Source organism: Lolium rigidum, chromosome 1 (assembly GCF_022539505.1).
Source record: "Lolium rigidum isolate FL_2022 chromosome 1, APGP_CSIRO_Lrig_0.1, whole genome shotgun sequence".
In the NCBI taxonomy this organism is placed as follows: Eukaryota; Viridiplantae; Streptophyta; class Magnoliopsida; order Poales; family Poaceae; genus Lolium; species Lolium rigidum.
In genome coordinates, this window is record NC_061508.1 from 324,412,512 (window position 1) to 324,484,600 (window position 72,089).

The window sequence follows — 72,089 nt, forward strand, 5'->3', positions numbered from 1 at the left end:
AGAATGGTCCTTCAAAGAGGAAAGCATCGATTGCTATATTTGTGCTAGAGCTTTTATTTTGAAAACATGAAACAATTTTGTCAACGGTAGTAATAAAGCATATGAGTTATGTACATTATATCTTACAAGTTGCAAGTCTCATGCATAGTATACTAATAGTGCCCGCACCTTGTCCTAATTAACTTGGACTACCGGATCTTTGCAATGCACATGTTTTGACCAAGTGTCACAATGGGGTACCTCCATGCCGCATGTACAAAGGTCTAAGGAGAAAGCTCGCATTTTGGATTTCTCGCTTTTGATTATTCTCAACTTAGACATCCATACCGGGACAACATGGACAACAGATAATGGACTCCTCTTTAATGCATAAGCATGTGGCAACAATTATTATTCTCATATGAGATTGAGGATATATGTCCAAACCGAAACTTCCACCATGAATCATGGCTTTAGTTAGCGGCCCAAAGTTCTTCTCTAACAATATGCATGCTCCAACCATGAAGGTGGTAGATCTCTCTTGCTTCAGACAAGACGGACATGCATAGCAACTCACATGATATTCAACAAAGAATAGTTGATGGCGTCCCCGAAGCATGGTTATCGCACAACAAGCAACTTAATAAGAGATAAAGTGCATAAGTACATATTCAATACCACAATAGTTTTTAAGCTATTTGTCCCATGAGCTATATATTGTAAAGGTGAATGATGGAATTTTAAAGGTAGCACTCAAGCAATTTACTTTGGAATGGCGGATAAATACCATGTAGTAGGTAGGTATGGTGGACACAAATGGCATAGTGGTTGGCTCAAGTATTTTGGATGCATGAGAAGTATTCCTCTCGATACAAGGTTTAGGCTAGCAAGGTTATTTGAAACAAACACAAGGATGAACGGTACAGCAAAACTCACATAAAAGACATATGGTAAACATTATAAGACTCCATACCGTCTTCCTTGTTGTTCAAAACTCAATACTAGATGTTATCTAGACTCTAGAGAAACCAAATATGCAAACCAAATTAGCAAGCTCTAAGTATTTCTTCATTAATGGGTGCAAAGTATATGATGCAAGAGCTTAAACATGAGCACAACAATTGCCAAGTATCAAATTATCCAAAACATTTTAGAGTTACTACATGTAGCATTTTCCAATTCCAACCATATAACAATTTAACGAAGAAGAACTTCGCCATGAATACTATGAGTAGAGCCTAAGGACATATTTGTCCATATGCTACAGCGGAGCGTGTCTCTCTCCCATAAAGTGAATGCTAGGATCCATTTTATTCAAACAAAACAAAAAACAAAAACAAACCGACGCTCCAAGCAAAGTACATAAGATGTGACGGAATAAAAATATAGTTTCAGGGGAGGAACCCGATAATGTTGTCGATGAAGAAGGGGATGCCTTGGGCATCCCCAAGCTTAGACGCTTGAGTCTTCTTAGAATATGCAGGGGTGAACCACCGGGCATCCCCAAGCTTAGAGCTTTCACTCTCCTTGATCATATTGCATCATACTCCTCTCTTGATCCTTGAAAACTTCCTCCACACCAAACTCGAAACAACTCATTAGAGGGTTAGTGCATAATAAAAATTCACATGTTCAGAGGTGACACAATCATTCTTAACACTTCTGGACATTGCATAAAGCTACTGGACATTAATGGATCAAAGAAATTCATCCAACATAGCAAAAGAGGCAATGCGAAATAAAAGACAGAATCTGTCAAAACAGAACAGTCCGTAAAGATGGATTTTATTAGGCCACCAGACTTGCTCAAACGAAAATGCTCAAATTGAATGAAAGTTGCGTACATATCTGAGGATCATGCTCGTAAATTGGCTTAATTTTCTGAGCTACCTACAGGGAGATAGACCCAGATTCGTGACAAGCAAAGAAATCTGTAACTCGCGCAGTAATCCAAATCTAGTACTTACTTTACTATCAAAGACTTTACTTGGCACAACAAAACATAAAACTAAGATAAGGAGAGGTTGCTACAGTAGTAAACAACTTCCAAGACACAAATATAAAACAAAAATACTGTAGTAAAAACATGGGTTGTCTCCCATAAGCGCTTTCTTTAACGCCTTTCAGCTAGGCGCAGAAAGTGTAACTCAAGTAACATCAAAGGGTAGTGCACCTACAGCGGGGTTTGGAGTTTTCTCAACCATGCATAGTATATTAGATACATAAGTTTCAGCGCCTCCCTTTTCATTAGTCTTGGGCTTGCTACTCTCATCAAACAAATTTTCAGGAACAAGCCAAGCATAGTTATGTTCTAGTGCATCATTCATAGCTAGGAGTTTACATGGTATTGGTGCTTTGATCTCCCCACCATCATTAGCATTATTTGTGTACCTTATCCTATCCATATCCATTTTTTCAAGGAGACTAACAAAATTAGTATGAGAACCAAGCATATTAAATTTAGCGAAGACCTTTCTAGCCTCTCTTGCTAGACCACCAAATTCTCTAAGAAGGGTTTCTAAAACAAAATCTTTCTTTTCCCCCTTTTCCATATCACCAAGTGTAAGAAACATGTGTTGGATTATAGGATTGAGATTAACAAATTTAGTTTCCAACAAGCGAACTAAAGCAGCAGCAGCAATTTCATAGGTAGGAGCAAGTTCTACCAAGTGTCTATCTTCAAAATCTTCAACGGTACTAACATGGGTGAAAAATTCTTCTATATTGTTTCTCCCAATGATAGACCCGCGTCCTACCGGTATGTCTTTTGTGGTAAAATTAAAAGGAAACATGATGAAATAAGTAAAGTAAATGAAAGTAACTAATTTTTTTTGTGTTTTTGATATAGCAAACAAGACAGCAAATGAAGTAAAGCTACCAACTAATTTTTTTGTATTTTGATATAATGCAGCAAACAAAGTAGTAAATAAAATAAAGCAAGACAAAAACAAAGTAAAGAGGTTGGGAAGTGGAGACTCCCTTGCAGCGTGTCTTGATCTCCCCGGCAACGGCGCCGTAAATTTGCTTGATGCGTGTAGTTGACACGTCCGTTGGGAACCCCAAGAGGAAGGTGTGATGCGCACAGCGGCAAGTTTCCCTCGCAAGAAACCAAGGTTTAATCGAACCAGTAGGAGTCAAGAAGCACGTTGAAGGTTGATGGCGGCGGGATGTAGTGCGGCGCAACACCGGAGATTCCGGCGCCAACGTGGAACCCGCACAACACAACCAAAGTACTTTGCCCCAACGAAACAGTGAGGTTGTCAATCTCACCGGCTTGCTGTAACAAAGGATTAACCGTATTGTGTGGAAGATGATTGTTTGCAGAGAAAACAGTAAAACAAGTATTGCAGCAGATTTGTATTTGAGTATTAAAAGAATGGACCGGGGTCCACAGTTCACTAGAGGTGTCTCTCCCATAAGATAAAAGCATGTTGGGTGAACAAATTACAGTCGGGCAATTGACAAATAGAGAGGGCATAACAATGCACATACATGACATGATAAGTATAGTGAGATTTAATTGGGCATTACGACAAAGTACATAGACCGCCATCCAACCGCATCTATGCCTAAAAAGTCCACCTTCGGGTTATCATCCGAACCCCTCCAGTATTAAGTTGCTAAACAACGATACAATTGCATTAAGTATGGTGCGTAATGTAATCAACAACTACATCCTCGGACATAGCGCCAATGTTTTATCCCTAGTGGCAACAAGCACAACACAACCTTAGAACTTTCTCGTCATCGTCCCAGGTGTCAATGCGGGCATGAACCCACTATCGAGCATAAATACTCCCTCTTGGAGTTAAAAGTAAAAACTTGGCCAGAGCCTCTACTAGTAACGGAGAGCATGCAAGATCATAAACAACACATATGTAATAACTTGATAATTAACATGACATGGTATTTTCTATCCATCGGATCCCGACAAACACAACATAGAGTATTACAGATAGATGATCTTGATCATGTTAGGCAGCTCACAAGATCCAACAATGAAGCACAATGAGGAGAAGACAACCATCTAGCTACTGCTATGGACCCATAGTCCAGGGGTGAACTACTCACTCATCACTCCGGAGGCGACCATGGCGGTGTAGAGTCCTCCGGGAGATGAATCCCCTCTCCGGCAGGGTGCCGGAGGAGATCTCCGTAATCCCTCGAGATGGGATCGGCGGCGGCGGCGTCTCGGTAAGGTTTTCCGTATCGTGGTTTTTCGCATCGTGGGTTTTGCGACGGAGGCTTTAAGTAGGCGGAAGGGCAGCAGTCGGGGGCCGACGAGGGGCCCACACCACAGGGCGGCGCGGGCCCCCTTGGCCGCGCCGCCATGTGGTCCGGCCACCTCGTGGCCCCACTTCGTATGTTCTTCGGTCTTCCGGAAGCTCCGTGGAAAAATAGGCCCCCGGGTCTTCGTTTCGTCCAATTCCGAGAATATTTTGTTACTAGGATTTCGAAACCAAAAACAGCAGAAAACGAGGAACCGGCACTTCGGCATCTTGTTAATAGGTTAGTTCCAGAAAATGCACGAATATGACATAAAGTGTGCATAAAACATGTAGGTATCATCAATAATATGGCATAGAACATAAGAAGTTATCGATACGTCGGAGACGTATCATTCCTCCTCCCCTCCCTCCTACTTCTGATGCGCCCTCCTCGGCGCCATCCTCTCGTTCATCTAGTCCACCTAGTACTCCTCGTTCTCCGGCTTCGGCTCCTTCCGATGTTGTTCCTTCTTCCTCTTCTTCTGATGACTTGTCTTCTGCAGATGAGCTTCCCCCTTCACGGCCTGTGCGTCAGCGTCGTGCTCCAGCTCGTTACTCTCCTAGTCAGTATGGTCTCTCTGTCGTTTCCGAGCCGACTTCTTACCGGGATGCCGAGCGTCATCCTGAATGGCAGCTTGCCATGGCTGAGGAGATCGCTGCGCTTGAGCGCACTGGCACTTGGGATCTTGTTTCTCCCCCTTCTGGTGTTCGTCCCATCACGTGTAAGTGGGTCTATAAAATTAAGACTCGTTCTGATGGATCTCTTGAGCGCTATAAAGCACGTCTTGTGGCTCGTGGTTTTCAGCAGGAGCACGGCCGTGACTATAATGAGACTTTTGCCCCTGTGGCTCATATGACTACTGTGCGTACCCTTCTTGCTGTTGCTTCTGTTCGCCGCTGGTCCGTCTCCCGGCTTGATGTTCAGAATGCTTTTCTTAATGGCGAGTTGAGTGAGGAGGTTTACATGCAGCCTCCTCCCGGGTATTCCGTTCCCGATGGGATGGTTTGTCGTCTTCGACGTTCTCTCTATGGTCTCAAACAGGCCCTCGTGCCTGGTTTGAGCGCTTCGCCTCCGTGGTGACCGCTGCTGGTTTCTCTCCTAGTCTTCATGATCCAGCGACTTTTCGTTCACACTTCTCCTCGTGGACGTACTCTTCTTCTTCTTTATGTTGATGATATGATCATTACCGGTGTTGATCCCGAGTATATTGCCTTCGTCAAGGCTCGTCTTCGTGATCGGTTTCTTATGACTGATCTTGGTCCTCTTCGCTATTTCCTTGGCATTGAGGTTTCCTCCACTTCGATGGCTTTTCTATCTCTCGGGAAAAGTACATTCAGGATCTTCTTGCTCGTGCTGCTCTTGGGGATGAGCGCACGGTCGATACTCCTATGGAGCTTAATGTTAAGCTTCGTCCTACCGATGGTGATCCTCTTCCCGATCCCACCCGTTATCGCCATCTTGTTGGGAGTCTTGTTTATCTTGCTCGTCACTCGTCCCGATATTTCTTATCCTGTTCATATTCTCGAGTCGGCTTGTCTCAGCTCCTACCACTGTTCACTATAGTCATCTCCTCCGTGTTCTACGGTACCTTCGTGGCACGATCACTCGTCGCCTTTTCTTTCCCCGTTCCAGCTCTCTCCAGCTCCAGTGCTATTCGGATGCTACGTGGGCGAGTGATCCTACGGATCGTCGTTCACTTTCTGCCTACTGTGTGTTTCTTGGTGGTTCGCTTGTTGCTTGGAAGACGAAGAAACAGGTCGCAGTTTCCCGTTCGAGTGTTGAGGCTGAGTTGCGGGCTATGGCTTTGTTGATTGCTGAGGTGACTTGGTTACGGTGGTTGCTTGCAGATTTTGGGGTCTCTGTTACGACACCCACTCCACTTTTGTCTGACAGTATAGGTGCTATCATTATTGCACGTGATCCGGTCAAGCATGAGCTGACCAAGCATATTGGTGTTGATGCTTTTTACACACGTGCTCAGGTGCAGGATGATGTTGTTGCGGTTCATTATGTGCCTTCAGATTTGCAGTTGGCGGATTTCTTTACGAAGGCACGGACTCGAGCGCAAGCATGATTTCTTACTCTCCAAACTCGGTGTTGTGGATCCACCATGAGTTTGAGGGGGGTGTTAGATGTATATATCTGTATATTGTAGTTTCCCCATATGTTAGGGGGCTTCCTGCATATTTCCACCTGTACATGTACTATATATTGTGGCCTTTGGCCCCCTGGTAATACAACAAGCATATTGCCCTAACACTCTGCATAGCTAAGATGCACACAGCTGTTCAAACGAGTCTGAATAGTCTTGAAAATAAAAGGAGACGAATTACAAAACAAGCAAAGTGAATGTAAAACGCCTAAGGAGAAGGCGGAGGCTCAATCCGTAGATTATGCTGCCACCCATGTAGAGAAAAAGTATTCCTCGCCGTGTCCTCCAACCATGTACAGACCTCCGTAAACAGGTCGCGGTTCTCCACCTTCTGTAGTGCAGACCATGAATGGAGAATAGTTGTACCTCTATATATAACCTGCAGGAGAGAGAAATTCTTATCATTAAAAACTTTGTCATTTCTACACAGCCATAGCGACCATATCATGGCAAACGCTCCCACCCTAATAAACGTTCTAAATTTGTGGTCGATACCATGAAGCCAATTACCAAAGATGTTGGCCACACTAGTTGGGGGATACAGATCAGAAGCTATTTGGATGCATGACCATATGAATCTGGCAAAGCGGCATTGGAAGAACAAGTGCTTAATCATCTTTGTCCATAAGCTTGACCGAAAGAAATAATATACACTAGTGGAGAACAGACCTAGGGCCGTAAGAGCCTTTTGTCGCGGGCGGCGACCCGCGACAACGGAGGCGGGACAGAAGGTCCACCCTTTTGTCGCTGGTGCGTTACCACCCGCGACATATGCTCCACCATGTGGCAGGTGCGGGGCGCCCAGGGGGCATACCCTTCTGTCGTGGGTCGTAATACCACCCACGACAAAAAGGCCTCTACGTGGCGCGCGCAAAACGCTGCTGCTTTAGGGTTTGAGGGGTGCAGCCCCCCTCCCCCCCCCCCGCCACCGGCACCGCCCTCGGTTTGTTTCATTTTTTCATTTTAAAATAAAAGTTGCATACTTTTATAAGCTACAACAAGTTGTACACGTTCATTTATTATATATAGATCGAGCAAACAAATATTGGAAGCAAAAGTCTATTCGTAGATTCCCCTTACACATATACATGCATGTATCTTCTGCACCGCTGTAGATGATACAGTCATTAATGCATGCATGTATCTTCTGCACATCTAATCCTAGAGGGGAGACAAGGTTCTTTGCTTCATACGTACTGACGGGCAATTCGTTATTTCTTGGAAACAACTTCTTTAATATTATCAGCAATTTTTCAAATCCCGAGTCAGTCACATCGGCCTCTGGCTTCCATTTCAGCAATTCCAATATGCTACCCAGCTTTCTCTGCCAATCTTCACAACCTGGGTACAACAATTTGTGGTGGTCCTCTAACATCTTGTCGAACTGCAACCTCTCCTTATCTGTGCCACAGTCTCTCCTTGCATCAGAAATGGCCCGACGAAGATCATCATCAACAGGATCATCTGGTGCCTGTTCTTCACCTCCTCCTTCTTCATTGTCTTCCATTGTGGTATCATCGCATTCAGAGAACATAGATCGGTATTGGTCATCGTTATCTTCTTCTTCATCTCCGTCTTCCATCATAACCCCTTTTTCTCCGTGCTTGGTCCAAACATTATAGCTGGACATGAATCCGAACGGAAGCAGGTGGCTCTTAATGTCTTTTGAGCAAGAGTAATCCTTCTTGTTCTTACATTTCAGACATGGACAACACATAAAACCTTGCTTCGACTTGTTGGCCTCGGCCACAAGCAGGAAAGAATTCACGCCCTCTCTTAAAGCGGGAGCACATCGGTTACCGTACATCCATGGATGACTCATCTGCATCATAAGTACAATTATGTATCAGATGCAATCAACTTTCTAAAATTAGTATTGTACGAATTATGTATACGAGAAAATAGTTGCTAACCTTTTAGGATCAAAAGGAGGAGAAATCTTATCAAATAAAATCAAGTGACATCCCTCACAAACATTTCATCAAACACCTCTTGTGCACATGAAGAAAAAAGAGGTTGCATAACCTCCACCTTTCACCACCAAGGAAAAAAATGTAGGGAGGGGGGCTGGCTGTGTGTACATATAGGCCCAGCCCTTTTGTTGCGGGCCGTATTACGACCCGCGACAAAAGGGGTGCTAGCAGGCGGCACTAATCCTCAGACCCCTTTTGTCGCGGGTTGTTATACGGCCCGCGACAAAAGAGCGCGACAAAAGGCTCGAACCACTCCAAAGGGCTTCAGGGCGACGTTGCCAGGCCATTTGTCGCGGATCGAGGCGCGCCCGCGACAAAAGGCCCCCACGAAAGCCCTGTTTTCCACTAGTGATACATGGTACATTTGCTCATGAAATAAACGAAAGTGTACCCATGACAAGATCAAATCAAATTGGAGTATGTCCTTTATCCATGCCTAATTAAGCACAGTAGCAATCAAATTAATCTACCTAATTAAACAGTAAACTCTTAAAAGGAGGAGATCATCACACTCATATGTCAAGCTGGAAACAAAGAAACAAACAAGCAAAAGAGGGGAGAAACAAAGCTAGCTAGAAGGCCAGCGGTGGTGGCCGAAACGAGCCAACTACTACTGTACTTTTTACTTCAGATTACTGTTTTGTTTTGTACAACTACCACTAGCCAGCGCAAGTATGAACCAGATCACGACGCGAGAGCAACCAAGACGGAGCTTCCCCGCAGTGGAAATTCTTGATTAGGACGAGTGCAGAGACGATCGATCCGGACGGCCGCACGCGTTGTGGGGAAGGACGGACCTTCGACCAGGACGTCGGAGGCGGCGGCGCGAGACGGGAAACAAGGGCAGAAGCGGGCGGCGACACAGATCGCAGCGGACGCGATTGCAAAAGCGGGCGGTGGCGCCGATCACAGAGCACGCGATGGCAGAACACAGGAGCGCCACCTCTATCGGGATGGAGACATGGAGTGGTGTCGTTCCACAACAGCGGAGACGATCGATCCTCTATCGTGATGGAGTGCTATCGTTCCAGAATAGAGGAGCAAATCCCCTTTTAACACTTTCGGAAACATAAATTACACAATGGACCTCCAGCACGGATGGTCAGATTGTCTTGGTACTCCAGCTCCGGGTACCGTAAAAATTGCCTATCTGTAATCGCTGTAAAACACCTCCACCCAACATATATGTTGACCAGTGTCCAAATTGGTGACAGTTTGGCGGCAGTGTCATAGTTTTCTTCAGCATCTGGGCAAGTGTTATGATGTTTCCAGTCCATTATAAAAAAAAGTAATAATGATGTTGTTGTCTGTAGAATGTGGGAATTGGGATGGGGTTGATCGTTTTTGTCCGCCATCATCATCAACTTTTACACTCTGTAAGTGTATTTAAACTAGTAAGTATGCTAATTATGCAAGTTTCAGTAAACACAACGATGTTGCAAAGTAAATAAAAGCTCCATTACGTGTTGAAACTATGTACGCACATCCATCCCAGGCCGTATGCAACAGTACAGTTGCTGCAAAAGGTAAATAGAACCAATGTTTCTCTGAGACCTAGGTATCATGTCTCTTAAGAACATCAGCTTTCACTTTTTTTTGTAGAATATCGATTTTTAGCATTCCATGTTTTATTTAGATTTTCTGAAAACTTTAGAAAAACATGGTTTCACACGGAGTTTTCATTGTAAGTATCCACTTCCTCAAGAAACAGAAGTTTTCAAACTTATGTGATATGTTTAATAGAGATAGGCGACGAAAAAAAGTACTGAAACAACATCATGCGAGCTCAACATATTAGTACATAGACAACAATGCCAACATATTATCCACTCAAAATTCGCACAAAATCACATAACTATAATGCACCTTGTTTCATCAATCAAACACAAGCTGAATTCACAGTCCATTAATCGCACACCACACCGGGTCGCAGAAATATGTACGCCCCCCTCTTATTACAAACACACAATCGATCAAACCAATACATCCCAGCTAGGTTATGAACACCACACCAAGCGCCGGAAAGATGTAGCACTCCAGGCAGAAGCCAGCACAACAAACCAATCAACGCATACCAAGATCACTTATCTTGGTGAAAACACACACCATTCGCCTATGCCGTGCAAGTAGCAGCAGTTGGAAACAACCCCGGAGTTGTGACATCAGGCCTTGTAACAACAACCTATACTGATGCTTCACGTAAGCCAACCTAGGAGCTGTGACATCAGGGCTTGTAACAGCAACCTATACTGATGCTTCACGTAAGCCAACCCCCTCGCACACGACAGATCACCTGACAAAAGAATAATGGAAAGCGAAAATATTACTACTTATACTTAGATATATAGAAAACTTATGCCACCTTCTGTATCGACGTAAATGCATATAAGAAGTTGATGTGCACCGGACCTTAGAAACGAGACCCTTGGGAGGGTCTTCTTGTAGTAGGCCGAGTGGCGCGTTTCGAAGAGCGACGGGTCGTGCCCGGCATCCAAGCCATCCCACTCGAGCTTGTTCCACCAGTCCTTCTCGCAGTCCACCACCGGCTTGGGACCCTGGGGTGCAATAGCTGGCAGACGCCTGACACCCCAACAGTCCCTGAGGCTGATCGTCTGCAGCGCCGGTGCAGTCAGTCTGGCTTCGCATATCTGCTCCAGATTGTGAAGATGGTACAACTTGATGTGCTTTAGGTTCTTGAATGTGACCCCAGATGCTATTTCCTCGGGGCACTTGTCATCCAATGGGAAAACATGTCGAAGGCTGCTGCAGTATGCCATCTGGAGGGTCTCCAGTTTGGGCAAGGTGAAGGAAATGGGGAGGACGAACACCAGCCTGGGGCAATTGTACAAGTATATGTGCTGCAGTTGTTGGAAATCAACAGTACCGCCTCTAGCCCAGATGCAACAGGCCACCAGGAGATCAGAAGCTGAAAATGTCCTTATATGTTCAAATCTAAGATGTTTTCCACGCCGACAAGAAAACAGAGAGTGTAGCCTGGGGCACCTCTCAACATGACACCATACTAGCCCGTACCAATCTCCTACATCTGTTGGAGGGATAGCTGTGATGGAGGAATTGTCATGCACATGCAATGATTGAACAAGCCCCACAAGGTCTCTGAAATATTTATTGTCCTGCATACTCTCTAAATTATAGCTTCCTTCTCCAATCTCCATATGCACATCCAATGTTTGAAGCTGTCGTTGGTTCCACGCCAAGGACAAGCATGCTACATCTTCAGTAAGGGTAATATTATTGTAAGGTAACAGTGGAATTGTTCGAAACAAACCCTCTTGGTTAGAGCCAATCCCCTTGACACTTACGGTGATGTTGGCTTGGCTGTGGCTCATACTAGATATAAGGAGGTACGCCTTGCAGTTCTTCTCTCTTGCGAATCTGAACACGAGTGCCTGTATGGCCGACCAAATAAACCTTCCATCTGAAAAAGCAATACATGCCTGAAGGCCAAAGGATCCCTGTTCTCCACAGCAGACCACTGATCTAGCCTCCTTCTGCGTGTCTACCTGTAGCACTTCCAAGGCATGTGTTCCATAATCCCAGTCCAGACTACGGAGCTGCTCACAACCCATTAGGAATAGCTTCTTGAGATTCAGGACATACATTTCAGGGAAGGTAAGCATTTTAATGGCTGTGCCAGAGAGGTCTAGTTCCTCCAGATTGGGCAAAGCACGCAAAAATATGTTTTGCAATCGACCACAGCCCTGTAGGGAGATCTTAGTCACCTGGACTATTTCAACAGGAGCTATAGGAGACTTCAGGCGTAATTCCTTTTGTGGCAGCTGTATGGAATGAATCCAATTCTTTACTGGGCCATAACCATCAAAGCTGAAACTTTCGAGCAGTGGAACTCCTTCCAGTACAACGTTCTGCAAGCTGGAACAACCATCAAGAACAAGCATCTTGAGGCTTCTCGCGGATGATACTAACGTGGGCAATGACTCCATGTGAGTGTTGCCAGACATGTCAAGGAGTTCCAAATTCAGGATATCTATGGAAGAGCAACTGTCCACTGTGACCACATCTGAAGACTCGGTTACCCGGAGCTTGTGAAGTTTTTGTAGCCTTTTCCAAGCATGACTCATTGTCTTCCATGAGATTCCCTTCGTATTTAGCTCCCTGAGATTGGTCATCAGTTCAACCATATGAGGCAACATAACATAATCTGTGAAACGTAAGTCAAACACCAGCAGGTTCGAAAAAATTGGCACTCCACTTTTCTCCTTCTCCGTGTTTGCACAATTGTCAAGCCAGAGGAATCTTAGGTTGTGGCAGGACTGGAAAGGAGGGGATGCAAAATCAAATCTGCAGTTGCAGAGCTTTAGCACATGGAGGTTTCTGCTGGCTAGTTCAAACAAATCATTATGAACATATACTCGATTATCTCCCTGGAATGTTAGGAAATATGATGTTGCATAATCAGGAACATTACAAATATTTTTTGCTCCTAGTTTGTTGGAGATGACTGGATACCACCAACAAACATTTTGTTCCGTTTCTTGTATGAATAGATCATACAACAAACGTCTTGCTTCATCTGAAAAATACCCCAATGGCGTCATCACTCGATACAATGCATTGCCAATCTCCCAAGCTCTTTCCTTTCCAAGGATTCCATCACATATCCAGTAGTTGCAAGCATGAGTAGCCCAACCATTGTCAACACCAATAGAGTTTTCAGGTAGTTGTGCTGTCAGGATTAATGAGTAGAAGAAGCAATCCAAAACTATTGCTAGGTTGATGCCCTCCATGCCGATGTCATCAATCACCCCCACAGTTTCTTCGTGCAATGCACGACGCAGAGACATATCGAACGGACCCTCAAGCTGCAGATAGATATAAATATTAGCAAAACTTGGTATTAACATCCGTTCTTTCCCTGTCCTTTTGACCTGAAATCTTCTATCATTGGTGCATAACAATTTTCCTTCGCCAAAAACAGGAATGCCAAACCCTGCTAGATCAATATCTCCGACTCCTCCATAATGAAAAATCATCAGAAATTTCTTATTTCTTAAAGACTCATTAATCAAATGCCCGATACGTGATATCTCTTCTCTAGAGCTGTCTTCCACCCCTTTGAAATCATCATCTTCATCCTGCTTATCAAATATGGGCATTACATGGCAAAGGTTTAACTCCTCCGCGATTGCCCTCTGCATGGTCCTTTTATTTTTCCACGCGGAGCAGTCCACATGGAAAATTTTGCCAAAATGCTTTCTCATGTCAGAATCATCACATATTGTGGATTTTAGGAGTTTGGCTACAGCTCTAAAAATAGCACATGCACCTACACTCTCAAAATTCCAGCCACAAAAGATGAATGCTTTAGTTTTTCCTTCTGTAGCATCATCGCTTGCCCGCAAAAGATCAAAAACTTTCTTGACAGCATCATCAAAATCCCTTACAATCTGTATCAATTAATTTTAGTTAGTAGCTAGTCTGCATATAAATAATTGAGTGAATTCCTTTTGTACCCTCTAATTGTCCATTCGTGGCAAAAGTTGCCCCCATTGAACAGACATCCCCCCCCCCCCCCCCATTTACCCCATTTAGGCCTCATTCGTTTAATCCCCAACAGGAAGGGATCGGCCTCCAGCTCAGCGAATCTACAGTAGTACAGATCTGGTTCTAAGGCCTCCCATGACACACAGAAGGTCTCTTACGTGTGCTGTGTGGCAGAATGCTGACACCCAAAAAAGACCGTTTGTGTGTCATGGGGGTTCCAAGTGAATCCTCTAGTCTCTGCAGGCCCGCAAAGCGAGAACATGGCAAACGGTTCCAAGTGTGGGGACCATATGCTATCTTTGCACACGCTTTCGCGTTATCAAAATGTCGACGAACTTTTCTCTGTTACACACCATTTGGGAGCGCCTAATCATGTGCGTACTTTCGAATATGAGAGCCTATTATTTGCCATTTGCGATATTTTACGCAAACACAGACGTTTTGTCTTAAATTTATTGTTTGTGATTCATCACTCGTTAATACTTGCATGCCCGACCATCCATCATGCTTTTTTACGATTCACAGAGCATCATTTCACTCGTTAGAGCAGCGGTGGCATTGGTGGCGTTTTGAGGTTTGACGATATCTGGCGGGGGGCTGCTGCTGTGCCAAGAGCCGGCGGGCGGCTACTGCTGTTCCAACAGCCTGTGGGTTTCTGCATGTTCGCATGTAGGGGCAATGCTGCAGAGAGGGGTGTGGCTAGGTGTGGGGGTGCGGCGGAGAGGGTTTTGCCTAGGTGTGATGGTGTGGCGGAAGGCAGTGTGTAGGTGTGGCGGTGCGCCAGAGGGCTGTGCCTAGTTGACGCGTTGCGGCAGATCAGTCGTCAGTGCAGAGGACGAAGCAGAGGTATGCTTTAGTTACTCGATTTGTGAAGTAGTAGTTTACACATAGCTGATATAAATCCTTATAAGTGTAGATGAATCGAGAATGGATAACCGAGAGACCTACAAGCCCAGCGTACCGCCTCGGCCTTAGTGGTTTCAAGAGAGCAGCTCTCATACATATGAAGACGAACAAGGATAAGTTTATCAGTTATCCGTGTCGTGATTGCCAGAATTACAGGCCTTGGGATAGCATACGTGAGATCGAGGGACACTTGATTCAACAGGGATTCATGAATGAATACAGTTGTTGGACCAAACACTGCGAAGTACCTGCCTCGACTAAAGAGAGCCAAGGTAGCTATGGTAATAAGTGTTGTGAAGTGTATAAGTAGATTGCCTAGCCCTTTCCATCAGTTCGGATTTTTGGTTCAAGTGGCTAGTGCATGAAGCTTAACATGGTATCAGAGCCCAGGTCTCGAGTTCAAATCCTGGCTTTCACATGGTTTTCGCAATTAAGCCTAAAAATTGCTGTTGCCCCCCTCTTTAGCCACCGCTGATGCCCTGTTTCGGTGTGCTCTTCTTCTTTCACGTGTTGACTTTCTCTTCTCCCGTCACACGCGAGTGGGGGTGTTGTGAAGTGTATAAGTAGATTGCCTAGTCCTTTCCATCAGTTCGGACTTTTGGTTCAAGTGGCTAGTGCATGAAGCTTAACAATAAGATGGCAATGTCAAACTCAGATAATGAGATGGCGGATGCTGAGCAGACCCTGATAATGAGATGGAAGATGACGTGCAAGAACCTGATGGTGAAGAAGTTGATGGCCACGATGATATGGTCAACCTGCATGCCATGTTGCGTCATTTTCAGGGCAACGATAAACTTAAAGAAGACTCACTAGTAGGGAAACCTTTACCGGTGGCGCACCAGCTTGTACTACCCATGGCGCATGGCCATGCGTGACTGCTATCACGCCACTGGTAGTCCCCTACCCGTGGTGCACGTGGCTGGTGCGCATACCAGTCGTGCAACCCTGCCATGCGCCAGGTCGCTATTCTATATATTCTTTAAAAAAGGGGCCAGTGGCTCTGATGCGCGTGGTGGACAAAAATTTAAAGTACATTCAAATTTCAAAAGCGAGGAAATTTCCAAAATATTTCATTCATTCAAAGGTAATGTACGTAGAAAATAAAAGGGGGGGGGGGGAATTAACCCTAATTAACTACGGCTGGCCCTCCCTACGCCGGCGTCGCCACCGCCTACTGCTCGTCCTCGTCCTGGGTCAGGTTGATGACCGTCGGCACTGTCCATGACCCCTGTTGCACCCACGCAGGGTATTCCGGGTAGGCCGGTGGCGTTTGGGGCTGCCAAGCCGGTGGCCCCTGTTGCGGCCACACCGGTGGCACCTGCTATGGTGGCAGTGGTACCAGTTGCCCTCCCACACGACCAGCGGCGGCGGCAGTGGTGGAGGCGACGGGCAGCACGGCGGTGTGCTCCACCACCAGCGCGCTGAGCTAGACGACGTCGTCCAACCCCTCCTAGGCCCACTTGGCCTCCTCCTCCGCCTTCGACTCTTTGTGGGCCCGCACGATGGTCGTGGCCTCGTCGTAGCCGTCCGGCACGAGAGCCTTCGCGGGAGGCGCCTCCTCCTTCTCTTCCTCGTCTTCATCATCGTCGTCCGTGGCCGTGGCGAGGTCGCCGTAGTCCTCGCCCAGCTGGAAGTCGCGCACATCGACTATTGCGCAGCGCGCCTCGTGCTGCCACACGAGGAAGGCACACCAGAAGTCCTCCCTGTAGTAGGCGCGGTCGTGGCGGAGCGCCTTCGGCAGGCGGTTGATGCAGCACCGCATATCCGCTTCCAGCGCTGGCCCGTCGGTTGGTGCGGGTGGCACCGACACCCTGGCGCGGTTGAGGTACCAACCGTCGGGCAGGGAGGCGTCCGGGTACCGGATCAGACCCGCCGCTGCTGGCCGTCCGCCAGCGGGACGTACCGGTGGGTTTGCTCCCGCCGACGGCGCGACGGGACAAGCGCCACCACCGCACCGGCTTGTGGCCCGACGTAGTCTGTCGCACGCGGCAGGTTGCGGGCGAGCGGAGGAGGTGCCGGAGGGGACGGCTAGTGGCGGTGGACGCTCGAGGACGAGCCCGCCTCGCGGTCGTTCGCCACCTTTTTCAGCCATGCTAGGAGCTTCGACATCTCCTCTGGCAATGGAGGTGGCGACGGTGGCGGTGTCGGCATGCTGTATCTCGGCAGTGGCGGCGGGTACTATTTCGGCGCTGGAGAAGTGGCGGTGCTGTGGGCGAGACCGGTGCAGGGGCGCCGGTATAAGAACCCCGGGCCATCAATGCTGGCGTAGAAGGCCAGACGGCGTCGCAGCGGTCAGCGGCAGACATTGATGGCCAGAGTTGCTGCGCGCGCCGCCGGTCAGCCTTCTGCCACGTGCGTGTTGGTCCACGTGCGTTGCCAGTTGGTCCATGCGCGCGCAGCCAGGCGGCGTCCATGACTGACAAGGGATTAATTTGTCAATGCCTATGGATTGTAGGCTAGGGTTTAGTTAGAAGTAGAGGGCAAGTAGATCTCGAAGGTTTCAGCCGAAAAGTGCTCGACGAATATGAAAACTAGGGTTTGTAGACAATGATTCGATGATCTTCTCGTCCCTCGACCCCCCCTTTATATAGGTGGAGCCGAGGGATTCGTGCTATACAAGGATTACAGAGTCCGGGATGGTTTCTAACTCATCCCGCCAGATTACAAATAACACTTCCTATTACAACTCTATCTTTTCCTTAAATACATCTTGGGCTCTCGAGTCTTCTTATTCTTCGGGTAGTGGGCCTTCAATAAACCCCGGGTACTATATTAGGCAGGCCCATTTGGGATGCCTATGTCAGTAGCCCCCGAGATTTTGCTTGAATCATAGAATCAGGGAAAATCTCCACTGTTTATTTTTACTCGAAAGCTCTAACTTTCATACCTTTTCTCATAAAATTCTATATTGTACAGGGATATTGGTAGTTGGGGCTAGTTCATCTGACGGATCAGGTACTAGTTAACTGCTCTAGTGGCAATCCGCAAAAACCTACTTCAAAATCACGTCCCTGGACATGATTTCGGGATACTGGTGTAAACTTCGACAGGCGCCGCTTAAGGTCTTACCATTCTGTCGAGTCCCAGTCAAATTTATCGAGTACCTAACGCGTCCGTTAGGATTTTTCTTCGTATCTGTTGATACGGATAAAAGTAGCAGAGCGCAGTCTTTGGCGATGCCACGCCCAGCGAGAATAGGTCCGGGGTCTTACCTTCGCAATTTTGCGGCATTCAGAAATTGATCGCAACTTCGGCGTTCGAGAATATATTGTCGAGTGCTTTTCCGGCTGTTGGAATGGCACATTTTATCGAGTCAAATATGACTTATATTGCTCTCCCGATGGGAGTATATGTAGAGTTAATTATAACTCGAAATATACTTTCTTGCTGTTTTATTTTTCCTTTGTGAACTTCATCGGGCACGCGAACAGCGTTCCCGATGGGAGTAGCCCCCGAGGCTACAGCCAAGAACTTGTGCTTGGTTGTAGGCTCAACATTTTAGTCCATCTTGTCGCTATATTGCCATTATCTCCTGATATTCTTTCCTCCTTCTTCTTCTCTCTTTCTTTTTCCTCTATTTTTTTTTTTTTTTTTTTTTTGTCGGGTGCGCGAACAACGCTCCTGATGGGAGTAGCCCCCGAGGCTACAGCCAAGAACTTGTGCTTGACTGTAGGCTCAACATTTTCTATATTTGCCATTGTCGAAATTTTACTTTTTTCGAAGTAGCCCCCGAGCATTTGGGCAAAAACTTGTTTCTGACCAAAGGCTCCCGATGCATTCTAATAACTTATCCTGTCGCCATTCTCCTTTCTCTTGTCGACATATTTTCCCTTGTCGAATTTTCTTCAACTCCATCTATTGCCGAGATTTTTCTGTTTTGTGGGTCCATGGTTTCCACCATGCTGACACGTCGTGCAAGTGGGGGACACACGTCCTCCGCTTTTACGGCGCACGTACTGTAACGCCTATCCCAGTAAAAATACTTTTTTGCCCTTGTGTCTAGAAGATCTATTCTCACCACACGATTTCCTCATCCAACGGCACACTGCTTCACCCAATTCTTATATAAACCTGTCTTCAACCTCCGTTCATCCCCTTGCTTGCGCCGCTCACCTGTTCCTCTTCGCAAAACTTCCTTTGCACCCAAGTCTCTCTGATTTTTCCGCTCTCGCATACATTGCTCAATCCGCTGCCGTGGATGCCACCGCGTGCGCGTTTGACTCGCCACAGCACTCCAGAGTCCGCGATGGCCGCTGAAGATCTTGAATGGGAGAGATCCAAAATCTCCAATCAAGACGCCAACCTGATGAAAAGGCTTGGCCTGATGAAGAAGGAAGGCGCCATCCGCTTTCCCAGTGAAGAAAGCTATCCCAAGCCTCCAATGGAGTATCGGGTTAGTTTTGTTGACCATCTGATCCGCGGCCTTTCGCCTCCAATTCATGATTTCCTCCGCGGCCTTCTTTTCGTTTATGGGATTCAATTGCATCATCCGACCCCCAATTCCATCCTTCACATTTCTATTTTTATCACCCTTTGCGAATGCTTTCTTGGAGTCGCTCCTAATTGGGCTCTTTGGAAACGCATCTTCGCATCCGCCGCAATGGCTCCCACAACGTCACTTATAACATAGGTGGCGTTGTTATCTGTGTTCGTACTCGATGTCGATTATTTCGACGTCAAATTTCACGATTCTGTCCAAGGATGGCGCAAGAGGTGGCTTTACATTCACGAAGAAAGCGCCAACTCCGTTGAGCACAACATAATTCCCTTCGACGGGAATGCCAAAATTCAGCGCCGTCGCTCCTGGGATGCCGAAGCTTCTGAAGAAGAGAAAAAGGCGACAGAGGCGCTCATGTCTCGCATTCGTCAGCTTCAAAATACTCGAGGCAAGGAACTATCTGGTGTTCAAATCACTGCCTACTTCCTTAGGATTAGAGTGCAGCCTCTTCAGGCTCGCAAAAATCCCCTTTGGACGTACTCTGGTAAAAATGACGCCAACAGAATCTCCGGTGACCTTTCCACCAAGGACTTGGAGAAGTTGGTTCGAAGACTTTCTCGCCCGGGCAAAGATCCAGTTCCTTCTTCTTGTCGCGTGGAACCATACAGCTCCACCAATCCACTCCCCAAGGTATTTTGTCTTTCCGCATTTTTATCTTGTTGCGCCTTTTTTCTCGCATCTCATTGTATTGTCATCTCTTTACTTTTTCTTTGGTTTCTATTTTTTCAGGACCATCCTAGTATAACTTCCCTTCCTCCTCTTCCTGAGGGTGGAGAGGTCGAAGAAATGACCATCGTTGCCGACGATACTCAGGGCTCTTCTGTTCCTGAAAGTGAAGTCGCGGGTTCTCACAAATCTGCGGCTTCCCATGAGAAAGAAATTGAATCTGAGGCCAGTGAATCAACTGAGTCCCTTCCTCCTGCTGTCTCTCCCAAGAACAAAAGGAAAAGGACTGATGCCGAGGATTCTGGCATTTCTAAGGCTGAAGAAGTTGTTCCTTCTCATCCGAGGTCAGCTTACGATCCTTATGTTGAATCCCTCATCAGCTCGTAAGTCGATTTTATCTCTCCCCCCCTTTTTTTTGTACTCGAAATATTTATATTGTCTTGCTTTTTATACTGTCGACTTTTTTGTTCACTAGTGATGAGGAAGAAGAAGTACCAGTCACTGACGTGGCTCCTCGGACAAGCACGTCACGTACTGTACTTGTTTCAGACACGCTAGTTGAAGGAGATGAAACATCGCCTCCTCAACAAAACGTCGTCACCACTACTCCACCGTCAAGCCCCCTTGTCCCTTCGCCAAAAAGGGCAAGGGTTGAAATGATCGTTGAGCCTCCTCCTCAATTGGGCAGCTCTTCCTCGCAGCTCTTGGATGATGTAAGTTTATCGAGATCTATATTTCCTCTATTTTGCTTTTGTAGACCCCTACTTTGTGTAATGCCGAAATTTTTCCCCTTCTTTCCTTCTTCTTTGACAGCCTATGATCAAGGATCTTATCCGCATCGGGTCCCAATTTATTGGGTACCGCGAGTATGCCAGCAGAGCCGAAGGTAACGACTTTTATACTTGCTGTTTTTCCTTGGTTTTTTACTCCTGCTGCTTGTCGCTATTTTTGATCTTTCTTCTCTTCCTTTTCCTTTCTCAACAGAAAAACTTGCGGAGGCTAACCAACGTGCCGAGACACTTGCTCGAAAACTCGAGCAAAGTGAGACGGCTCGTAAGAAGGCTGAGCTTGCCGCTAGCGAAGCTAGAGCTGAAGCTGATGATGCTAAAGCAAAGGCCGCTAGTGTCGAAGAATTGCAGCAAAGGCTCAAAGATGCTGAATCTGCCTTACACGAGCAGAAAACTGCACAGGCTGCACGTGAGCAAGGAGTTATCAAGCGTTTGAAGTCGCAATGTCGACGTACGGCTGAGTAATATCCTCAATTTCTTCTATTTTGTTGCATTTCCTGTGTCTTGATTTTCGACTAATATGTTGTCTCGTGTGTCAGCCCAAACAGGCCAAGATTATGATCTGGAGAATCCCGTCAATGACCCTCTCCTTGACGCACTTTCTCTTTTGGAGCTCCATGGACGCGAAATTCGTGAAGGCGTGGCCAATGCTAGTGGGGCTTTGTCGGCGTTGTTCCCCTACTTCTTCCCGAAGAAAGAGGAACCTTCGACTTTCCTTGACCTTGCCAAGCTTTTCAATACATCAGAAGATCTTGGGCTGAAGATGCGCCATGAGAATATGAAGGTGGCTGTTGAAAATACTGTTGCTCTGGTTGCTGATAGTCAGCAGACTCTCGACTGGACGAAGGTTGGCGACACCGATCAGATAGAACGATCGAGGTGGAAGTCAACGATGAAGGCGGCCAAGCCCAATACGAAGAAAATCTTGGCGTATCTCGGGATCAAGCCAACGTCGACTCCTAGTTCGTCAAGGCCGGAGGTCTAGTTGCATGCCTCTGTTTTTCTTTTGCTTCTTTTGCTCTTGTCGCCAAAGTAGTCTTTTGGCGACACGTATTTCCTTAGCTCCACTTGTAGTGCCCTTGTAATTATTCCCAAGAGATTAATGAAGAACTCTATCTTTGCCTGTTTTTTGATGTTGTTCTGTTTAAATTTCAGTTGATATTTGATAACTATACTCCAATTCCTACTCCTTCCAATGCTTCGCCTTCTTCCCGCGCGGAGAAAACTGTTACTGATGCTGCACCTGTCGATGATACCTTGTCGCAAGAATTGAATGATCTTCGACAACAACTTCAGTATGCGAAAAAGCAAACACTTGTGATGATGGAGCAGTCTCGTAAATCATCTGAAGCCGAAAAAGTTGCCCTTCAGCAAGTCCGCGAGGCTGTGGCTGCTAAGGAGATTGCTGTTTACGAAGCTGAAAAAGCGGTCACTCGAGAAAATTTCATGCTCGAGTTAATGAATGAAGCCGGTGCGGATATGTCGGGTATGTTTGTCTCGTCTTGTGATATCTTTCATCTTCATGCTATTGTCTCCTAAAGGTTGTCCCTTCGTTGTGTTGATAGGTGCCTTTATTGATGCTTGCTTGCCGAGGAAGAGAGGGTAAACACTAGGACAAACCTCCTTGTCAATCTTTCCTTGGACCATGGTTCTTTGTTTTGGGCCACTCCGGAGAGGACTCGCCAAATTACCAGATTTCAGGATCGTACCTCTCAAACCCGTGATTTCCTTCACTTCTGTACCAAAACCTTATCCATGGTTTACAACTCCATGTTTCCTCGGAATGTCCAACCAAAAACTCTTCCTGAATTGATGGAAAGGTTCAAGGATGCTCGCAGTATCCACGATTTTGTCAAAGCACAACTGGTAGCTGGTGCCAGATTTGCTCTTATCATGCTCCAGATCTGCCACTCGAAGCTTGACCTTGCCCAAGTTGTCGAGAGGGTTCATCAAAAGGTAAAACGTCGGAGAGTTGGTGTTGATAGGATTAACACGAAGGTTACACCTATAGCCGAAGAAATGATTGAGGACCTTCTTCGGATGGATGCCGACTTTTTTGCCGATGGCCATTATGCCGATTTTCTTGGTGCTGCTCCTGAAGAGAACAGAGTTACTCTTGATGACATACTGAATCAAGACTAATTATTTTCTTCTTGTAGAAATTTCTTCTTTGTAGTCCATGACTATATTGTAAAGCAACCATTATATTTCTATGTTTGTCTAGCCCCGAGTGTTTCGGTGACTTTTTACTATATTTGTATATTTGCGAGGTTGTGGACCAAGGCATTTATATATTGAAGGCAAATATGAGCCCCCGAGCTTTTACTGAGTACTATTTTGTATTTTTATTGACTCACGAGGTATTTGAATACCAAGGCAAGGTTTTTTTCTTCTTTATCGATGAACTATATTGAAATTCGTCGGAGCGATGACTTTGGTCACGTTGATAAAGAAAAAGGTGATATAGCCACTATCTTTATTATATTGCAGCACCGCGAGCCCGCCTCATTAAAAACCTTCTCCGGCCCCACTCGGTGCCCCGAAAAAGGAAAAGAGTGCGTCTGAAAACTCGCGGGCGTTTCAGTACATTGAAGTTTTACAAGGACTATATTTCGACTCTAGGCGTAGAACCGCTCGAGTTGCGCCACGTTCCGGGGGTTTGGCTCCTCCACCCCTGTCTTCTTGTCCTTTATCCTGTATGCTCCTCCTCCGATTACTTCCGTGACGATGTAAGGGCCGAGCCATGGTGACTCGAGTTTTTCATGACTTTTTTGCGTGAGCCGAAGAACTAGGTCGCCCACCTGAAAAGATCTTGGCCGCAAACGTCGGCTGTGGTAATTCTTCAAGTCCTGTTGATATTTGGTTACTCGAGACAATACTTCATCTCGAGCTTCATCAAGTGCGTCCACATCATCTTCTAGCGCTTTTCTCGACGTTTCTTCGTCATACTCCGCGACACGTGGAGAGTTGTGCTCTATCTCGATTGGCAATACTGCTTCGCTCCATGTACCGAGAAAAACGGAGTTTCTGTGTCGCTGTATTTGGAGTTGTTCGGATGCTCCACAACACACTTGGTAGTTCTTCAGGCCAGGTATGTCGAGCTTTTTCTAGTGGTCCTAACAAGCGCTTCTTGATGCCATTGCGGATGATGCCATTGGCTTTCTCGACTTGCCCATTGGTTTGAGGATGTGCAACTGATGCAAAGTTCAGCTTGATACCCACCTCTTCGCAATAGTCTTTGAATTCATTGGACGTGAAGTTGCTGCCGTTGTCTGTGACGATGCTGTGGGGCACTCCAAATCTGAAGACGAGGTCTTTTATGAATTTTACTGCAGATGCTCCGTCTGGTGAATTTATCGGCTTCGCTTCTATCCACTTTGTGAATTTGTCGACAGCTACTAGCATGTATTCCTTTCCTCCTGGCGACGATTTGTGTAACTTGCCTACCATGTCGAGTCCCCATTGTGCAAAGGGCCATGACAAAGGTATTGGTGCTAGCTCTGCTGTCTGGAGAGTGAGGTTTTGCGGCAAACCTTTGACACGCGTCGCAAGTTCGTACTATGTCCTTAGCGTCCTCTATTGCTGTCAACCCGTAGAATCCTGCCCGAAAAACCTTGGCTGCGATAGCTCGACTACTTGCGTGGTGGCCACATATTCCTTCATGTACGTCCTTTAGAATTATTCTTCCTTCTTCGGGTGTAACGCACCTTTGCAAGACGCCTGAAATACTTCGCTTATATAATTCTCCCTTAACCACCGTGAAAGCTTTGGAGCGTCGAATTACTCGCCTTGCCTCAACTGGATCATCGGGTATTTCTTTCCTGAGGATATATGATATGTATGGCTGCATCCATGGTATCTGTATTACTAGGACCAGGTCTTGCTCTTCTTCTTCTTCCTCTTGCTTCTCCTTGATAGCCCCCGAGGGTTTCTTCTCCTTCTTTTTTGATTTTGTCGTCTCAGTGGATCTCTCTGTTATCTCTTCCCAAAATACACCTGGTGGGACTGCAAGGCACTGCGACCCGATGTTTGCAAGAACGTCGGCTTCGTCGTTGCTCAATCTGCTAATATGATTTACTTCGCATCCATCGAACAATTTCTCGAGCTCATTGTACACCTCCTTGTATGCCATCATGCTATCATTGATCTGCGTCACATTGGTTCATAACTTGCTGAGCTACCAAGCTGTGAGTCGCCAAAGATTTTTAGTCGAGTTGCTCCGCAGGCTTTCGCCATCTTCATCCCGTGTATGAGAGCCTCATATTCCGCTTCATTGTTAGATGCGTTAGGGAACGTCATCCGAAGGATGTACTTCAACTTGTCGCCTTCGGGTGATATGAGTACTACTCTGCGCCAGCCCCTTCTAGCCTCTTGGACCCATCGAAGTTCATAGTCCGGGTTCTCGATAAATCGGGGGTCCTGTATTTTGCAACTCCATCCACTCTGCGATGAAGTCCGGTAGTATTTGCGACTTTATTGCTTTTCTTTTTCGTACGTGATGTCCCGAGGGAAAGTTCTATTCCCCAAAGGGAGACACGACCCGTGGCTTACGGGTTGTTCGAGTATGTTTGACAAAGGAGCTTCATTGACCACTATGATCGGGTGTGCCGAAAAATAGTGACGCAATTTTCGTGCTGTCGTGAACACTCCATATGCTAGCTTTTGGTACTGAGGGTACCTTTGTTTTGAGGGCGACAAGACTTCGCTCACGAAGTATACTGGTCGCTGCACTCCATGGATTTTCCCTTCTTCTTCTCTTTCGACAACTAACACCGTGCTAACCACTTGGGGTGTAGCTGCAATATACAATAGGAGAGGTTCCTTTTCCTTTGGAGCTACCGGGATTGGTGGTGTCGAGATTTTTCGCTTCAGATCCTCGAAAGCTCTATCGGCTTCTTCGTTCCACTGGAATTTGTCTCCTTGTTTTATCAGCGCATAAAATGGTAACGCTTTTTCTCCTAACCTGGCGACGAATCTGCTCAAAGCTGCGACTCGCCCGGTTAGCTGCTCGTATTTCCTTCAACTTCGTTGGCTTCCTCATTGTTACTATGGCTTGTATTTTGTCGGGATTTGCTTCAATCCCTCTTGCTGAAACTAGAAACCCCAGAAGTTCTCCTGCTGGGACGCCAAAAGAACACTTCGTCGGGTTCAGCTTGAGGCAGAATTTGTCGAGGTTGTCAAAAGTTTCTTTGAGATCCTCGATCAGCGTTGTTCCCTTTTTTGATGTTATGACGACATCATCGATGTATACTTGCACGTTTTTCCCAATCTGTGTTGCTAAACACTTCTGCATCATCCTCTGATATGTTGCTCCCGCATTTTTTAGACCGAAGGGCATTGTCTTGTAGCAAAACACGCCGTAAGGTGTAATAAACGCTGTTTTGGCTTCATCATCTTCTTTTAATCTGATCTGGTTATAACCAGAGTATGCATCCAAAAAGGAAAGACGTTCACAACCTGCCGTGGAGTCGATAATTTGATCGATCCTTGGGAGGGGAAAGTGATCCTTAGGGCAATGTTTGTTGAGACACGTAAAGTCGACGCACATGCGAAGGACTCGTCGTGTTTTTCTTCGGCACCATCACTGGGTTAGCTACCCATGTGGCTTCGTAGATATCTCTCCGATAAAACCAGCTTCCTCTAGTCGATTTATTTCTGATAGCATGGCTTTGCGGTTTGGTTCCGAAAACGCCGCAAAGGTTGTTTGATTGGTTTCGCTGTTGGATCCAAATTTAGGTGGTGCTCGGCAAGTTCCCTGGGTACTCCTGGCATGTCAGCTGGACACCATGCGAAGATTTTCCGGTTCTCACGGAGGAACTCGACGAGCGCGCTTTCCTATGCGATATCCATGTTGTTTGCAATGGATGTCGTCTTTTTTGGATCCGTCGGGTGAATCCGCACCTCCTTAGAATTTTTCTCTCGTGTTGAAAGTTGATTCTTTATTTGGCATTCCGACGTCTGGCAATACGTCGTAATCAGTCATGCTCTTCGACGCCAAGTATTCAGCTTGCATCCCGAAGGTTTCTGATAACCGATGGAAATCCTTGTCGCACTTATCAGCTAAGGCAAAACTCCCTTTGACCGTGATTGGTCCCTTGGGTCCAGGAAATCTCCATAACAGGTATGTATAGTGTGGTACTGCCATAAATCTAGCGTATGCTGGTCGTCCCAACAAAGCGTGGTACTGCGATGGGAAATCCACGACTTCGAACTCCAGTTTCTCGATTCTATAATTTTCTCGGGTTCCAAACTGAACGTCGAGGTTGATCTTCCCCAATGGGTAGCTTGGTTTCTCTGGTGTGATGCCGTGGAACCTTGTGTCTGTTGGCTTCAGGTTTGCTAAGGATATGTTCATCTTCCTCAATGTATCTGCATACATGAGGTTTAAGCTGCTGCCACCATCTATGAATACTCGAGAAACATCAAAGCCTGCAATAACTGCTGGCAGGATAAGTGCTGACTGCCCTGGTCGAGGAACTTGCTGCGGATGATCTGCTATTGTGAAACCGATATCTTGTCCTGACCAATTAAGGTACTCAACTGTTGGTGGAGGCATTTTCTCTGCCATAAACACCTGTCGTGAGATTACTTTTTGAGCTCTATTAGATGGCCTTCCCTTCGAATCATCGACACTCGCTCCGTTGGAGTTAGGATCAACATAGGGTGGTGGTGCAAGTGCTGCCGCTATTCTGAGCTGGTGTTGATTGCCTTCCGTAATCGCGGGAGGTGGTGGTAGATGAACTTCGCTCCTAGGCTCCCGAGGGTTTCTCTCGTGCTGCTCGTGCGTGAGCGTTTTCCGCACATCTGAACATTGCTTGGAAATTTCGACAATCTTTCTGCAGGTGTCCTGACTGTCTTTTCCCATTGCTATCGAGGAAAAAATGCATCTGGCACGGTCCATTTAACATTTCTTCGGGAGATACAAAAGGTCGTGGAAACCTTGGCCCACTATTTTGCCTCGTTGCGGGAGTCATCCCTATTATCACTTCGCTGCTCATTGCTTCTCCGATAATCGTCTCTGTTGCTTCCTCCTCGTATTTGCCCGAAATCCTGCCGAAATTTGTCCCGGGGCGTCATAATTTGGATACCGCCGAGGAAATCGTCGCCTCGTCTGATAATTTCGACCACGGTCCTCCTCTGGCGACCTGTGTCGTTTATTGTGGACAGCGTCTTCTCCGTCTGCCCATCTATTTGCTATCTCCATCAATGCGGATACTGTTTTTGGATTGGTCCTCCCCAAATCCTCAACAAAATCTCCGCGCCTGATTCTCGCGACAAACGCATCTATTGCTCTCTCGTCAGATATATTTTCTGCCGAGTTTTTTATGATGTTCCACCTTTGGACGTATTTTCTCATTGACTCATCTGGCTTTTGTCGACACGCTCTCAGCTCTTCTAACGATGCAGGTTTTTTGCACGTGGACCTGAAGTTCTTGACGAATACGTCCTCGAAACTTTCCCAACTGTCGATGGATCCTGGCGGAAGTTTTTTGATCCAAGATCGTGCGGCTCCACTTAAGTGCACCTGAATACTTTGCATGGCTGTTGCTCTAGTTCCTCCAGTTAACTTTACCGTCTCGAGGTAATCAATTAGCCGATCCTCCGGGTCTTGCGGGCCGTCGAACTTTTTGAAGTGATCGGGTAACTTGAATCCAGAGGGGACTCGAGTTTTTCGGACTCTTCTCGTGAAGCACGGTAGACCGCACATATCCTCGTCATTAAGCTCCGGGGACTGCCGATGATCTCTTCTGCTTTGCCTTGCTCTGTCGACCCTTGCTTGCACTCCCGTGTCTCTTGCTCCACTTGGTCCTTCCGGAGCTACCGCCGTTACTGCTGCAGGTCGTGGACTATTTTGCCTTGCTGCTCCTTCGGGAGGCGTTGCTACGAACGCTGTCCCCATAGCTCCAACTCCTGCCAATGCCATGTTGTATAATGTTTCCCTTGGATCTCCTGGAGGTGGCTTGGATGCGAGGATGTAAGCTTGTGTCGCCATATACCCAGCTTCCGGTGTCCTAGGGATAATATTTCCTCTTGTATCTATCGACATAAAGGACATGTCGAGGTTTTGAACCAAGTACTCTCTGTCTGCTTCGGGTATGTGTTGTAGCCTTGATCTTCCTCTGTTCCGAGCCTCCCTGTGGCTATCACCCGAAATTCTAGACTGTCCACTTAGATCTGCCCTTCTCTCGCTTGGATGCGAAGCTGCCGCCTTTCTCCTGTTCAACTCAGTCTGTCTGTTTTTCTATTTCTCGGGCAGTTCGTGCGAGCATATATTGATAAGCTTGCGGTTCTTGAGCTGTAGCTGTTGTCGTCATTGGTTCTGAACCATCTATGGCTTTTGCCGCTCTATCCCGGGCTGCTCGTGGAAGTTGGACTCGACGCGTGGTGTGGGCCCGACATATTTAGTGCCCATACCTCTCCTTAGATCCGAGGGATCGACAAAAGGATTTCCCAATTGGTCGAAAGCCTCCGATGTTTCCTCTTGATCTTCGATAGCATAAATCCGATGATATTTTGTACTCAGATCTATGTTGGGTTTGGTGACATCGTTGTTGGGATTGATGAAGACCTTGCCCACTGTGAGAGATTTGTCGATGAAGTCGTAACTGTCGACATCGCTTGAGCCATCGCTTATATATGAGTCCGCAGATGACTCAGACGATGCATTGCTGAAGATCTTGGCGAGTTTTTCTCTTGCTCTGATGTTGACGTAGCGTGTTGCCGAAGTTTCTTCTTCTGACTCAGTTGATGATGCATAGCTTGAAAATTCAGAATCGACCGCCGACGATCCCGACGAAATCGGAATTTCGACACGATACGATCCTTCCTTCTCGACGCGAAAGTGGAACCTTCCGAACGTCATCTCCAAGGGCTCCGCCAGATACGCATATGCATCCAAACGGGAGGGTGGGTGAGGAACAAAATCAACGGGACCCGGTAGCGATCTGTTTACCTCGATCCATAGTGTTGCTTCCGGTTGACGATGTCGAAGATCTTGAACGTGCCATCGAGATCAGATCCTTACGCCTCTAATTCCTACAGACGGCGCCAATTGACAAGGGATTAATTTGTCAATGCCTATGGATTGTAGGCTAGGGTTTAGTTAGAAGTAGAGGGCAAGTAGATCTCGAAGGTTTCAGCCGAAAAGTGCTCGACGAATATGAAAACTAGGGTTTGCAGACAATGATTCGATGATCTTCTCGTCCCTCGACCCCCTTTATATAGGTGGAGCCGAGGGATTCGTGCTATACAAGGATTACGAGTCCGGGATGGTTTCTAACTCATCCCGCCGGATTACAAATAACACTTCCTATTACAACTCTATCTTTTCCTTAAATACATCTTGGGCTCTCGAGTCTTCTTATTCTTCGGGTAGTGGGCCTTCAATAAACCCCGGGTACTATATTAGGCAGGCCCATTTGGGATGCCTATGTCAATGACTGACTTCCGGCGCAACGGGGATGAAGGGTCGGTCCGGACCTGGCGCGCTCAGCCGATAAGTGGCCAGTAATGGCCCACCACTTTGGGAAGCGATGCGTGCGTGGCCACTACAGCGGCGCACCAAAGTTTGGTCCGCTACTAGTATACGGGTACGTCCAGGCCAAACCCTGGCCATACTTAGAAGTGGCGCACCATGGTATGGGGTGCGTCACTGTTATTGCCGTATTAGACAGCAGTGACGCAACAAAAGTTTGGTGCGTCACAAGCTGTCCACCTATAGCCCTAATCATAGTAGTGACTACTTGAATTTTAATGCCTTACTGAATGATTCAAATGTACAGTTATACCTAAATTGTAAGAAGGAGCACATAAAATTGACGTCAATGCTAGATTTTAGAGAAAAGTGAACACTTCTCTGAAAGAAAAAGAAATGAAAAACAAATGCTAGATTTTAGAGAAATTCTTTCTTACTGTGATCTTCATGATCTTGGTTTCAATAGACCTCCTTGGACTTTTGATAATAAACAAAAAGGCAGAAGAAATGTGAAGGTCCATCTGGATCGAGCTGTTGCCTCGCCGGATTGGTCAAATTTATATTCTCAAAGCACTGTAAGTCATCTCACTTCCTCAAGGTCAGATCATTGCCCTATTTTACTCAGTTTTGATAATATGGCTACTGAATACATTCCGCGTCAACCGCGGCGATATGAGGAGTGCTGGGAACGGGAAAACACTCTAGCTGATGAAATAAAAATTGCCTGGGAAGGACACAGTCAGCCAAGAGATCTAGGTGATGTAGCCTCAAACCTCTCTTGGGTCATGGACTGTCTCCAGACGTGGAGTAAAAAGACAGTCTCCAAACGCATAGAAAAATTAATTAAGGAAAAAAGCTAGAGTATATAAACAGAAATTTCATGCATCACAACCATGAGGAGAAGAAAAGTGTTGAAAGGGAGCTGGATAATTTTTTAGAGCAAGAAGAACTCTACTGGAGGAAACGTTCTAGAATAAGCTGGCTAAAAGAAGGTGATAAAAACACTAAATTTTTTTCATAAAAAAGCTACCTGGAGGGCAAAAAAGAATAAAATTGTTAGGTTAGAAAGAGAAGATGGAAGCACAACTAAAAACAAAGAGGAAATGGAAGAAATGGCAACAAGCTTCTTTAAAGAGTTGTATACAACAAATAATCAGGTCCAGCCAAATATTATTACTAAAAGTGTACAAAGCCAAATATCCCAAGAAATGAATGAAAGGTTATGCATGGAGTATTCAGATGATGAGATTGGAAATGCCCTTTTTCAAATTGGGCCTCTGAAGGCGCCAGGAAGAGATGGTTTCCCTGCACGTTTTTTCCAGAGACATTGGGGTGTCTTCAAAGAGGATATCCTCGCTGCAGTTAAAGAGTTCTTTAGGATTGGGATTATGCCGGAAGGAATAAATGATACGGTAATAGTTCTTATTCCAAAGAAGAAAAACCCGGTGTGCCTAAATGATTTTAGACCCATAAGCCTTTGTAATGTTATTTACAAAATTGTGTCTAAATGCTTGGTTAATATACTCAGATCTCTGCTCCAAGATATCATTGCTCCGAGCCAGAGCGCCTTTATTCCAGGAAGACTTATTACATACAATGCTTTGATAGCTTTTGAATGCATTCATGCCTTACAGAAGAGCAGTGATGGGAAAGGAAAATTTTGTGATTACAAACTAGATCTAGCCAAAGCGTATGATAGGGTGGACTGGAAATACTTGGAAGAAATCTTAAAGAAACTAGGCTTTGCAGAATAATGGATTGCTTGGGTAATGAATTGTGTTAAAACAGTTACATACTCTGTTAGACTCAATGGAGAGATCTTGGATAAATTCAAACCTTCTAGAGGGCTGCGGCAGGGGGACCCTCTATCTCCATATCTTTTCTTATTTGTTGGTGATGGTTTGTCTAGACATTTACAAGTAGAAATAGACAAGGGACAGATTAAAGAATTAAAGGTATGCCGACGTAGTCCGGGTATATCACATCTTTTATTCGCTGATGATAGCCTTTTTTTTTGAGGCCAATGCAGATCAAGCAAACAAAGTAAAAACCGTTTTAAGTAATTATGAGCAAGCTACCAGGCAGCGCCTAAGCCCTGGAAAATGCTCCCTGATGCTGGGTAACAAATGCACTGAGAGACAAGGCCAAGTGGTGGCATCCATCTTGAAAATACAAACTGTGGGTTTTGAAGAGAAATACCTTGGTTTACCTTTTCCTGAAGGGCGTATGAAAGATGGCAAATTTCAGCCAGTCAAGAGCAAAGGGAAGTCTGGGACAAACCACCTGATGGATGGATAAAATGCACATCGACGCAAGTTTCCTAAAAGAAGAAAAGAATGGTGCTTGAGGTGTGGTGCTACGGGATCATATGGGTAACGTCCTCCCTTCAGCATGGGATATCATTACTCATTGTCAATCTGCAGCCATGGGGAAAGCTATTGCTTGCCTTGAAGGTTTGAAGCTAGGAATTGCAAACTCTTCTGCAAATCTTATCATCGAAACAGACTGCTCTTGAGTGGTACATGCTTTTAGAGAGGACAGCTGTGATCGATCCGAAGTGTGTTTCATTGCAAAGGATTTCAATAGGATGAAACCACTCGACAAGTTGTTGTCTCTAAAGTCAGTAGAAATTGTAATAATGTTGCCCATGGTCTTTATCAATATAGTCGTAGTGTGTTGTGTGGTGGAGTGTTACAAGGTGCAGTGCCGACCTGCATGTCGAAAGCGGCCTCGGAAGATTGTAATCAAAACATTGTTTTCAACACATTTAAAAAAAAAGATTAACGTCAACGCTAAAACTATTGAGATTTAAGCCATAAAGCGGATTGTCTGAAAGAAGCTTTACGAAAATATTATCTATTTTCTTGGCAATTACAGTGGGTACTCTGGATTGGCTGCAGGAAATTAAGGATCGGTATGCGCAAGATCCCATTACTTGGCATATATTGGAGAAGTTTCAGAAACCGGACAGTAAGATCAAGCATTTGGTACGTGATGGTGACCTTATGCGTTACAGAAGCAGATCTTGGTGGGTGGCAACCAGTTGATGCAACATACGATACGACACTGCAGACTTAGAGCATCTCCAGCCGCGTTTCCCAAAGTGGCCCCAAATACCTGTCGAACAAATTTTTATTTTCAGCCGCATGCTCAAAGGCCTTTCCGTCCGGCGCGGCTCAATGCGGTGTCCGGCGCTCCGAGTCCGTCCCCGGTCCACAGGGGATACTCTGGGCACGCCGAATACAACGAAAAGCGAGGCGGGGAGTGGCGGGCCCGACGCGTCAGCGACACGGAAATCTAAAACCCCGTCGCCTACCTCTGGTCAAGCGACGTTAATGGCGCCCAGCTTTCCAAGGCGACGCAGTGACGCGTCGCGTCGTGCATGGCCGCGTGGCCATCCGCGCCGGCGTTTATTGCGGCTAACGCCCTGCTGCCGCCTCGCCTGCCGCCGTTGTACAATAAGAGCGCCCCTCCTTCCTTCCCATTCCAATCTCGCCGCGACCCCTCCCTCGACGCTCGCAATGTCGTCCTCCCGCAAGAACGTTGCGGCGAACGGCTTCGGCCGCGGTAGCCTCACGGTGGCGGAGGCGTGGGCGATGTACTGCGCGCGGTACCCTGTCCGGATGTAAAAAACGGCTACCGGAAGCCTCGTCGAGGAGACAGCTGAAGATGCTCTCACCTCTAGGCTCGTGTTTAGGTGCTTCAGCGACGACAAGTATAGCACCGCCACAAGACGTTGGAGCAGGGGCTGATCCAGTCCCGCCTACCTGGCTCGCTCGCGACATGGGAGAATCTGGCGGAGGTAAAGTCTCGATTACCCAGGGCACCGGCTTGGGGACAAGCCGCTCTTGAAGGAAACTACTCCGTAGCGCTCGCGCGCGCGAGCACCGTTTCGCTTAAGGTAGTCGGATGTGGGCTCGGCCCGTTTAGCTCTGTTTATGGTTCGCTTTGGTTCGTTGGACGCAGACCTGCAGTCTTTGCTTCATGTTCTGGTTATTCCACTCGTACATGCAGGCGCGGGTAAGTTTTTTTTTTCTTTCTCTAGACAAGCAACCAATGCTAGGTTCTGCACCAATCATAGGATAGTATATGACGTACTTTTTTCCTTATTTATTTATTTTCATTGGTATATTTCTTTCCTGCTTTTTTTCTTTTATATTTTTTCTGTTTTCTGTTTTCTATTTTCTATTCTATTTTAGTTACTTTACTTCTTAGTCAATTTCTTTAGTTCTCTTTGTTTTCTTATATTTTTATTTTTTTATAGTGAATAAAGGTATGTTTTTTCCTTGAGGGCGCTAAATATCTTGTCTCATTATGAGTCATGTTTTTTCAATTGATTTGTTTCCGTAAATTAATTTCTCATGCTTTTCCAATCCATATTATTTTATTTTTAGCTACATTAGTTTATATTTTGTCGCTCCATATTTTCTAGGTTGTTCCCAAGTGTATAGTGAGTTATTCCTTTGTTCTGTAAGATTTGTTCCTTCCGTTCCAGAAAATTAGTTGTACCAAGGCTTTTGTTCTCGGGTGTATGCTTCTTGTTCCCTGTGATGTTCTTTGATGTTCCTTACTTGCATAGTGAGTTGTTCTTTTGTTCTCAAAGATGTGTTCCTTTCGTTACGGAAAATTAGTTCCACAAAGGCTTTTGTTCCCAGGTGTATTTTTCTTGTTCCCTTTGATGTTCTATGTTGTTCCCTAAGGTATATTGAGTTGTTCCATTGTTCTAGAAGATTTGTTCCTTCTGTTCTAGAAAATTAGTGTTGTACCAAGGCTTTTGTTCCCGAGTGTATGCTTATTGTTCTCCGTGATGTTCTCTAATGTTCCTTACTGTATAGTGAGTTGTTCCTTTATTCTCGAAGATGTGTTCCTTTCGTTAGAGAAAATTATTTCCACAAAGGCTTTTGTTCCTAGGTGGAATTTTCTTGTTCCCTTTGATGTTCTCCGTTGTTCCTTAGTGTATGGTGAATTGTTCCTTTGTTCTAGAATATTTGTTCATTCTGTTCCAGAAAATTAGTGTTGTACCAAGGCTTTGGTTCCTGGGTGTATGTTTCTTGTTCCCTGTGATGTTCTCTGATGTTCCTTACTATATAGTGAGTTGTTTCTTTATTCTCGAAGATGTGTTCCTTTTCGTTATAGAAAATTAGTTCAACCAAAGTTTTTGTTCCCAGGTGGATTTTTCTCGTTCCATTTAATTGTACTTTCTATTTTCTCATCTAGTCCAAATATTTTTTTGTAGTTTTTATTTTCCAATTCTAGTAACATGCAAATATCTTCTTTTCCTTCGAAATTTCTAATGAATGGGAAAGTGGATTGCTAATTAATTCTTTTCATCGTATGTGCGTGCACGCATCTCCGAGAACAAAGGAACAAAATTGTTATTCTAGAAAACTAGTTCCACATTTTTTTTCGTTGTTGAAATTTTCTTGTTCTTGTTTTTTTTTTGTTTCTAAATTAAATGTGAAGGTGCACGGTGGTGCATGTGAATGTGCACCACATGGCCACATGCTTGTATTTGAGCTAGCTAGCAAAATAGCAGATCTACTAGTACTAGATTACAAAAAAAAAAAAAAAACAATTGCCCGCATGTGGCAACAAGCGGGACGGATGTTGCATGTGCAGCTTATGATCACATGTTTGTTCTTGAGATAGCTAGCTAATTTGCAGACCTACTAAAGCTAGATTAAAAAAATATTTCATCCTTGCATGTAGCGGCAGGAGAGAGCTACCAGAAAATATTCACAACTGTTCGAGCTAACACAACAGGAGTAGTAGTAGTATCAAACGAACCGGTTATAGAATTATACGCAACGCATTGTGACGTAGGCTAATGAAACGGATGGTTTGATGGAGATTCGATAAAAGGAGCACCCAAGCCCGGGCTGCCTTTGGAGTTTTCGGTTCTTGCGCCCGGGCTTGGGTGCACTCGTTGAATATGTGGCTGAGGTTAATCCATGAGCATTCAATGCTGCTATTTGTTTGGTTGGATGAATGGACCGGAATTTGCAATACATGTGTATTGTCTACATCTCCTGTACCATATTAAATGAATATGGCTGGGTAGGCAGTATGCGAATTAGATGGGCTGTGTGGTTCAGCAGGTCCGACCTGTACCAGAGTGTGGCACATCATGTACCCCAAGAGTAAAATGAGATTGTCAGAGTTAGCTGAGTAAATTGTAAAACAATTAAACATGCCTTTGATTTCCCGAAATGAGATTGTCTAGGACTGTAAAAAAAAAAGATGGAAGTGCACTGATAAAATGATTGCAGGCCCCGGGATCTTGGAGTTTGGATATACTTCCTCCGTCCCACCAAAAATATCTCAATCTTATCAAAATTTGGATGTATCTAGTATCTACCTACTAGACCAATTTTTTGTTGGTGGAACGGAGGGAGTGCCACTAGTGGATTGAGACATAATTTACATTGTTTGGGCATCTAGACAAACAATGGCAGCATTGCTATAACCAGATATGGCGAGTTCATCTACTTAGCCTCGTGGACGTGATCTTCGGCAAAACTAGATGAGTTCCCTTGCAACAATATTACTTGGTGTACAATCGTTTGCCGATGGTTATTAATATTATCATGTGAAATGCTGTAAGTAAATTAGTTTTCAGCTATGTCGTGGTGACCCACAGCAACGACCAAGATTGGTATCTACATATTTATTCAGGCTAGGTAAATATATAAAATATTTGATAAACATAGAAATCAGATAAAGGTGATACATTGCAAACTATAAATTTCATGTCTTGGCCACCAATGTTTTTCACAAAGAAAGGTGCTAATTTCAAAACTTGGCCACCAATGTTTTTCAAAAAGAAATATGCTAAATGTTTTTCGCAAAGAAACTTGGCCACTAATTTCAAAACTTGGCCACCAGTGTTTTTCACAAAGAAATATGCTAATGTTTTTTCGCAAAGAAACTTGGCCACTAATTTCAAAACTTGGCGACTAGTCTTGGCCACCAAAGAAAGATACACAGATATCGAATTCATCAGTCTAAACGAAGAGTTGAAAACAGTTGCGCCATCAAGGATATTCTTGTTACATTACTATAATATTTGCATAGGATACGCAGAAACATTCAAACAGTGAAAAGTTGTAACCTCCTGTAATGGGTGTCCATTAGTATAAGGAATTGCTTTGACCAGTTGAATTCATAGACTGGCCAGTCAGGGAAAAATTCCTGGATGCATTCGAATAGAACCTTTTGGGTAATTGGGTTAAATCTGCAACCAGCTCTGGCTTCTTCTTCCTTATCGCGTTTAATCCACGCGATCCAGCGGTAGGGTCCATGACATGGATTATTTTGTTCGGCATTTCAAAAGAAAAATTGGAGCAGCTGTCAAGTAGAAGTAGAGGATTGTGGAACTGCATGGACTAATGTTTTATAATCTAAACTGGTTTTGATTTGTGGGAAGGTATTGTGCATCAGTAACAATGAATTATACTTAGCAATGTTAATAAGTAGTGTTCTTAACAAGCGAGTCAGTTTTGCAGCCATTGCAGAGGTAGCATGTAAACTTGGAACCAGACATTTGCAGCCTTACGGTTGCTAAGTAAACTTGGAAAGTCATTCCTTGTTCCCTGACTCTTCCTGTTGCTAAGCATTCTGAAATCACTATATTCAGAGTCTGCAACAAGTTCATTTGCAAACAGTAAATTTGAATAGAAGCTGACAACAGGTTAACTAACCGTGGGGTTTGTGATAATATGGTAACCTTCTGAAAATGACAAAATGGGACTTCATGTGGGGCAAGTAACTATAAATAATCGCTATCAACCCCTAGATTTGTGAATGTACAGTTTAAACTCAGAATGATGCATGCTTGCTTTCATCCCTGCCTGTCTAAAAACATCTTGAGATACGACGAGTAAAAGCATGGGAGGAAAATATTGTAGAAATATGAATAGGAACATGTAAATCCACAAAGAAAAGGCTTAATTGATCCTTCAGCATTTGATGGTAGAATTAGGTAATTTTTATGAAATGAGCTGAATGAAGTGGCACATTATTCGAATGCTCTATATCTCCAACTCGTGGAGAAGGAGAAAGCCAATGCCACAGTTGATTTTGTCGAATTAGCAAATCATAAGGATGTTACTGAATCAGGGTCCCTTCAAGTTATAGGTGTGCTTCCCACAGATCATTTACCAATCGATTAATGCATCAGAAACAGTATATTGCCTCTGAATTCCTCTCGCTCACCTTCCTAGTAATATTATTTCGGCTCAAAAAGCTTGAACACTCAGAAAAAGAAGAAGCTCAAGGCACGCCTAAACTAAGCTAAGATCACAGTCACATCTGAGTTTATTTGTTGTGGCAGTTTCATTGGAGTATTTAGCTAGCAAATAGCAAAAACAAGCCATGAAGTCAATTACTGGACCTTGGATCCGAGACGATAACACCCTGCGCAGGCCAAGAACCAGGCCGCACGTGCCGCCACCGCCGCTGACACCTGCCGGAGCAGGTCTAGCAGCAGGCCGAGGGTGTAGGCGACGTCGGTGGAGAAGACCTCCCCGGAGGCCCAGAGTTGGCGAAGGCGATGCCGCGGCGCGTGCACTCGGCGAGATCGATGCTGTCGACGCCGGCGCCCGTGCTGACCGCGCAGCGGAGGGAGCGATGGTGTCGCGGAACGGGGTGTCGACGAGCATGGACCCGCCGCCCAGGATCACGGCGCGTGGGGGGCAGGGTCGGCTCTATCTTTTGTGTGGCCCTTGAGCGAGATGGCAAAAGAGGCCCCTAAGACTACTACGCATGTACGAATATGAACGTATATATAGATATATATGTATCTAGTTTTACTAGCAAAATATTAAAAATTAACATTCAACGCACTCAAAATCTGAGATTCTAAAAAATAACTATGAACCACTAAGAAATGTCATGTAACTATAGGAAATTTACTAGTGTTGATCTGCATTTAAATTCAACAAATTATAGTTAGTAAGTTGCAGATACAACTTAGCAGAATTAGTGAATTACCTAAACAGACAAGTACTCGATCGAAAAGAAGGCGGAGATCGTGATCTGCAGCTGCAGCCTGCAGGGCCCTGGCGGGTGGCGGTGGACGCTGGTCGCTGGCGATCTGGCCAGTCCTGGGCGAGGCCGAGCGGAGCGAGAGGCGATCATCGGTTGACGGATCGAGAGGCGTTCGGTTCGAGATGGAATAGCAACAGGCGATACACGGAGGCAGCGGCCGAGCGAGAGGCGATCGGTTCAATCACTTTGATTCTTTCCGTGTCGATCCCGTCCGTTCCCCTCTTGGCCTCTTTTCTTTCCGTTCCCGCCTGGGCCTTTGGCCCTTTTTCACATTATTTTTCAGCACAAAAGTATAGAAGAGATATGTGCTGATGGGGCCCCTCCCAGGCGGTGGCCCATGGGCGTTGCCCATGGTCGCCTAGGGCCAGAGCCGGCCCTGGTGGGGGGCTCCGGCACCGTCGCGACCGCCGCGAGGAAGGCCAATGAGAGGGGCAGCCTTCTACAGTAATGATGACTGAACTACGCTCTAATTTCTGCATCAGTGACTGTGCCTGACTTCTTTTCAGCCTGCATGTTCTACGATGCATCCATGTGAGGTGGTTGGGGTGTCCACGCTCGGTATTCATCAGGCTATTTACACAGAATTATACGCAACGCATTGTGACGTAGGCTAATGAAACGGATGGTTTGATGGAGATTCGATAAAAGGAGCACCCAAGCCCGGGCTGCCTTTGGAGTTTTCGTTATATAGATGGCTTCTTTCCAAATGGACGTAGTTCTGCGATCGAATCTCCCGGCGGTGATGTCGCAAACCAAAACTAACCATGCGATGTGATGTCAATTAAATGGGCTGGCCCAGTTGGGCGCTAAGGAGGAGGACCCCAGTACCTGGGCAAAGTTCGGGCCGGGCTTCGGGCCAGACCTAAAAAGCCCGCGGGTAAAAAGTCAGGCCCGAGCCCGGCCAACCCGACCGTCGGGCCTGTAATTTAAGCCCGAACCCGGCACGAACGAGCAAAAAAGCCCGGCCCGGCCCGACCAGGCTAAAATGCACGAAAATGAAGGCCCAAGCCTGGCCCGGCCCGACGTTCGGGCTCAAATTTCAGGCCCGAGCCAGGCCCGAAGTGCAAGCCCAACCCGGCCCGGCCCGGGATTTTTGGGCCGGGCTGGCCATGCCCAGATGTAGACCCCAGCAACCACGACGTGAGAGCCAGTGGTATCCAGCTAGCACATGTACTACTTAGGGCATCTCAGCGGCGCGACGCATTTAAACGGACGCGCGTCGGCCGAAATGGTCGAAATCGTTCGCGCTTTCGTTTGCGTCGAGGGTGGCTCCAGCGGTACGACGCATAATTTTATTTTCCATTCATAAAGTCATAATTTACATTAATAAAAAACATTAAAAAGCCATAAAGGCGTGGTAAAAGTAGGTGCTGCCTACTGCTCGTCGTCAGTGACGAGGTCGATGAACTCCGGCGTGGGCCATGGAAGCTCGTACGCCGGCGGTGGAGGACGTACCATCGCATGCGCAGGAGGCTGTGGCCAAGGATCTCAGGCCGGAGCAGCAGCCGGAGCGCGGTCGTTGAAACGCGTCGGCGTTGCCGGAGGAGTCGCCGGCCTCCCCTGCGCGAGCGCGGACTCGCGGAGCTGGATTGCGAGCCCGTCCCACAAAGCGAGCTCGTTGAGCTCGTTCTGCTCGCTGTTAGCCAGTGCCATGGCAATGAACTCCTCCTCGGTAATGTCCGGCGGCTGGGTCTCCAGATCCCACGCCGGCCCGCCGTCGTCGTGGTCGTAGTCTGCCATGTCCACGTCCTCGTCCGCGTCCTCCTGATCGTTCTCTTCTTCTTCCGCGACGATCTCACGGTCGAAGTAGTCCACGTCGCCGAGGTAGTCAGCGAGGCGGCGCGCGTCGAACTCCCACGTCCCGAATGAAATCCAGTTGTAGGAGTTCAGTGCGTACGCCTGATCTTCCCGCAGATCCGGCGGCAAGATCGCTCGGCGGCGGCGCACCTCGTCCCGCCGCTCTCGGCCCTCGCGCGGCACGGGGGGAACCGGCACGCGCCTCGAGTTGAGGTACCAGCCCCTCCCGGCAAGTTCACGTCCGGCCATGGTACCGGCCGGTTTTCATTCGATAGCTGGCGTGCGAGCTCGCCGCGGACGTACCGGCCGACCCGTGCATTCTTGCCGGACCGCAAGCCGCTAGCCTCGTGGTCGTTCTTGGTCTTGCGGAACGGTCAGCATTTATTCCCCATGGCGTTGGTCGGGTGGATAGTGTGGGCTCTACCAATGGTGTGGTCGGGGAAATGGGCGCCGGCAGCGTCCATTTAAGAGCCTCGGACGCCATCGCGCCTTCAATGTCCTTCAATGTCCTGCCACTGCGACGCCGCCCAACTATGCACGCTCGCGGAGGCCAAGGCGCGCCATTAACGCGGCCCTGGAAAGGCTGCAGCGCGCCGCTCGTAAGTAATGCTGCGGAAGACGAAGCAGTTGTGCCCCTGCCAGGCGGGCCCGTGCGAGGACCGGACGGACGACCACTGCGTCCGCAGAGAGGGCCGCGTTCGTGCAGCATTTCCACGATATCGTTATGATCAATTAATGGGACTTGGCGGCCCGGGTCACTATGCGTCACGATGCCCCTAAGCCAAGGTAATGCTGGGAGGAAAAGGCGTTGAAGAACAGATAAGAAACCGGCTCTATTTCCCCATCCCCTGCTGGCCTTCTTTTCCCACCTAGGCTCTACTCTTCCTCCCAAATTCATGTTGTAATCCTGTATCGGACATGGATCTTGTGTTGAGTGTAGTAAATGGAGTAAGGGTGTGACACTATCTTGCCTATGAATAAATTAAAGCAACAATTGATGCAATCTTAACTATAAGATTAGTGAAGGCATGAATCTGGTTTGAAAGTTTAAATAGTGCGTGTGCGCATGCGTGTAAGTTCCAGGTTGATTAAAAAAAACGATAGTGAAACATACAATGTAGATCAATCACTGGACTTGGTTTTTGTTGGTTAGACTAGCCACAGTGGGAGTATCATAAGTAGTATCATGCATGCCATGTTGGCAAAAATCTGATGTGGCACACTAATTAATGAGGTGAGAGATGAGAGTGGTATCATAATATGATACCGTATCATAGCACGTAAAACTAGAAAACTTAATGACAAGCACATCATGTACATACATTTGCATTGAGATTCTACAAAATATTAAATATTATGATACTATGATACTATCTTATGATACTATGCATTGAGGGGTTAGTATTATAAACTAGTATCATGTGCATGATACTAGTGTATGATACTTCCCATTACGACTAGTCTTAGGAGAAGAGGTACCAACCAGCCAGCGGTCGGTTCGATGTTTGGACATGTTGAAGTTCTCGACAGAAAACTAATACCAGCAGAAGAAAGCCATGATAGACAATCTAGCCCATCAGCTGCAGATTGTTTCACTCCCTACAAAAGCAAGATGTCTGATCAGACGCTGTGAAACATATGACAATTGACAAGAGAAGATTTTATAATATTTGTACAAGATGCATTTGCAGTAGGTACCTATACAGCCGCGAGGCTGCAGATCAAGTTGAGGAGGAGCAAACTAATTAAGACTTGGCAACAACGGAGAAGTTATTTCAGTGAAATCCAATCCTAGAGCTGAAGATATATCACCCAATCATCCTGCTGAGCACCTGGAAAAAATCAGTTGGCTTAGCCTGTAGCCGAGCTCGGGAACAGAATGCACTTCAACACAGAGCACCAAAATTCGTTGGAACTTGGGGGTGATGGTAGGAGTTTTTGTCGATTGCCCGACACAAGCTTTATATATATATGCAGTATGCAGAACACACAATTACAGTACCTCTAGAGCAGTCAAGGCCACATCGAGCCGAGGAGGAGCGAAGAACACTTGCAGGGAAAATAACAGTTATCTACAAGAAAATCCAGTCCACTCAAAGATATACGATCACTCGACCATCTTGCTCGAAACAGAAGAAAGTTTCACTTTGTCATATGTGGTTGAGGTCTGGACCCGAATGCAGTAGGTGTTGGATAATTAGGCACAATTTCCATGATTAATTCCAGAATATTAAGCATGACGACAGTAACTACTAACATGTGAAACTCGAACATACTAGATGTAGTGATCAACATGAACAGTAGCATAGCAAACAGTACAACATCCATCGCTAAACGGATCGAGATATGTCGCACGTACCGATCTGGTGGAGGTGGCGGTGGAGGTGTAGCAGATGATGTCGCGGCAGTAACGTTGTTGATGACAACGTTGTTGACGACGGGGACGACGGGTCGAAGTAGATGGCGTTGAAGACGACGGTAGGCAGCACCGCCCGACTTGGACGGAAGGCGACCCGTGATGAAGAGCTTGAGCAGTCGCGCGAGCGCTTCCCAAAAACCTAATTCGCCCTCTCCCGTACAGGATCGCAAGGACGAGCGGTTCCGGAGACTCGCTCTCCCGTTCGCCGATGCACGTCGGCTCGCGGGATGGAGTAGGCTACGATGGCGGCGCAAGCGAGAGAGAGGTGGAAACCCTAACTCGTGTATTAGAGATGTTTCGCGGTAGCCGGGCAGGAGATTATATAGGCTCGGGAAACCCTAGGCAACGTGGGCCACGCCCACGTCGCACGAACGTTTTGAGTCGGTTACGAGATAGCCCACGATCCGGGAGCGACCCGAACCGACTAAGCCGCGACGCGTCCGTCTAGGACTCGTTCGTTTTCCTGAGCTGCAAAAAGTAAGGAAAGTCTCGGCTCGAGGCTCAATCCACTCACCACGAGCGCGGCGCGCGTCGTGACGTGTCGAGTCGAGACGAGACGAGCGAGCGAGGAGGAGGAGGAGCGCGCGTGTAGCACTCCTATTCTCACTCACTTACTAGTGGTGGAACAACCCACCTTATAAGGTGGTCTAACTTCCTCCCAACTTTCCATGTGGGACTAAACTTCCCACCTCTTGCCACTCCCTAGTGAGCTGCCACCAACTTGGGCTCAAACTCACAAGGCTGCCACTATGTGGGCTTTGAGATTTATAGGAAAAACTGAAATCTAATTTGGGCCACTAAAAATGGGCCCAATATTTCAACAATCCCCCACCAGATCTCAAATCCCCATTTAGAGATTTACCAATACTCGCTGCTTGTTTATATACCGGTGTTTCAGCGGAGACTCGTTAAGTTGAACTTCCGCCTAGAACTTTAAGCTACATCCACTCACACTTGAACAATGGATTAAGCCTTGAATTGCAAGTTTTGCGTGAACAGGGTTTCACTCAAAGTCATGACCGGTACATGGCTGCCGATAGCCTACCCCGCGGGTGAAGCATATGCGTCATACTTCGTGGTCTCTTCATGAGTTTACTAGAGATCACCCAAATCTCATAGATTGCGACGTTTAACAATCGGACTCATATAGGTGTGTTATTTCAAGAATGCTCCGTAGGACAACATCTTTGCTAAAATAGCCAACAAAACACATTAAGGCTTGTTGCCAACCTGCCTTACAAGCAACCGAGAGTTGTGCATCTTCACATAGAGAGGGTTACATAATACTCTCCTCAATTAAACCACTAGTTTGTTCTTCCCGGGTCCTAATTCACGGGATCTCCGATCACAAAGGTTGGGTTACCACTATGGCGTAACATCAACGGGTCTCAAACCCATCTCCCTCGATGCACTTTCTATCACATTACGTGATAGTCCCTTTGTAAAGGGATCTGCCAGGTTTTTGTCCGTTTGAATATATGTAACGGTTATTACTCCGGAGTTTCGCAATTTCTCGACGGACTTCAAACGTCTCTTGACGTGTCTTGATGACTTCGCGTTATCCTTAGAATTGTTCACTTTGACAATTACGGTTTGATTGTCACAATTCAAAAGGATTGCCGGAACAGGTTTTTCAACCACGAGCAAGTCCATCAAGAGCTCACGCAACCATTCCGATTCAACAGGTGGTTGTGTCTAAAGCGATGAGTTACGCTTCCATAGTTGACCTCGTCAATATGGTTTGCTTGCAAGATCTCCATGATACTTGCGCCACCTCCAAAGGTAAATACATACCCACTTGTGGCGTACGGATCGGCTACATCCGAGATCCAATTCGAATCACTATATCCTTCAAGCACGAGCTGGGTGCCCCTGAATAGTGAATCCCATAACTCATTGTACCACATAGGTAGCGCATGACCCTATCAAGTGCATGCCAATGATCGGTACCCGGGTTTGACATGAACCTACTCAACTTGCTAACGAGCAAAAGAGATGTCGGGTCTAGTCGCGCTCGCTAAATACATGAGTGAGCCAACGATCCGAGAATATCTCAATTGATCTATGGCAATCCTCCGGTTCTTGCGTAGTGTCACACTCGGGATCATAAGGTGTTGAAGAAGGCTTGCTATCAATATAGCCGAACCGGCTCAAGATCTTCTCAACATAATGGGATTGCGTTAGAGTAATCCCACTCTCGTTCTTAATCGGCTTGATGTTCGGAATCACATCGGCTTCTCCCGGATCTTTCATATCAAAGCTCTTTGACAAGAAAGACTTGACCTCGTGTATTACTTTCATGTTTGTACCAAAGATCAGAATATCATCCACATACAAACATAGTATAACACCTTCGCCCCCACCATGGCGATAGTAAACGCACTTGTCGGCCTCATTGACAACAAAGCCTACGGAAGTTAAAGTTCCGTCAAACTTCTCATGCCATTGCTTAGGTGCTTGTTTCGGGCCATATAAAGATTTCAGCAACTTGCACACCTTTCTTTCTTCACCTTTTACTACGAACCCATCGAGGCTGATCCATATAGATTTCCTCTTCCAACTCTCCATTAAGAAAAGGCTGTCTTTACGTCCATTTGATGAACGATAAGACCATAGGAGGCAGCCATGGACGGTAGTACTCGAATGGTGGTAAGTCTAGCGACAGGTGAATAGGTGTCGAAGTAATCTTCGCCTTCTCTCCGTGTGTAGCCTTTAGCTACAAGCCGCGCCTTGTACTTCTCAATAGTACCATCGGAGTCTTAGCTTCTTCTTGAACACCCATTTGCAGCCCACGAGGCTTGCATCCATGGGGTCGTTACGATAGCTCCCAAGTTCCATTAGAAAGAATCGAGTCCATCTCATTATGGACAGCTTCTTTCCAGATCATCCGCATACGGAGATGCATATGCCTCTGCAATGGACGTGGGAGTATCATCCACAAGGTACACAATGAAATCATCACCAAAGGATTTTTCAATCCTTCGTCTCTTGCTCCGTTTAGGAGCTTCATTGTCATCCTTCTCAATGACAATCTCATGTGATTGTTCAAAATACTCATTAGATGTACTAGATTCGAGAACTATCTCAGTAGAAATTCTAGCAATGCTATGCATATCTTTCATAGGAAACATATTCTCAAAGAATGTTGCATCACGAGATTCCATAATAGTATCAACATGCATATCGGGTACTTCGATTGAACTACTAAAAATCTATAGCCTACACTCCGCGGAGCATAACCTAGAAAGATACAATCCACTGTCTTTGGTCCGAGTTTGCGCTTCTTAGTAATTGGAATATTGACTTTCGCCAAACATCCCCATGTGCGCAAATACGAAAGTGATGGTTTTCTCCCAGACCACTCCTCGTAAGGGGTTTTATCTTTATTCTTGTTAGGAACTCTATTCGGGACATGACATGAAGTCAATAAAGCCTCCCCCCACCATGCCTTTGATAAACCAGCGAGTGGCTAACATGGAATTCACCAAGTCGGTCGGCGTGCGGTTTTTCCTCTCGGCAACCCCGTTTGATTGGGGCGAATAGGGAGGCGTCCTCTCATGAATAATGCCATGTTCCTCACGGAATTCATCAAAGATTTTAGGAAAATATTCGCCACCACGATCCGACCTAAGACGCTTGATCTTTCTCTCTAGTTGATTTTCAACTTCAGCCTTATAAATTTTAAAGTAGTCTAAAGCTTCATCTTTAGTTCGCAACAAATAAACATAGCAAAATCTAGTCGCATCATCAATCAATGTCATGAAATATCTCTTTCCACCTTTTGTCAACACACCATTCATCTCGCATAGATCGGAATGTATGAGTTCTAGAGGTGCCAGGTTTCTCTCCTCGGCCGCCTTGTGAGGCTTCCGAGGTTGCTTTGATTGCACACAACTATGGCACTTAGAACCTTTGGCAATGGTGAAATTCGGAATTAAACTTAAACTGGATAGCCGAGACATTAAACCAAAATTAATGTGACATAAACGAGAATGCCAAACACTGGTATCATCACTAACATTGCCACATATATGGTTCACAGACTTATTACTGAAATCGAAAGCGAAAAGCGGAACAAGCCTCCGCACTCATAGCCTTTACCAATAAATTGTCCAAACTTGGAAACAACTACTTTATTCGACTCTAAAACAACCTTAAACCCATCTACGCATAGAAGGGAGCCGCTAACGAGATTCTTGTTCATAGTAGGGACATGCTGCACGTTCCTCGGTCGCACGATCTTCCCCGAAGTGAACTTCGGATCTACCGTGCCAACACCACGAACGAAGCATGTGACCCATTCCCCATCAAGACGGAAGAATCCCGGGCGACACTGGTAAGAAGTGAACATGGATATGTCGGCACACACATGAACATTAGCACTGTATCAATCCACCAACATGGAGATTGAAATACCGAAAGAAACAATAAAGAGATTACCGTACCCATCGGCATTGCTAGCGGTCACCGTGTTGACTTGCCTCGCCTTTTTCTTTCGGTCTGCCCTCTTCGGGACAGTCCTTAGAAAAGTGGCCAGTCTCTCCACATGTAAAGCAGCTCAGATCTGCTTTGTTTATCATCTTCTTCTTCTTGAAGGTTGTAGTCTTCATAGGCCTATTGAAGGAGGGCTTGTTATTCCCTTTGTTCTTGCTGTAGGGTTTCTTTTGCACCATGTTGGCGCTAGACTGACCCTCTCCTTTCTCAGTATTATCCTTAGCCCGAGCTTTCTCCTCAACATCAAGAGATGCTATCAGATTTTCAGCTGATATCTCCTTGTCTCTTGTGTTTGAGAGTTGTGGCAAAGTTCCTCCATGAAGGGGGCAACTTAGCGATGATGCATCCAGCCACAAACTTGTCGGGTAAGGCACACTTAAGGAGTTCAAGCTCTTTCGCAATGCATCGTATCTCATGAGCTTGTTCGACTACGGAACGGTTGTTAACCATCCCGATGTCATGGAAGCTCTCCATGATGTACAGTTCCATTCGCATCGGTTGCACCGAACTTAGCATTCGGTGCATCCCGGAGCTCTTTACCATCTGTTATGTGCATGTACACATCACACGGACGATCGGCAAGAATACTTAGAACGCATCCGACGAAGAGATTATTGTTTTCCTTGAACTTGTTCGATCTTGATCAGATATAGTTCCTTCGGGTAAACCATCAGTAACTTCGAACACTTTCAGATGAGTAAGCCAGAGCATGGCCTTATACTGCCATCTCTTAAAGTGCACACCGGTAAACTTATCCGGCCTCAGTGCATCAGCAAAACCAGCCATTGTTAACTCAGCAAAACCAGCCATCTCTTAAAGTGCAGGGAAAATAACAGTTATCTACAAGAAAATCCAGTCCACTCAAAGATATACGATCACTCGACCATCTTGCTCGAAACAGAAGAAAGTTTCACTTTGTCATATGTGGTTGAGGTCCGGACCCGAATGCGGTAGGTGTTGGATAATTAGGCACAATTTCCATGATTAATTCCAGAATATTAAGCATGACGACGGTAACTACTAACATGTGAAACTCGAACATACTAGATGTAGTGATCAACATGAACAGTAGCATAGCAAACAGTACAACATCCATCGCTAAACGGATCGAGATATGTCGCACGTACCGATCCGGTGGAGGTGGCGGTGGAGGTGTAGCGAGATGATGTCGCGGCGATAACGTTGTTGATGACAACGTTGTTGACGACGGGGACGACGGGTCGAAGTAGATGGCGTTGAAGACGACGGTGAGGCAGCACCGCCCGACTTGGACGGAAGGCGACCCGTGATGAAGAGCTTGAGCAGTCGCGCAGAGCGCTTCCCAAAAACCTAATTTGCCCTCTCCCGTACAGGATCGCAAGGACGAGCGGTTCCGGAGACCTGCTCTCCCGTTCGCCGATGCACGTTGGCTCGCGGGATGGAGTAGGCTACGATGGCGGCGCAAGCAGAGAGAGGTGGAAACCCTAACTCGTGTATTAGAGATGTTTCTGCGGTAGCCGGGCAGGAGATTATATAGGCTCGGGAAACCCTAGGCAACGTGGGCCACGCCCACGTCGCACGAACGTTTTGAGACCCGAACCGACTAACTGCGACGCGTCCGTCTAGGACTCTGTTCGTTTTCCTGAGCTGCAAAAAAGTAAGAAAAGTCTCGGCTCGAGGCTCAATCCACTCACCACGAGCGCGGCGCGCGTCGTGACGTGTCGTGTCGAGTCGAGTCGAGTCGAGTCAGGAGGAGGAGGAGCGCGCGTGTAGCACTCCTATTCTCACTCACTTACTAGTGGTGGAACAACCCACCTTATAAGGTGGTCTAACTTCCTCCCAACTTTCCATGTGGGACTAAACTTCCCACCTCTTGCCACTCCCTAGTGAGCTGCCACCAACTTGGGCTCAAACTCACGAGGCTGCCACTATGTGGGCTTTGAGATTTATAGGAAAAACTGAAATCTAATTTGGGCCACTAAAAATGGGCCCAATATTTCAACAGTAGGTACCCGGGCTTTAATTTGGCATCTCGCTGCTTTCCTTTTGCCAAAGCATTCATGGTTCCTTGCTTGCACTTGCAGATAGTGTCGTGTCGATGCTGATCCACTTTGTCATCTTTTCTTTTCTTGGGTTGGTATTTTTTCTTCTTCTTTCGAGCAGAATCTCTCTGTTCCGTTTTGTTCAAGCATCAGCAACTTGAGGCATTACAAATACTTCATTCCTTAAAGGCAAAAAAAGAATACTACTGTACCTCCATATCTTTTACATCTCATTCTTGTAAGAGCATGTCTAACAGGCCCCTTACTTTTCTGCCCCGTATAACGCTCGAATTTCGCCCCGTATAAAAAAAATGGTCGATCAGACACCGCTCCGTCTAGCAGAACCCGTATTTGACCCCGTATATTTGTAAATTTAAAACCCCGGGAAACTTTCATTCATAGTTCGTCGATCATACATAGAAATCGACGTACCTACATACATACAAAATGCGCGATCGGCTCGCGACTTCTAGTCGGAGAGGTAGACGATGGTCGCCGCCTGCGCTGCGCTGCGCCTCCCGCGCCTCCGCCTCCTGCACGGCGGCGATGGCCGCCGCCCTTTCTTCCTCCTCCGCCGCGTCCTTCTCGGCGGCGTCCTTGAGGGAGTCTTCAATCGCCTTCAAGAAGGCGGGGTCCTCGTCTTCCTCCTCCTCCCCGGCGAGCGGGGCACCTCCGCCGGCTGGTGCTCCCGATGGTCGCCCTCCACGCCTCGCTCACCCGGCGTTGGCGCTCCCACTCGGCGAGCCACGCCGAGAACTTGGGCCCGCTCATCGGCTTGAGCGGCGGGTCCTCGTGGTACCAGCGTCCGCCCCGCGCGAAGTCGACGAGCTTGTCCGGGACGTACGCGGCGCCGTCGTACTTGCGAGGCCGCGCGACGGCTGCCGGCGGCGGATCTTTTGCGAAAAAGCCGCCACGCTTCCTCCATGGTGTCCGGCGAGCGGGATCGCTCCGATCCGCTCGCCGGCGAGGCGCCACTGCGGCGGCGGCAGTCCATGCGGGTGGCGGCGGGTGGAATGTGGCGCGGGGAGCGGCTAATTGCTCGCCGGAGCAGGAGGAGGAGGCGGCGGCGCACGGCGGAGCTAGGGTTGCGAGTGAGGGGTTAACCCCTCACTCGCACCTGCGCCCACTATATGTACGGGGCGACGGGGCCGATTTCCTGGGCCCCGTATTCCGCCGAAACGGGCCGGCCCGAATACGGGGCCTGCTAGACGCCCAAACTCGCGCCGGCCCCGTATCCCGCCGGAATTTTACGGGGTGAGCGGGTTATACGGGGCCTGTTAGACATGCTCTAACTGGTGCTGCCCCTCCAGTCCTCCCCAAATCGCCAAAGTAACTAAATCCAATTCCATGGTCAATCTTGAAGCAGAAGAGAGTCACCGTGCAACGGCGATGCCACTGGTCGGTCAAGCTTGGTTGGCCTCCACCCAAGACCCATTCAGGACCAAATGACACGCGTGTAGCGCCGACCGGGAGGGGTCGACGACGGGCGGCCGCGGGGACGCGCACAGCACGCTTGCAGTTGCCGGAGAGCTCTCGACATGGACTAGGCGACATCCGCCGCGCCAGTGAAAGCCGCGGCTAGGCTCCACCCAGATCTGCTCGAGGGGAGGGCCAGGGCAGGGGGAGGAGTGGGGAGGGGAGGCGGCAGGAAGGGGGATATTCGTGTCTCGGGTCATTCTCTCGTGACAACCGAGGTCTCGCCGCCGTCAGGGGAAACGGCTCAAACGCACGCGAGCTCACGGCCATGGTTTTCGGAGGCGAGAGAGATTCGAGCAACGGGCTTGGGAGAGACCGAGAGAGACGATGGTCAGGGGAAACTGCAGCCTTCGTTGCTGGGACCCATAAAAGTTAGAGGTAACTAGGTGAATGTTCCTGCCTTGTTACGATCTTTAAAAAAAATTAATACCCATGGATATGTTTTTATAGAAGAATAAATTTATACATTAAAATTTAGACAAAAATAGAACAAGTCTCATGGGATAGAAGGAGCATTTTACATTGTTTGAGTGTGTCCTTTGCCATTAGATGTTTTGGCCGTTGCTTGCGGAAGTGAATTGGCCTGCACTTGTATGATTCTGACATACAACTTGATCAATGGAATGCATAAATTTCCTTTTTAATCATGTACATTCAATGTATATACAGTCTTACGCTTAAGTAGTACCAAGTCCAAAGCAATATACATTCTCCATAATTCTTAGCAATCAGTAAATGCCCTTATTTGCTAAGTGCGAAATTCTTTATGTTAAAGTAATCACCAATCTTTAGTATACCAGGAATTAGAGGATTGAGGAGTCAAAACTGCCCACAGTGAATCCCGGTAGGTTAGCTTCTCATGTGTTACTCTAGAGGAAATTGCAAGTAACACCACATGTCTGGTCTTCTATTGCACAGTTTTTGCAGAATACGCCAACATTTGAAGTAATCACTTGCATAGAATCTAAATTAAGTAATTAGTTGGATTGACAACAAATTAGTCAGCCGGGGCTACATAAAGCTCACTTTTCTACCAAACTGTTCTAACCAAACCGACCCCCGAGACACCAACCAGTTCAAACCTTGACAGGTTGAGCCTTGGACGGCGGCAGGAGTGGCAACACACCGGTGATGAGGACTGCGGGCGGTGCGCCAATGTCAGGGGCGGGACACCCATCAGAGATCGTCGGCGTCACATGCATCCATCCCGTACTCCTCTAGCTAGCTACTCCCTCCATGCAGAAATATAAGACGTTGGGAGTAGTTTCCGACCAGGTGAAAATGCAATTAAAAGACATCTATACCCATATCTAAAACTTAGATCCCGATCTCAACTCCCCGTCCTCACCCAGCCCCGGCGTCCGCCGGAATCGATCCTCCACCGGCCAGCTCCTCCTTCCCTAGACAGCTCGCTCCTCCCCCAGCCAGATCTCTTCTCCCCCAGGAAGAATCGGTCCTCCCCATCACCACACGATCCGCGCCCACGTCCAGCTCCCATCGATCCCGGAAGCTGCCCATCGTCCCCTTGGCCGGAAGCTCATCGCCCTTGTCCAGGGATTCGCCAGGAGGCGCCAGGGCCAGGAGGTCACCAGGGATTGGATCACGCACTGCCTCCTCCTGCACCTCCTCCACCGATGATTTGGTGACTGACGAAGCCACCAGCTGCAGGTTGTCGAGGTGCTGGCAACAACTCTTCTTTCCGCTCCGTAGAAGATCATGTGCATCAACTCCTCAAGGATTCTCCCACACCTGCAGTTCCTTTGAATAAACAGTCATTTTTGCACCAGGAGCAGACACTCCGTCAGCAATGCAATAGTTTCCATATGAAAGTGAGAACGGACAAATTTTTAATGCTACTGGAAACAGAATATGTAGCTCTGGAAACAGAATAAATGATCTCCTGTTTCTATCTTGAGTGCATTTTCACAAGACACACGCATAAACTTTCAAAAATAAATCCATGTACTGCAGCATATCTCATATATGCACGTGTTTTTATACTGTATTTTCAGAGCATTGCTATTATACTATCAGCCATACCTTGCATACAGTAAGATATTGCGATGCATTTATAATCATGCTTACCGGACAAGAATAACTGAAGATGTATCATTTTCACAAGAACAGTTAGCTGACTAGAGCATTTTCACAAGAGCAGGATATGCAATTAAGAAAGAGACTGGCGACTGGATCCATCAAAGAAAAGACTGAACATGATTTCTGACTCATGCATCATAACAGAACTACTAGACATGGGGAAGGGGGATATAGCCTGCTCACATTTACAGTAAAAATTCCTACGAGATTCACATGATTTCCTCTCCACTGATTCTAGCGTGAGAACATAACAGAACAACTAGACATGGGGAAGGGGGATAGCTGACGTAGTGGAGTTCGAGAGGCAGCTGCAGCTCCGGCAGCAGCTCTCCATGAGTCCCATCGCTACCCTGGAACTGGAGCTCCCACATGACAGTACCAATATCTTGATGACGACGATGGCGAAACTGGAGCTTCGCTGCCGACCATGGGAGGGAGGGGGTGAGGCGGGCCATCCAGGAGAAGCCATTACGACAACGCCCTCCTCATTCTAGCCCTCCTCCACGGACAACGCCGACCCCGGCGTGGGCCTTCACTGAGATCTGGGAGGACTTCTCCACACCACCACAACCTACGACTGGAGCTCCGCACAACCACAACCACAATTGGAGCTCCACCCTACCTTGGCTCGACAGGTCGAGCACCACCGCTGCAGATCCGGCTACCCGGAGGAGGGAAAAAATCGGATTTTGTCGAGCTCGATGCATGCGGCAGATTAGTTAGAGACCGCAGGAGAGGCGATGAAACAAGAGGAAAAGGGAGGCGGCGACCTGCGCGAGGTAGAGGGCGGTGGCGGGCGAGGGAGACCGCGGCGCTGATGCGGGCGACGGAGATCGCATCGGCGAGGAAGGGTGCGGGTGAGCGAGGTTGACGAGAGAGTGTGAGCTCGAGCGTCTGTCCGCATGAATCGAGCGAGGCCATCCGCGTGACGCGTGTGAGGGCAAAAACGGAAACCCAGAAAATTTCGTAACGTGAAATAAGTTGGCCTATAATTCCCCAACGTCTTGCTGTGACGCCATGGCTTGACCTGCGTGTTCCAGGGATGTCGATCCATGACATACACCTCCAAATTATTTCAGGTGACCTCTCTATCTTAAGAAAATCCATTATCAGTGAAGCTTTCAATGTAGTCAATATCAATACATAAATTTAGGATGGGAACAATATATGAGCCATCAGAGCATGAACGCACTACCAAGTTGTCATGGCAAAATAGTATGTGCAAAGAAATGTTCAAAGCTCAACTGATAATTATGCAATGTATCTGCAAATAAAGAAACGAAAAGTTCTAACGATAGTTATGTCTGCAAATAAAGATGGAAAACATATTGTAGTGCTTAATCATCTTCTTGGTGAGCTCTACGTTGTTGATGATTAGTCCACAACTGTTGAGCAATGCCTGAACGAACTCTCTCACCAGCAACTCGATCATCTTCTTTTCGTTAACATGTAATTTTCTTTTCGTCAACTTACTTTGAATAACCCGCAAAAAAAACTTACTCTGAATTAGCTGAAGCAAGAATGAGCTTGTGGTGGTAGATATCGCCCGCTGAACTCGTGTTCTGACTATAAGAAACAGATATTGGTGCAGGAACTGATAAGCATATCCAGGAATCTATCACCTGCATCCCAAGAAACAAGGTGCTGAGCTGAACACGTGTACAGGATATTGTGCACCTGTAGCAAAAAAAAAAAAAACGCGTGAACATGCATCCGTATGGAAATAGGAACTGTTTTTGTTTCCAGAAAATCTCTGGTCAAAATGGGCCAGCCAAACTGCGTGGAAGATGTCCACGTCCCTGGTTGGCTCATGCGTGGAATTTTCGTTGACACCTGCACGCTATTCCACAGGTTTGGAAAAAAATGCACATGTAGAACGAAAAGTCCACAGTATGCGCCGGTGCCCAACCCTATATAATGCTCCCGGGAAAAGGCTTTTTCCGTCACCACCGGATCGTACAGCCTCTCGTGCTCACTTGCCACTCACCATTGCATACACACCATCTCTCAAGGCGACGGCGACGAAGACGATGGCCGGACGCGTGGCGCTGGCGGCGGTCCTGCTGTGCGCGGCGGCGGCAATGGCCGCGGCGCAGTCGGCGACCAACGTGCGCGCCACCTACAACTACTACAGCCCCCAGAAGATCAACTGGGACCTCAACACCGCTAGCGCCTACTGCGCCACCTGGGACGCCGGCAGGTCCTTGGCCTGGCGCTCCAAGTACGGCTGGACCGCCTTCTGCGGGCCCGCCGGCACCAGAGGCCAGGCATCCTGCGGCAAGTGCCTCCGGGTAAGGACCGAGCAATTTTACGCTCTTACATGAGCATCATGCTGTGTGTCAAATGCTATCTTCTTCAGCTTTTCTGCGTGTTGGCTGACTTGTTCATTGTCTGAATCTGCATAGGTGACGAACGCGGCAACCGGCGAACAGATCACGGCGAGGATCGTCGACCAGTGCAGCAACGGCGGCCTGGACCTGGACTACGACACGGTGTTCACCAAGATCGACAGCAACAGGCAGGGTTTCCAGCAGGGCCACCTTACCGTCAACTACCAGTTCATCGACTGTGGCGACAACTAAGCAAGAATTGGTGCTCCAGCACTACGAAGAATAAGAAGCTACGAATAATGATGTATTTGCATTTTCGCACATCATAGTTAATAAGCTGGAATAAAACGGACTGTGATGGATCCAACATCCAAGGTTTTTCTCTCTCAAGGAACCGTGTGAAGGCAGTTTATTTCTGAAAATAATTTGAGAATCAAGATTTTATTTTGATGTGTGTGGGGAATGGTGGATCCATGACTGACAACAAGGCCCATAGTTACACAGAGCTGGGCATGGGCGAGATTGCATGTCGAGCTGGTCTCTCGAGCCGACAAAGTAGGCTATCTAGGCTTGGTCGGGCTGGGTCAGGCTTTTTTCGTGCTGGGCCAGGCTTGTGACTGATTTCTAGGCCCGAAGGTGGTGCCGGGTTGGGCTCGGGTCTAGGTTTTGGACTTTGGGCTTTTTAGGCCTGGCCTAAAGCCCGGTCCGAGTTTTGCGTTGGTATAGTTACACATTTCTAGTTGGGATGCTATTCTTAGTCTCAAAAAAAAAAGAGGTAATAGCACCAGCCATACAACAACTTGCGTGGTGGGAGCGACTTCACACAACAAGTTGAAAAATATGGTTAGGTAGTACACAAACTTGTCATTGAGGTGCAAATCAGTACAAAACTGTTATAGACATGACACGTGGCAACACTAATTTTAGAAATAACCCTTGCATATTTTTCTCTCGTAATTGTGACCCTTTCCTCTTTTCCCCTTCATCGGGCGAGTCACTCTTGCACGGCGCGCGGCTCACATCCAACACGTCGGCTGCGGACCGGCACACGAGCCGGCTCTACGCCACCACATCGTTGTTCTCGCCTCCATGTCCGCGGGGACATACGGGGGCGGTGGTTCCCGACATCGGACGGGGCGGCGGCAAGTACGGCGGATGATCCCCGGCTGGCCGGCTCCGGTGGCTGTCCACGGCGCGCGGTGGCGGTCGTGCCTGCGAGGCGGCGACATACACGGTTCCGCAAGGTGCCGGAAAACCGCCGGGGAGCTCGTAGATGCGGGCGTCCGCCCACCATCGTACGGGCGCAGAGGACCGATGGCGGAACTCCGGCGAGGCGCCCTGCTCTTATTGACGATGCCTCCCGGAACGCCGGGAAAAGGAGGACAGCCGAGAGCGAGGGCACGGAGGAGCCGTAAGGCCATATGGAACACGGAGGATCCGGGAGGAGTACGCGGAACGGCTCCGCATGGCGACCGCATCGTGCTGGTCCTCTCCCATGAGAGCTCCGATGACACATTGGCCCTCGCCACCCGCGTGGAGCGGCTTGTAGGCGGTAGGCCCCTCAAGAGGTACCCCATTGCGCCGTAGAACCGGAAGGGCGTCGGCGAGGACCGAGGACGACCACCGTCATGTACTCATGTTCGTCCTGTCAAACGTCACTGGGATAGGTTGTCGTTGCTGCCGATGCGCGCCCCGGCGACGTATACCATTCTACTCCGTAATTCACAGTATGTTAAAGGAACACATGAAAGAGTAGGCGCTAAATTGGAGTCTCGCAGCACCGTAGGCTTCTGCTACATGCGCTCGGCTCGCAGGCCTGTGACGACAGCTGACAGGCGGTCGCGACGGAGTGCCTCGCCCACATCTTGCTGCGTGGAAAGGCGTGGGTCGGTGGTGCCTCTCCATTCCGGCAGCGGTTCCATTCTCTAGGGCTCCTCTCTCCCACGGCCGGGTGCGGCATAGTAGCGAGACGATGCCCGGCACAACAGCTCCGACGGCCAAGTCTTCGATGGTCATGAGCGGAGCGGTCAGGCGCGTCGACTGCTTGGGTGCAGCGACTCCGTCGGCTGCGTCGGCCAGGTGTGGCGGGCAGCATGGGCGGATCTTTCATGTGCGACGAATGGCATGGACGGATCGGCAGACGTGGTGCTACTGCTCCGGTGGCCAAGTTGTGATTAGACTAGTACGGGCCAAGTCCTTCACGGTCTCGCGTCTTGGAAAACTGGAAAAGGGCAAAGAACTCATACTACAGCGTAGTCATTTTAGGATATGTGATTAGACTAGTATTATGCAATTAATATGTTAATCATGAGTTCAATGGATAATTGTACCAGGGTTTTTTCGCAAAAATACGCTGCCACGTATCATGTCTAGAACAGTTTTGTACTGATTTGCACCTCAATTACAAATTCGTGTACTACCTCACCACATTTTTCAAGTTGTTGTATGAAATTGCTCCCACCATGCAAGTTGTTGTATGTGCGATGCTATTACCTCAAAAAAAAAAGTTGGGATGCTATTCTTGCCAGCTATCTAAAACACCAATGCAGGTGGGTTTTTCAAAAAAAGGGGAAAATAATAAAATGAAATTTCCATGGCCCACATGAGTATAACCCTAGCAACTTAGGGATAGTGTTGCCTGTGTTTGCTAATGCGGTATAAAGTTTGAAAAAACGAAACCTCCAAAGTTAGCATTTGACACCGACGACATCATCACAAAAAACAGAATGTGGATTATATATGTCAAGAATATGGAGAACATAGAGCGAACTGGATATGGACATCCCTGCTCAAATATATTTAGCCCTATTTAAAAAGAACAAATACATCATAACGTAAAAGATCAATTAATAGACCATGACCAAAAAATGTAACTAAATATTAGCAATTCAATACGCAAACTTAACCCATAGGTGCATTCAACACAAAACCCGTAGGAACATTCAGTACATGGATTTAACCCGTATTATATGATTTTCACCTGATATTTTTTTGTAGTTGATAGATATGTGGTCATTACATGACTTGTATAACATACATGAAGTACCTAAATTTGAAAGAGGATACAAACTTAACCTTTGGAAAGTAACTTTCTAGAATAAATAAGAAATGCAACATGATAAGTCATGGATGCATTAGCCGTTACGGTGTGGCAGAGAGGATATCCAATCCAGATAGCTTGTCTTGGATATCCTATATTAAGGAGTAGCTGCAGCCGAGCCTAGGGGCTTAGTAGATCTCATGGCGTACTTCCCGGTGACGAGGTCGAAAGAGAAAATGGTATGCATCTCTTCGTAGTTGGCAATGGGCACATTGAGGTACTCGGTATCCTTTGGGTGATCCTACGATATGAAGGGACAATGATGTTAGTTGTGATCGTCACTGATGAAAAGAGCTAGTGAGGTGGACAAAGCATGCTCGCCGCGACGTGCCCGTGATGACCCACAAGTATAGGGGGTGTATCGTAGTATCTTCGATAAGTAAGAATGTCGATCCCAACGAGTAGCAGAAGGTGTTGACAAGCAGTTTCGATGAAGGATTCACTGTAAATGCTCACAGACAAGTATTCGGGGGTTTTGATGTAACGGATGAATAAAGTACGAGTAAGTAAAATGCGAGAGAAATAATTGCAGCGAGTGGCCCAATCCTTTTTAGCACAAAGGACAAGCCGGTTTGTTTACTTATAATGACCAAACGTTCTCGAGGACACATGGGAATTTAGTCTAGTGCTTTCGCTACATACGGTTGATTAATCTTCATTGTTTTGATAAGTGTTGTGTGGGTGAACCTATGCTAATGTACCGCCCTTCCTAGGACTAATACATACTTGTGATTATACCCCTTGCAAGCATCCGCAACTACAAGAAAGTAATTAAGATAAATCTAACCACAGCCTTAAACTACGAGATCCTGCGATCCCTCCCGCATCGATATACCAACGGCGGTTTAGGTTTACGTCACTCCGGCAACCCCGCAATTGGCAAACGAGTACAAGATGCATTCCCCTAGGCCCATAAATGGTGAAGTGTCGTGTAGTCGACGTTCACACGACACCACTAGAAGAATAACACCACAACTTAAATATCATAACATTGAATATTACTCAACCATAATTCACTACTAACATTTAGACTTCACCCATGTCCTCAAGAACTAAACGAACTACTCACGAGACATCATATGGAACATGATCGGAGGTGATATGATGATGAATAACAATCTGAACATAAACCTTGGTTCAATGGTTTCACTCAATAGCATCAATAACAAGTAGAAATCAGATCGGGAGAGTTTCCCCTATCAAACAATCAAGATCAAACCCAAATTGCTACAGCGGTGACGATGTCCAGCGGTGTAGATGGCGGTGATGATGGTGGAGATGATGATGATGGTGATGGAGATGATGTCCAGCTCGATGGCGGTGACGATGGCGTCGATTTCCCCCTCCGGAGGGAATTTCCGGCGGATTCTCGCCGCCGGAGAGCTCTTTTCTCTGCGGTGTTCTCCGCCCCGCGAGGCGGCTGTAACCCTTCGTGAGGATTCCTCCGTGGCTTAGGTCTTCGGGACGAAGGGTTTCGCGAAGAAAAGGAGGCGAACGAGGCTGAGGGGCCCCACACCACATGGTGGCGCGGCCGAGCCATGGGCCGCGCCGCCCTATGGTGTGCGCCCACCTTGGGTCCACCGGCTCCCCTTCCGGCTTCCTTCGTCATGCGGGAAAATAGGATTTTTGGTAAAACTTCCTTCCACAGTTGATCTTCCGAAATATTGCATCCTGACGGTGCTTTTCCAGCGAGAATACTGCTCCGGTGCTCGATCTCCAAATAATCATGAAACATGCAAAATAGATGAAATAACATAAGTATTGTGTCCCAATATGAAATATATCAATGAATAACAGCAAATTATGATATAAAATAGTGATGCAAATTGGACGTATCAACTCCCCCAAGCTTAGACTTCGCTTGTCCCCAAGCGAAACTGAACTCTGTAAACAGGTCCACATGTTTATGAAGTGAAGAGTCGGTAAATAAAATACGGACAAGAAGCATCATATTCATTCACACAAGACATTATAGTAAACAACTTCCTCATATAACTCAATCTTGAAACAAGTATAAGGTAATCACAAATAAAGGTGCATAAGAAATCATAATTGGTGATGGCAAACTTTGTTCTTGGTCAGAGAACAGTTAACAAATTATACTTATCTATTGAGCAGCGCTCTCATATTAAAACTTATGGTAAACTTGCATACTCAATCATATTAATCATTGATGACTTTCAAAGCTATATTCATTCAGGTAAAACTTGTACTAAACAAGAAAGAGTAAAGGCATGATGAAGCAAATCACAATATAGTAGTTTGATCACAACAACTCAAATGCTTGCTTGAGATGGAGGGAAATAGGTTTACTGACTCAACATAAAGTAAAAGACAGGCCCTTCGCAGAGGAAGCAGGGGATTAAATCATGTGCTAGAGCTTTTTCAGTTTTGAAACCATATAAAGAGAATAAAAGTAAAGTTTTGAGAGGTGTTTGTTGTTGTCAACGACTGGTAGCGGTACTCTAACCCCCTTGCCAAACGAGACCTCCAAAGAGCAGCTCCCATGAAGGACGTTATCTCTACCAGCAAGGTAGATCATCCCTCTTCTCTTTTGTTTACACATGTACTTTAGTTTATTTAAGGATGACACTCCCCCAACCTTTGCTTACACAAGCCATGGCTAACCGAATCCTCGGGTGCCTTCCAACAATCTCATACCATAGAGGAGTGTCTATTGCAAAATTAAGTTGCTTACTGATGAATCAGGGCAAAACATGTGAAGAGAATTATTAATGGAAGTTGATTAATTGGGGCTGGGAACCCCGTTGCCAGATCTTATTGCAAAATTATAGGATAAGTGGATGAAGCCACTAGTCCATTAATGGAGGCTGCCCAACAAGACTGAAAGATAAAACACCACATACTTCCTCATGAGCTATAAAACATTGACACAAATAAGGAGTAATAAGTTTTGAATTGTTTAAAGGTAGCACATGAAGTATTTACTTGGAATGGCAGAAAATACCATGCAGTAGGTAGATATGGTGGACACAAATAGCATAGGTTTTGGTTCAGGTTGGGATGCACGAGAAGTATTCCCTCTCAGTACAGGTCTTTGGCTAGCAAGGTTAAATAGCAAGCATAGGAGTTGAGGGAAACAAACAAATATACATATGATAGAAACAATCATGCATCTTACTTGTAAGCACAAACAGTTTTAACTTTAGAATACTAAGCTAAGGACTGATAAGAAAGATAATAATATCTTCTACATTTGTTTCCTCTATTCTTCTTAAAGTCAAAGTGTTGTTGCTATTGACCATTGCTAAGTTTGCCAAAAACCAAATAGATTTACTTAATGCTCTCAAAGTGGTACCAATACTAAAATCAAGATCAATCATATAGTAGAAATTGCAAACTAAAATAAGGTGTGCAATATGTAAATGATAAGACTTCTCATTAATATTCCATAACGATAACTCACACCAAGGGATACATAGACAAACTAAAGGAGAGATACTTCCAGCACCGCAACCCATCTCATACGATAACTTCCCTACTCATGATATGACACTACTTGATAGTAAAAAGTAAAAGGTGGTGATAATGTGATACCGCGGCACTCCCCAAGCTTGGAACAAACCAAGGGGATGCCAATACCGATGATGGATTACTCCTTTGGCGATGGTGGTGATGAATCCCTCATGCGCTTCTTACGGATCTCCTTCAGCTTCAGCTTCTCGGCTTGGCAAATCTGCACTAAGTCCCGAAGAGATTCATTGTTATACGAAGTCGGCGATGGCGAACCTGTGACGGGAATCAAGTAATATCCCAACATTCTACGGAGTCGGTGATTCTCCTCCCTGAGTATCTCCACTTCTCTTCTTAGAGCCCGGTATTGACCACAAAACTCATCGGTAGTCCGTAGAGCTTCTTCCAGCACAGGGAAAGAGTCGAGGCCAAGAGCAGGGGGTAAAGGTCCCTGCAAGTTATGAGAGAAAGAACGTCGAGTATCAACAGATCCCACCAAGACTTGCTTACTCACCACAGCTTGTTGCTCTTGTTTTGACGACACCCTTTTCACTTCTTCCTTCGAAGGCCCCTTGCCCTTGTTGTCGAAGGCCATGGTGCTCCAAGATTGAAAATAGATCCTGGCAGAAACAGCTCGAAGCAAAACACGTCGAGAAAACGATATACGGACCTCCAGGGGTCCGGGGGATTTTATAATAAATTTTTTCAGAACAAACGAAAAGTACCAGATCGAACCAGAGTCGGAAAGGGGCGACGAGGCGGTGCCACCATAGGTCGGCGCGGCCAGGCTGGGGACCGCGCCGGCCTGTGGTGGCACGCCCTCGTGCGTCTTTTCCACTCCGTTTCGATCTCGTAATTTTTCATATTTTCCAAAAACAGCAAAAATATTGTTCGGAAAGTAAATCGCGAACTTTTCATTACCAGTACTGTTACCTATTCAAAGTCGAGTTCTGGCGGACTTTCAATTTGTCCTTTGATGAAAGCCTCTGGTGTTTCCACTTGAATAATATCAACATCAACATTATAAGAATCACCCGAGATATAATGCTTGAGTCTTTGTCCATTCACCACTTGCGTAGCATTGCCTTGGAGAGAGCTAATTTTAATTGCTCTCGAACGATACACCTCCTCAACAACATATGGTCCTTCCCATTTCGAGAGTAATTTCCACGCAAAGAATCTGAGACGAGACCGATACAATAAGACTTTATCCCCAATATTAAACTCTCTTTTGATGATCCTTCTATCATGCCATTTCTTAACTTTATCTTTAAAGAGTTTAGCATTTTCATAAGCTTCACTTCTCCATTCATCTAGAGAACTTAATTGTAACAACCTCTTATCACCTAGGCAAGTTTAGGATCTTTATTTAATTCTCTAACGACCTGATAAGCTTTGTGTTCTAGTTCTAAAGGTAAATGACAAGCTTTTCCGTAGACCATTTTATAAGGTGACATTCCCATGGGGTTTTTATAAGCAGTTCTATAAGCCCATAGTGCTTCTCTCAATTTACTAGCCCAATTCTTTCTAGATTTATTAACGGTCTTCTGCAAGATAGATTTAATTTCTCTATTTGATAGTTCTACTTGACCACTACTTTGAGGGTGATAAGCGGAAGCAATTCTATGATTAATACCATACTTAGCAAGAGTTTTTCTAAAACCTCCATGAATAAAATGAGAACCTCCATCAGTCATAATATATCTAGATACTCCAAATCTAGGAAAAATAACATCTAAAAGCATTTTTAAAGAGGTCTCACCATCAGCACTTTTTGTAGGTATGGCTTCCACCCATTTAGTAACATAATCAACAGCAACAAGTATATGAGTGTTACCTTTTGAAGAGGGAAAATGTCCCATGAAGTCGAATCCCCAACAATTGAACGGTTCAATAACAAGAGTATAATTCATAGGCATTTCATTGCGTCTGGAGATATTACCAACCCTTTGACATTCATCACAAGATAAAATAAACTTCCTTGCATCCTTGAAGAGAGTTGGCCAATAAAAACCTGATTGTAGAACCTTTTGCGCGGTTCTATCTCCGGCGTGATGTCCTCCATAAGCACTGCTCAATATCTCTTGTTGTTCATATTCTGGAACACACCTTCGCAGAATACCATCCACTCCTTCTTTATATAAGTGTGGGTCATCCCAGAAATAATGCCTCAAGTCATAAAAGAATTTCCTCCTCTGCTGAGCTGAAAAGGTTGGCGGCAAGTACTTGGAAACAATAAAGTTAGCATAATCAGCATACCAAGGACTGTCTCGCGAGCTCACCTTTATTACAGCCAATTGTTCATTTGGAAAACTATCATTAACAAGAACAGGATCATAAGCAATATTTTCCAATCTAGACAAATTATCGACAACGGGATTATCGGTACCTTTCCTATCTACAATATGTAAATCAAATTCTTGCAAAAGAAGTACCCATCTAATAAGCCTTGGCTTAGCATCTTTCTTTGTCATAAGGTATCTAATTGCAGCATGATCGGTATGAATTGTAACTTTTGAATCAACAATATAAGATCTAAATTTATCACAAGCAAAGAGTACAGCTAACAATTCTTTTTCAGTAGTAGCATAATTTCTTTGAGCAGACATCAAGAGTTTTACTAGCATAATGAATAACATTTAATTTTTTATCTACTCGCTGTCCAAGAACAGCGCCTACAGATAAAATCACTAGCATCACACATAATTTCAAATGGTAAATTCCAATCAGGAGGTTCAACTATAGGAGCGGTTGTTAAGGCTTTCTTTAGAGTTTCAAAAGCTTCCTTACAATCATCATCAAAAACAAAAGGTACATCTTTTTGAAGAAGATTAGTAAGAGGCTTTGAAATCTTGGAGAAATCTTTAATAAATCTCCTATAAAACCCAACATGACCAAGAACACTACGAATACCTTTAACATCCCTTGGATAGGGCATCTTCTCAATGGCTTCAACTTTAGCTCTATCAACTTCAATACCTCTCTCGAAATTTTATGTCCCAATACAATTCCTTCATTAACCATAAAGTGGCATTTCTCCCAATTAAGAACAAGGTTAGTTTCTTCACATCTCTGCAAAACTTTATCAAGGTTTCGCAAGCAACTATCAAAAGAATTCTCGTAGACGGAAAAATCATCCATGAATACTTCCACAATACTCTCACAAAAACCATGAAAAATAGCAGACATGCATCTTTGAAAAGTAGCAGGAGCATTACATAAACCAAAAGGCATACGCCTATAAGCATAAGTTCCATAGGGACAAGTAAAAGTGGTTTTCTCTTGATCCTTAGCTTTAACAGCAATTTGCGAAAACCCAGAATAACCATCAAGAAAACAAAAATGAGTATTTTTAGACAACCTTTCTAACATTTGATCAATAAATGGTAAAGGGTAATGATCTTTCTTAGTAACTTTATTAACTTTTCGATAATCAATGCACATTCTATACCCTACAACTACTCTTTGAGGTATGAGCTCATCATTATCATTAGGCACAACAGTCATTCCTCCTTTCTTAGGAACGCAATGCACATGACTAACCCATCTACTATCAGCAATAGGATATATAATACCAGCTTCAAGGAGTCGTAATACCTCATTTCTTACCACATCCTTCATCTTGGGAATTAGACGACGCTGAGGTTCAACAACAGGCTTTGCATCATCTTCCATATTAATGGCGTGTTGGCAAATAGAGGGAGAAATCCCCTTCAAGTCATCAAGAGTATAGCCAATAGCACCTCGGTGTTTCTTCAATATTTGCAATAATCTTTCTTCTTCAAACTCTGTAAGCTTGGAACTAATAATAACAGGATATATTTTCTTATCATCAATATGAGCATATTTAAGATTATCAGGCAAAGGCTTTAAATCAAAAACAGGATCTTCCTTTGGTGGCGGTGTTGTCCCCAAGTCTTCCACCGGTAAATCATGCTTGAGAATAGGTTGACGAAGAAAAATCTCCTCAAGCTCATCTCTTTCTTTCCTAAAAACTTCACTCTCGCTATTCTCCAAATGTTGCTGCAAAGGATTATTAGGAACAAGAACAATAGATGCACACTGCTCCATTTTAAAATCATTACTAGGCAAATCAGCTTTATAAGGAGTCTTGGTAAATTTGGAGAAGTTAAACTCATAAGATTCACCAGCAAATTTAGTCAAATTTTTCTCTTTCTTGCAATCTATAATAGCTCCACAAGTATTTAGAAAAGGTCTACCAAAAATGATAGGACAATAATCGATAGCAATGAGAACCAAGTACCAAAAAGTCAGCAGGATATTTAATCTTACCACATAGAACTTCCACATCTCGAACAATACCAATTGGAGAATTAGTTTCTCTATTAGCCAGCTGAATAACCACATCAATATCTTCAAGTTCACAAGAATCAATTTCATGCATAATCTCCGTGTAAAGCTCATAAGGTATAGCACTAACACTTGCACCAATATCACATAAACCATAATAGCAATGATCACCAATTCTAACGGATAGCATAGGAACACTAGCTTGTTTGGGTTTATTAGGATGTGAAACAATATTAGAAGCATCTTCACGAGAAAATAATATGACCATCCTCTACATTTTCAGTCACAAGATCTTTAACTATTGCAACAACGGAGTTCAACTTTTATTTGTTCTTCGGGTTCTATAGGTTTCTTTTCACTTTTACGAACCGCACTATTTATAACAGAGTACTCTTTCATTTTAGCAGGAAAAGGAGTTTTTTCAATATAAGCTTCAGGAATAACACGATCAGCAGTTTCAACTACAACACACTTATTAATAGATGAATCGATTTTATCTTTATACGGTTCATGATACTTATCAAAATTCTTCTTAGGCAATTCATAATGAGAGGCAAAAGCTTTATAAAGGTTTGCAGCAACTTGAGAATCAAGACCATATGTAGCACTCATATTACGAAATGTACCAGTATACATAAAAGCTTCAATGCATTTATAATCATAAATTATACCTGATTCTCTATCCTTGTCGTTCTCCCATCCTTCAGTATTTTCTTGGATCCGATCAAGAAGGTCCCTTTTAAACTCTTCCTTATTGCGTGTAAAGGATCCAGAACAAGAAGTATCCAGCAAGGTCTTGTCTTGAAAAGAAAGTCTTGCATAGAAATTATCAATAATAACATTACCAGGAAGCTCATGAATGGGGCATTTGAGCATTAAAGACTTCAATCGCCCCCAAGCTTGGGCAATACTTTCTCAATCATGAGGCCAGAAATTATATATGCAGTTCCGATCTTTGTGAATTTCACTTGGAGGATAAAATTTGGAATAAAATAAAGGCACAATGTCCTCCCAATCAAGAGAATCACCATTCTTCAGCAATTTATACCAATGCGCCGCTTTACCAGACAGTGATATAGAGAATAGCTTCTTCCTAACTTCATTCATAGCAATACCTGCACATTTGAATAACCCGCATAATTCATGCAAAAACAGTAAATGATCACCAGGATGGACAGTTCCATCCCCTTCATAGCGGTTATCCATAACATGTTCAATAATTTTCATAGGTATTTTATATGGTATTACTTCCTCACCTGGCGCCTCATCCACTACCGTTGCGGTAGTAGTAGATTTCCCAAATAGAAATTGAAGAGAAGATCTCTCCATAATGACTTATAGCAACGAGCAGAAATAAAATCAGCACAAACGAGTAAAGGTTTTCCTTACCAATTCCACTTACCAATAGCGCTTCACTCCCCGGCAACGGCGCTGAGAAAATAGTCTTGATGACCCACAAGTATAGGGGGTGTATCGTAGTATCTTCGATAAGTAAGAATGTCGATCCCAACGAGGAGCGGAAGGTGTGGACAAGAAGTTTCGATGAAGGATTCACTCGTAAATGCTCACAGACAAGTATTCAGGGGGTTTTGATGTAACAGATGAATAAAGTACGAGTAAGTAAAATACGAGAGAAATAATTGCAGCGAGTGGCCCAATCCTTTTTAGCAAAAAGGACAAGCCGTTTGTTTACTTATAATAACCAAACGTTCTCGAGGACACATGGGAATTTAGTCTAGTGCTTTCGCTACATACAGTTGATTAATCTTCATTGTTTTGATAAGTGTTGTGTGGGTGAACCTATGCTAATGTACCGCCCTTCCTAGGACTAATACATACTTGTGATTATACCCCTTGCAAGCATCCGCAACTACAAGAAAATAATTAAGATAAATCTAACCACAGCCTTAAACTCTGAGATCCTGCGATCCCTCCTGCATCGATATACCAACGGCGGTTTAGGTTTCTGTCACTCCGGCAACCCCGCAATTGGCAAACGAGTACAAGATGCATTCCCCTAGGCCCATAAATGGTGAAGTGTCGTGTAGTCGACGTTCACACGACACCACTAGAAGAATAACACCACAACTTAAATATCATAACATTGAATATTACTCAACCATAATTCACTACTAACATTTAGACTTCACCCATGTCCTCAAGAACTAAACGAACTACTCACGAGACATCATATGGAACATGATCAGAGGTGATATGATGATGAATAACAATCTGAACATAAACCTTGGTTCAATGGTTTCACTCAATAGCATCAATAACAAGTAGAAATCAGTACCGGGAGAGTTTCCCCTATCAAACAATCAAGATCAAACCCAAATTGCTACAGCGGTGACGATGTCCAGCGGTGGAGATGGCGGTGATGATGGTGGAGATGATGATGATGGTGATGGAGATGATGTCCAGCTCGATGGCGGTGACGATGACGTCGATTTCCCCTCCGGGAGGGAATTTCCCCGGCGGATTCCTCGCCCGCCGGAGAGCTCTTTTCTCTCTGGTGTTCTCCGCCCCGCAGAGGCGGCTGTAACCCTTCGTGAGGATTCCTCTGTGGCTTAGGTCTTCGGGACGAAGGGTTTCGCGAAGAAAAGGAGGCGAAAGAGGCCGAGGGGGCCCCACACCACATGGTGGCGCGGCCAGGCCATGGGCCGCGCCGCCCTATGGTGTGGGCCCACCTTGGGTCCACCTGGCTCCCCCTTCTGGCTTCCTTCGTCATCTGGGAAAATAGGATTTTTGGTAAAACTTCCTTCCACAGTTGATCTTCCGAAATATTGCATCCCGACGGTGCTTTTTCCAGCAGAATCCCGGCTCCGGTGCTCGATCTCCAAATAATCATGAAACATGCAAAATAGATGAAATAACATAAGTATTGTGTCCCAATATGAAATATATCAATGAATAACAGCAAATTATGATATAAAATAGTGATGCAAATTGGACGTATCAGCCGCAGTGATCACCCTCAAGGATGATGCATTTGGTATCCTCGCACCATTGAGCACCGCTAAGATCGCGGAGCCTGGTAATGGTGAGCCACCTCTGCCTCCACTTCCTAAGGTGGTTGTACACCTGAGTGGAGCACGTGGAGACACCACATTGTTCATACATGCCCTTCGCCACAGCAGTGAGATGAACCTCCTTGAATCCCTTGTCCATCCTCACTCCGGTCTTGATTAAGTTGCACATCTTCTCCAAGACGAAAGTGGACATGAATGGAAGCCATTTCATGGTGCCGTTTCCTTTGTGTGAGGCCTTCAAGGCCCTGATCGCTTCCTTGCGGTTCTTGTTCTTCTTTGTGGCGGCCAACCTGGCCGCGACCTCTGCCGCTACCTGAGCCACCAGGTCAGCCACATTCCCATTGACGGCCGGCGGAGGGGTGACCGCCACCTTCGACTCAAAGAGGGGCTGTGAATCGGGAACTTGTGAAGGATTCTGAGAGTCCCCAACGCAGACAAGCGCCTGGCTAAAGTCATCACATAAGGAGTCCTACACACATTGTAGTACATATAACATGAATCTACTTGGGAGCAAAGTCATGCCTAAAGTGGACAACACTAACCATACCAACATCATCCTAAATCATACAAGCAGTTAATTGCAACCGTGAACAACACAAACCCTAGCAAGATCATGGTAGCTCAGCATATTTGGGACAAACAAACAACTGGAAATGTCGAAACCTAGCAAGATCATGATAGCTCAGCACAATCCGGACTAACCACTGCTACACGACCAAACCCTAGCCAAGATCTGACAACTCCTCACCTAGATCTAAACATAACCACGGTACCGGGATAAGGGATTCCTTATAGTCATCGCCGGAGGTGAAGATGTGCTGCACCAGGAAGTAGATAAAGCCACCCAGATGCAGTCGCTACCGCCGGCACTGCCACCGTCGCCGACCGGAGATGCGTGCGCCTCTTACCTGCTTGCCGACTGGAGGAGGAGCTCGAAATTTGGGGGGAGAGTGGAGGGGGTAGAAATAGGAGATGGGGCGCGGCGGGAGGTGACAGAATCCTTCCCACCCCCTTTTCGCTTTTCGCCGATGCACGCCGCAGCTCTCGCCATCTCCATCCTCGTCTCCGCGCGTGCGCCGAAGATTCTCTTTTGCATCAACCGCGTTCGAGATTTGCCTACACCGCTGGGAACTGAAACTGGGCATTCCTCCAGGTCACCCGACGATGCTTTGAGAACCGATTCGTGCAACAACGACACTCAGCACAGGCAACCAAATAGATCGAAAATTGTTGGACCGATGCGAGCCAAAGCGAGGCATGGCTATCAAACGCGCCCTTATTGGTTTCTCCAAACCATATTTAATAAGCTTCTAGTCAAATAAAGAGTCAAAAAGTCCCCCGCAAAAAAAAGCATCAAAAATTATCCATTATGTTTTCACCCCTAAGTAGGAGTATGGATGGAGTAGGGCACAATTATAGACGAGCAATAACGATGTCGTCTGCTGAATGTGGTAGTATTATGGACTTTTGCTTTTCTTGGTCATCATCAAGTTTTGCACTTCATGTCACGGATCACTAGGTTAATGTCGACTTTAGTAGCGTTTTCTCCGGGAGGTTGACTTGACTACATAAAACAGATTTGCTCAGTTTCTGACATAACCCGGAAATAGACAGATTCCTGGCGACGTCTGTCATGCAGACCGTTCTTCTACGGTAGGTAAAGCTCACCAAGAAAACATTAACAAGGAACACTAGATGGGACAGAAAAGAATGATGGATCGACAGAAACTATTGTCGATCGTCACGCAATTCTCACGTCGGCCTGAGGTCCTGGAACATGGAGTCCCACTTGAACTCGCCTCTTCCGGCGTCTGTGGCGCCTTCGGAGCTCTGCTCCTCCTCGCCGCAGGTGTTGTTGTCGTCCTCCTCATCCTCGTAGGCGCAGTCGTGGAACATGAGGCTGGCCTTCTGCGACGACCCTGTAGACCCTGTAGTGGCCCTATATAGACCGTGTTGTCTTGTACGAGTAATTTAGGTATGTATATATGGTGATGTGTCGCAGGAAAAAGCCTACGCGCACGAGCAGGAGAAGGAGAACCTGACTGTGGCCGCACGCTCAACCTGACCATCCCAACACCTCGATAGGATCGAGCACAGACCCTAACCCTAGCCTCGCTGGGAACAGAGGGTACCCTCCATCGAAGGACTGTCGGATCTGGAGCGGCCACAATATCACCGGTAATGGCGGAGACGACCGTCACGTGTAGCAACCTTAATTAGCAGGATCAGGGTGCAGCGATTCCATCATCTGGCGG

At 46.2% G+C, this 72,089-nt stretch overlaps 2 protein-coding genes across 3 annotated transcripts; one reads left to right on the forward strand and one right to left on the reverse strand.

Annotated features, from left to right (window-relative positions):
• Positions 1 to 10,167: 10,167 nt before the first annotated feature.
• LOC124698915 lies at positions 10,168 to 43,254 on the reverse strand. Of its 2 annotated transcripts, none has more exons than XM_047231314.1 (5): positions 43,083 to 43,254; positions 42,779 to 42,912; positions 42,564 to 42,679; positions 10,783 to 13,217; positions 10,168 to 10,666 (listed from the first exon to the last, which is right to left on the reverse strand). In XM_047231314.1, exons 3-5 carry the CDS (start codon positions 42,591 to 42,593, stop codon positions 10,663 to 10,665), a joined length of 2,469 nt encoding a protein of 822 aa, XP_047087270.1. In that variant the 5' UTR covers positions 42,594 to 42,679; positions 42,779 to 42,912; positions 43,083 to 43,254; the 3' UTR covers positions 10,168 to 10,662. The 2 variants fall into 2 exon arrangements, with proteins under 2 accessions (XP_047087270.1, XP_047087265.1); XM_047231309.1 differs by having other exon boundaries at positions 10,783 to 13,802.
• A 12,363-nt stretch (positions 43,255 to 55,617) lies between these two features.
• Positions 55,618 to 56,367, forward strand: LOC124684304 (wheatwin-2-like). The gene is made up of 2 exons (XM_047218648.1): positions 55,618 to 55,878; positions 55,993 to 56,367. Exons 1-2 carry the CDS (start codon positions 55,618 to 55,620, stop codon positions 56,167 to 56,169), a joined length of 438 nt encoding a protein of 145 aa, XP_047074604.1. The 3' UTR covers positions 56,170 to 56,367.
• Positions 56,368 to 72,089: the final 15,722 nt, after the last annotated feature.

What these genes read in the sequence shown, in the direction of transcription:
- LOC124698915 (XM_047231309.1), bottom strand. Translation starts at nt 42,593, where the DNA reads ATGTCCAAACATCGAACCGACCGCTGGCTG. An exon ending in ATCGAACCGACCGCTGGCTG is followed by an intron (nt 13,803 to 42,563) that starts GTTGGTACCTCT and finishes TAATTGATACAG; the next exon opens with ATTGTAAGGGATTTTGATGA.
- LOC124684304 (XM_047218648.1), top strand. Translation starts at nt 55,618, where the DNA reads ATGGCCGGACGCGTGGCGCTGGCGGCGGTCCTGCTGTGCGCGGCGGCG. An exon ending in CCTGCGGCAAGTGCCTCCGG is followed by an intron (nt 55,879 to 55,992) that starts GTAAGGACCGAG and finishes GAATCTGCATAG; the next exon opens with GTGACGAACGCGGCAACCGG.